The sequence below is a fragment of the Prorops nasuta genome, unplaced genomic scaffold (assembly GCF_024137725.1).
Source record: "Prorops nasuta isolate Cenicafe-Biocafe unplaced genomic scaffold, Cenicafe_Pnas_1.2 PNAS00001, whole genome shotgun sequence".
Lineage (NCBI taxonomy): Eukaryota > Metazoa > Arthropoda > Insecta > Hymenoptera > Bethylidae > Prorops > Prorops nasuta.
In genome coordinates this window covers 8,546,625-8,618,713 of record NW_027116798.1, presented here as the reverse complement: position 1 = coordinate 8,618,713, position 72,089 = coordinate 8,546,625, and the positions used below count along the sequence as shown (strand labels likewise).

The 72,089-nt window shown below is 39.2% G+C and overlaps 3 protein-coding genes across 3 annotated transcripts; 2 read left to right on the top strand and 1 right to left on the bottom strand.

The window, feature by feature from the left end:
- Positions 1 to 16,920: 16,920 nt before the first annotated feature.
- On the bottom strand, positions 16,921 to 19,011 carry LOC136782969 (protein FAM200A-like). Its single transcript, XM_066742775.1, has 2 exons — positions 18,935 to 19,011; positions 16,921 to 18,892 (listed from the first exon to the last, which is right to left on the bottom strand). The coding sequence occupies exons 1-2, from the start codon at positions 19,009 to 19,011 to the stop codon at positions 16,921 to 16,923; spliced, it is 2,049 nt and encodes a 682-aa protein (XP_066598872.1).
- A 4,003-nt stretch (positions 19,012 to 23,014) lies between these two features.
- LOC136782900 (zinc finger protein 862-like) lies at positions 23,015 to 25,665 on the top strand. Its single transcript, XM_066742702.1, has 4 exons — positions 23,015 to 24,011; positions 24,084 to 24,353; positions 24,769 to 24,800; positions 24,871 to 25,665. The coding sequence occupies exons 1-4, from the start codon at positions 23,015 to 23,017 to the stop codon at positions 25,663 to 25,665; spliced, it is 2,094 nt and encodes a 697-aa protein (XP_066598799.1).
- Positions 25,666 to 40,955: 15,290 nt separating this feature from the next.
- Positions 40,956 to 43,541, top strand: LOC136782761 (uncharacterized). Its single transcript, XM_066742458.1, has 4 exons — positions 40,956 to 40,959; positions 41,032 to 41,930; positions 42,009 to 42,128; positions 42,228 to 43,541. The coding sequence occupies exons 1-4, from the start codon at positions 40,956 to 40,958 to the stop codon at positions 43,539 to 43,541; spliced, it is 2,337 nt and encodes a 778-aa protein (XP_066598555.1).
- The last annotated feature ends 28,548 nt before the right edge of the window (positions 43,542 to 72,089 follow it).

Sequence of the window (72,089 nt, the reverse complement as noted above, 5' to 3'; positions counted from 1 at the left end):
CCCTCGGCATTTCTTATCACGGAGGCTTCTCCGAGCTCCTCCGTCTGCCGTGGCTGATCCCAGAGAGAGAGAGCGACTTTTTTTTCGCTCCAAAATTCCATCTTCAACTCGCTTTTTCCCCACTCCGCCCCTACTTCTCTCAGGATTCCCTTCTTCAATTGTGGAGACACGGTATTGGTAATCCAGACGTCTCCTGGCCTAATTATTGGTTACTTTTCACAGGTATCTAACCAGTGGCGACAGGTGATTCGCCAGCGTTGATTCTGCTAGCCGACCTATGTTTTTAGGATCAGCGTTATCACGCGTCTCGTTCTCCTCTCCTTCTCCTCCCAGAGCTTTCGGGTTGGAGTGGGTATCTCTTTTCTTCCTCTCTCCCTATTCTCAGGCTGCCTCTCCTTATCCACACTGTACAACGTATTCCTACTAACAATAATTTAATCACGAAAATTCGTCGCTTCTCTGACCCGCATCCGAATCTTCGCGACAAACAAACTCCACGCACCTTTCACACTATTAAACATTCGAATTTTATCTATCATAACGTGTCCTATATATTGAAATAATTTCTATGTTAAGTTATTGTTCAAAATAGGGGATTTTTAGGTGGAAGGCAGACGTGAGTTGGTCGGTGGATATGAGTTACTAAGCTCATATCAGGCCCATTATCGCTTTGGGACCTACTGAAAATCCACGTCACAACTCCCCCCTCCTTTCCCCAGGATACCCACTAACACCCTGGCTATCACGTCAAGGTAGGTCCTTCAGAGGGCCCGAAACATGGCCAATATTCTGAATGGATAAGATTCCTCCCTCCGCAGGGGACTCACCTTCCCCTTCCTTTCTCCAGGGAGGACTCCAGAACCGATCTTCCCTCGGCAGGGGAGGTTCTTAATCTTCTTCTACAAAAGGTTCACCCGTTTCGGGGATACTTACTTACTACCACCCGATACCGGAGAAATTCTTACTCTATATCTACCCAAATTGGGGAAAAGAACAAAACTACTTCCCAGTACTTGGAGACACATTTTTATTTTACGGTATGAGGTCTCAATATGACCCTCCCAGTATGCTTGGGGAACTTAAAAACTAATACAAAGGATCACGCCCGATTCGGGGATGAAGGATACATAAGTACTTATACTATAAAAGAAAATAAAATCTCCTCTGCTGGTGCTTATCGGGAAGCGGCTGCCACGGGACAGTTCATGAAGGTATGGCCTCTGGCCAAACAGATGTAACATCTGGGTCGTCCTCGTATTACTCGGCGGATTGGTGGGTCGTCCCCCTCTCCGTCGACCTGGTAGTAATGGATTCGTCGCTCCACGAGTTGAGGTTGGTCCCCGTCTCGGCGGGAGAACTGCCGGGCGCTTTTATAGCATTGGGCGCCCTCGGGTAACTGCCTCTTCGTCACGGTGACCAACGTAGGTGACGCTGGCTCCGCATATTCTGGTCCCCTTGGCCCAGTATCCTCCGGGGTCTCGGCAAAGGTCGTCCTCGGGAAGTGTTCCCCGGACCGGGATCTGTCACGGCAGTGCTGGTAACTCGTGGGAAATCCCTCTCCCCACCACGTCGACCAAGCTGGCACGCACACATGCATCCGTCATGCGTGAGAGATCTTTGCACCCCTAGCGGAGAAAACCGAACTATTAGGTGCCCACTTGCACTCCTAGCGGAGAAAAGCGAACTACTGGCTACCCACACTGCCATTTGGTATATCTGTGTTTCGGCTACCTTCGCTGGACGTCGATTCACTTCGGGTGCAAGCGAGAGCGGTATAGTTTCATCGCTCCTCTCTTTCTAATTCTTACTCCGCTCGGCTACTCGGATTCTCTCTCGACTGACCGTGAGGCTATCGGCTTCTTTTGACAAGTTTCGGTAGGATTCGAGAACGAAAAGGAGCGCGACGTTGATTCTCGGACCTCTCTGTCTATATAAAATGCTGCGTTTACCCAATAATTTGAAGCAAATGGAAATCCTTTTTTTAAATAACTTCTTAATTGTTATAAAATGTTTATATTTAGCCATAAAATTATTAGATTTGATAATAAATACAAAAATGCATTCTTCTAATAACAAATAAAGAGTTGACGTAAAATAAACTCAATGTTTCTGTATTAATCTGGTAACAAATGTATTTTTATATTTATTATTGAGTCTAATAAGTTAATGGTTATTAAAAAAAAAATTCGTTGTAAAGAAAAAAAATGAAAAAATATTGACCTCTGCCAAGAATTGAACCCGAGCCCGCCGCGTGACAAACGGCAACCTTACCGTCTGCGCTACAGAGCTCATTTGTTGGACCGAAAGCAAATCGGCCTTTTAAAGACTGACTACAATTCTTTCATTAACTCGCCATAAACAATCAAGAATTAGCTACAATAATAAATACATATATTTACACACCATTATTGCACTAAATTTATTATGTTTTTAATTTGAAGCATACATTCTGCATGAAAATACGATAGCTTAAGGGTATCCATGCAGTACTTTAAATAGAAATCTCTATTCGTATGCTCCACTGTCATATATTATTCGATTATACGAAACATATTTTATTATATTACTTAACCCATTAACGTCCAAAATTTCAAAATTTCTTGCACGTTTTCAAAGTAATTTTTTCCTATGTAATTGGCGTTGAAAAAATTTTTGAACCATATATTCTGATGTAAAATTGCATGCTCTTTCAGAATTCGTTGCCAGAATCATGATAAAACTCACAGGAAAAGAAATATTCTCGATTAAAACATAAAAAACACCTAAATTTTCGAAAAAAAAAATTTTTAGGATTTTTTTTCGAAGTGTTACGGTGAAGATATCACCTTGCGACCGTGATCAAAGGTGATCATGGGAGTTGAAGTTTAACAGGGAATTTTTTTGTTGACCTTGAACCATCGCTTCTTTACAAAATGGCGGAAAAAACGAATTTTTTTTTTTTCAATCTTCATCAACTTTTTTCTCGAAATCTATGGTCTTCAGAAAAAAAATCATAAAAACAAAAATGCCTTAGAATCGCTAGAGGAACATTCTCAAATTTTTTCAGAATTTTTTGAGACAATTTTTGATTTTCCGGGAAACTTGTGAAATGGAATTTTCAAAAATGTCTCCAAAAATTCTGAAAAAATTTTAGGATGTTTCTCGAGTGCTTCTAAGACATTTTTGTTCTTATGAATTTTTTTCTAAAGTCCATAGATTTCGAGAAAAAAATTGATAAAGTTGAAAAAATAAAAATTCGTTTCGGCCGATGTTTTGAAAACCTATTGGTAAAAAAACGTTCTGTCTACGAAAACTCGGAAAAAATTTTACAATATTGCTCGAATGATTCTAACTTATTTTCATTCTTTTTTCAAAGACTTATAGATTCCGACAAAAATTTCATCCTTTATTTCCATTTCATTTCGGCAGATAAGCGTAATTTTTGGTCTCATGTATTCATGAATATTCGTATTTTTTTGTTCTCTTCTTTCGTATTTTTGTACATACGGATGAGTGATAAATAAACGAAATCATTAATTTCATACATTATGTCGCGGAAACGTGTAAGATCTTCTGAATATGAATCAGATTCTTCAGATAGTGATTCAGAACGCAACGTATTGATTCCGGATCCTGACTATTCAGGTTCCAATGATTCTGGTTCCGATTTTGATTCAGATTGCGAACATGAAATACCCAATATCACTTACAATAAAGCTCGTGCAAATTATTCTGAAAAACAAGATAAACTTGAAAAAGGTCATGAATTCACTTGGATTGAGGGTGAAAAGTTTCACCCTGATTCTTGTGAAGATAAAGTATTATTGTCCGAATCGCAAAAAAAGAAAATACGTAGGAGCAAACCTTTTCAATTGTTTGAAACCTTTTTTTCTATTGAAATGAAAAAATATATTATTGATGCGTGTAAAGACAATGGTTATGATCTGAAATTGAAAGATCTTGATACTTTTATTGGAATAGTTATTTTTTCTACATTCAATCCCAGAAAATCACAGAGAGATTACTGGTCATCTGATCCGTATTTATCTAATGAAGTAGTTTCTTCTGCAATGTCTCGCCAACAATTTGAAATCACAAAATCTAAATTGAAGTTTTCAAAAAACAAAGACAAAGATTCAAATGATCGAGGATGGCGCGTTCGTTCTCTACTGAAACTTTTTCAAAATAACATCATGAAATTCGGAATATGGAGAACTGCTCTATCCGTTGATGAGATGATGGCCAAATCCTATGCAAAAACTGTTTTGAAACAATTTATTCGAGGAAAACCGATAAGATTTGGTTTGAAATTTTGGGGCTTGTGTACTTCGGACGGCTATCTACTGAATTTGGATCTTTATTGCGGCAAGAATTCTCAAATTGGAGATAAGTTATCTAAATGTGCTTTAGGTTCACGAGTAGTATTATATTTATTACAACCATTTTTTCAAATAATAAGTTATAACAAAATTTCTCAATTTCATCTGTACTTTGACAAATTCTTCACGAACATGGATTTGGTATTACATTTGAAGAAATTGCGTTTGAAATGCACTGGTACTATCAGAGATAATCGAGTCAAAGAAAAAAATGTGCTTGATAAGAAAGCTCCAAGAGGGACATATGTGGAGAAGCACGACGTAAACAGTGGCATAAATTTCATTACTATCATGGATTCGAAGCCCGTCTCAATAGCTTCAACTGCAGCAGGTGTCAATCCTCTATCTATTTCAAAAAGATACAGCGCAGAGGCTAAATCTAAAATTGAAATACCTTTTCCGCAAGCTTTTCACCTATATAACAAATTCATGGGAGGTGTTGACCTGCATGACGGACATTGCAATGACATACTCCCAAGTATACGATCAAAAAAATGGACATGGGTAGTGTAAGAATAGCTTTGTCGATCGCACGTAACGACGATGTGGCGCTGCGAGCGACGGGACTGTTCCCCCCCTAGCGCGAGCGACGTCGAGCGCGAAAAATAATCTGTCCGCGACAGGTGACGAGAACGGACCGCGTTTGCGATATATACCGTATCATCTTTAAGAGTGTTGTAAGGGTTTTATAGAAAATAAAGACTTCCAGAGTATTCAGAATGAATCTTGTGCGTGTGTGTGAAGATTATTGAACCACCCCTCTGACATTTATAACAAATACGGAGTGTGTGCAAAAAGAAAGCCAATATACTCCTTCATGGTAGCAGTCCGTGGTTTCATCCACGGGAAAAAGGAAAGCCGGGTCAGCTCGATTAAGAGGCAACTACTACAAGGAGTGCAGAAGCCAGGAAGGTGATCTAGTGAAAGCCGTAAACAACGTGTTCAAACTTGCCGAGCAGCGTGCCTGAGCGGTGTGCTTTATTTCCTGCATCTCCAGAGCGACAGGCAAAGCGGCAAATCTTCTACAGAGGTTTAAAAACGTAAGTTGGTGTGATAAGAGTGACTCTCCTCCGACGGTACAAAAATTTAGAGTAAACGAAAAGAGAGTGCTAGAAACATAAAATCACAAAATCTTATCAACGTTGATACACGAAACAAAACGCGTTTGTTTTTGTCACGAGCCAGAAAGAACGGGAGTTCCGAGAATCGGGCGGCGATCGTGTGCAGGGAGAGGCCGAGCGAGGCACGCCGGCGCATGCGTCCCGCGCGTGTTTGACGTTGAGTCGGCAGTCGAGCGCTTCTGTTTCCATGCAGGCTCGGGACCTGCTCGCGTGTAGATTTTGTTTAGGAACGGAATTTTCGTGAAACGCGGGTTGGGTCGACCCCGAGGGCATAAAGTCGTGAAAGTAAGAGTTAATATAAGTGCGACGCTGTTTGGCTCTGTATCTTCTCGCATATGCGTGTGCGTGACGGACGGCTTTGTGACGAGCTCGTGCGCCTTGCGTTCGGGTTTTCGTCGCGGTCTCTCTCGCGCTCGTATCGGCTCCTTGAGTTAATACGTAGCGCAGCACAACGACAGTCGTTCTGCGAACAAGTGAACGGCTTGCATTCGCATAAAACGGAGGGAGTTTTGACGATTTCTCAGGATATCTCCTGGGCCGGTACGTAGTCTGTGGAACATCCTTAGTCCCTTGCATGCTGTGTTGTTCTCTCTCACAGATGCAAAAAGGAGTTCACATTTGCTGCCGTGCTAATAAATTTGATTTAAATTCAGAGTAAAAGATATAAAGTGTGTTTATTTGTGGTTGATAAAATTCTCTCATTTTGTGACGATTGAACTTATGAGGTTAAGTATAAGAGTATATACTGAAAATTTTTTTCAGCTGCTTAAGTTTATTTAAAATAAATAAAAAAAAAAACATAAAATAAAGTGTTAAAAATGAAAGCTTGAGTAAATTTAAATTCAGAGGTAGTGAAATGAGAGGAGTATTCAGTCAAAGTTTAATATGAAAAATGCTCTGAGTAAACTTAGTATATCTACTGCTAAAAGTGAATTGGAAATTTTTCTCGGAGTTTGGTGTCTCTCTCTGACTTGCCTTGCGGTTAGACATAGATTGCTGGCTCTTGGGATGTTTTCATTTGCTGCAGAGATTAAAATTGATTGAATTTTTTTGAGCAAATTCATAAAATTCTGGGGTCAATGTTTAAATGAAAACTTGTGTTCGGTAAGTAGTTTACTCATTGACTAGGGAGATTGGTAGTATCGAAGTCGTGACTCACACGTGTGCGTGTGCAACCCAAAACCGACTGGCTTTCGTGGTAACACTCGGGGTCAAATTTCGGCGAGTGGTGTACATGTGTGATCTGCACGATTAGAGAACCTAATTTCTCGCCTCGGATTAAAATAGTTGCAGTGCGCTGTGTGTTGGTTCAGAGGCACGAAACATTAATCTTTTAGTAAAATTCAGAGGTACCTGGTATTACTTAAGAGGACGAGTTACTAAAAGAGAGAAAAATCTGAGTAAAATAAAATTCGAAATCAAGATTTGAATACAAAATACAGAGTTGAAAATAAAATAAAAATTGTGTTAAACTCATACTAATTGATGGTGTTTTGCAATCCTGGAACAGATGACTGACAACCTGAGTCAAGAGTATGCAGAGTACATGAGATTGAGGGCCGAATTGGAGGAGACCAATCCGGATCAGATCAATAAATGTAATTATGTGATTTAAATTGTTAGTCATCTGAGTTTGACTGAAAATTCAGAGTGCTGTGATTCAGAGGGAGTTTTAAAAGTTTAAATTCATAGAGGGAATTTAATAAAAATTTTTTAATACTTAAGAGGGAGCGGTTAGATCTGACAATATTAAAATCCAGGGAATAATAGAGTATTTTTTATCACAGCAACAACCACAAATCTAGGAGATTCTAAGAGTAATAAAGGGAGAAACAATTCAGATATGGATAACAACAAAGATTCTGGGCCTGACAAGAACACGGAAGAGTTACAGAGCGTAATTTCACGAGCTCGAGAGTTGGCAAAAGGGTTGTCATCAAATGTGTCTATAGATCAAGATACACGAAGCTTGTTGAAAGACGCAGTAGACAAACTTGCACTGGCACACAAAAAGATACTTGAATCTGAAAAGTCTAAGTTGAAGTTGAAGCAGTCTTCAGAGCAAGGAGGATCAAACACAAGTAACGTCAACATGAGACCAAAAATTCAGAGGAATTACAAACTAACCTCAAAAGCGAGTTTTGAAGTATGGTTAGACTGTCTCAAAACAGAGTTGACAAGCTGGATGTTACTCTATCTGATCGATCCGAAAACACCACAACCGACTGAAGTTTCAGAAAACGAGACGACTCTAAGGAAGAATTCGGTCAAAGACATAATCATTAGTCATATCGATGAGGATTATCACAAGAAAATCTTAGGTTTGACAGAGCCCATGGAAATTCTTCAGAAGTTAAGAGAGAGTAGAAAAGGTGAAGTCAGCTCTACGCCAACTTCAATAAGAACAAAGCTGTACAATCTCAGGATGAACAAAGGTGAAAGAGTTCACACTTTTTGTGATAGATTCGATCAAATAATAAGAGAGCATGAACTGAGCGATGATCCAGAAAAATTAACAGAGCAAGAAAAGCGATCTACATTCTATCAAGCTGTTATTGGAGTTATGCCTGAAATACGACGCACAGACTCTGCTGTCATTACAACTACAGACAAAGAAATGAATATGGAGGCTCTGAGGAAGGTTATGATTCGCATCCAAGAAGATAACGGTGCTGATTCAAACAAGCCTGAGTCAAAAGAACCAACAGCATCCAGAGCAAGCTCTAAAAAATTCAAAGGAGATAAAAATAAATGCTTCTGATGTAACAAAACTGGGCATTGGCAACAAGAGTGTCCACTAACAAATATAAATCGCTGGTTCTGTTACGTATGTAATTGTGAAGCTGACCACAAAGGAGAGGATTGCCCAAGCAAGTTCAATCAAGTGTCTCAAGGACAAAATAAAAGACACACCAACAGAGACGGTGAAGGGTACGGACCTCCTGCCAAAATGAATAAACCTAATAGTCAACAGACTAGCAGAGGCCGAGCCAACTTCAAAGGAAACAGAGGTCAAGGCAGAGGACAGTCCAGAGGCAGAGGCAATCGTCGAGGTTTCAGAGGCCGAGCAATCGCCAGACGAGCTGAGTATGAAGATGGTAGTGAGTACTGGGATGAAGAAAACGAGCAAAATCAAGGTAAGACTGAATATATCAATAATAACTCCAATAATGGTGGGCACATAGAATTCATAGCAGATTCGGGAGCGACCGAACATATTGTAAATAAAAGTTTTATTCTGAGTGATTTTAAAATATCTGAAAAGGGAGTTATTAAAAGTGCCAATAAAAATGATTTTGCTGATATCGTGATTGATGGTAGAGGTAATCTTTTGCTTAAAAATAATATTTCCAATGAGAATCCTATTAAATTAACAAATGTAATAGCTGCAAAAGAAATTTCAGAGAATCTACTATCATTGCGAAGATTAGTAGACGCAGGGTTTAGTATAAATCTAGACGATAAAATATTCAGAGTATATAATAAAGAGAACGATAAAACTATATTTGAAGGTGTTTATGAAAAACCCAACTGGGTAGTGAGATTTGAAGTTAAAAAAGTAACACACAAGAATGATACTATGATAAATGAGTCTAATAACTATAGCTGCATAGCGTGTCTAGCGATAGACAATGAGTCTTCAAAGCAATCACAGACAGATTCTAAGGTTAAACTACCGTCAGTCTCGGAGGGAGACAATTCAGAATATAATACAGAGGCATCAAAAGAAAAAGAGTTTGCGATTGGGAGGGAGAAGTCTGAAGAACTCATTGAAACGAATGCAGAAAATGTAAATTCAGAGGAAACAACAAATACAGAGTATGACGCTGGCCTGATGTCCCATAGAACAATTAAAGTGGATGACTTAAGTACTATTGAGAAATTGGAAGAGTTACTCGTGGAAAATCCACCCGATATACTAAATTCAGAAGTTAAACAAAATGAAGCAATGCTATGGCACATCAGACTAGGTCATGCATCTTTGAACTATCTAAAAATGTTACAAAAGAAAGAAAAGAGTCTAGAGCATGTAAAATTCGATGAGTCCATAAGAGATTGTGAAGTATGTATATTGTCAAAAATGGAAAAACTTCCATTCAAACAAAACAGAAGCAGAGCAGAAAGGCCATTACAGATCATACATTCAGATTTAATGGGTCCGATCAAACCTACATCATGGCCAGGAGGAAAGAAGTACATTATGACGTTTGTAGACGATTATTCGCGGTATGCCAGAATATATTGTCTAAAGTCAAAAAATGAAGCAGGTCAAGCGTTTGAGAACTATCTGACAACTGCTCGAAACCTTTTAGGTACAAATGCAAAAGTATGTTACGTTAGGTCAGATAGAGGTACTGAGTACACCGGTGGTAGATTTGCTGAGATCATGAAGAGAGAGAATATTGAACCTGACTGGGGTCCACCCTATACTCCAGAACTAAATGGAGTAGCCGAGAGGTTCAATAAAACAATTCAGAGAACAATTAGAGCACTCATGTGTGATTCTGGTTTACCACTAAGCATGTGGGAATTAGCAGCAGAGGAAGCTGTACATTCTAATAATATCACTCCGCACAAATCAGTTAACTATGAGGTTCCAATATTAAAGTTCTCACCAAAAACAAGGTGTCATCTAGAACAGATTAGGAGATTTGGGTGCATAGCTTACATCAAGCTACCCAAAACAGAAACCAAATTCAGTAGTGTATCTGTAAAAGCAGTCTTAGTAGGGCATACAGATACTGGATATATTCTATGGCATCCTAGCTCAAGAAAGTTCTTAGAGTCGAGACATGTGAGATTCCTTGAAAAACTAGTGTATAAAGATACTTATAAAAAGAGTCAAACTGAAAGTACAGAGGTAATGAGACAAGAGCATGAAAATACATCCGATAAGCAGATTGAATTTTCAGAGAATCAGTCAACAAAAGAATCGCAAGATGCGACTGAAAGCAATCAAAAACTTATCTCAGAGAACTCAGAGTTGAAAGAAAATGTACAAAGAAAAAGAGGGAGACCAAAGAAAACAAGGGCAAATGAGCATAAACAAGATTCAGAGTTAAATAAAAGGAAATCAGATGATCTAATTGATCAAAATACTGGTCCAACTACAAGGAGCAAATCTAAGAAAATTAATGACATCAGTTTTGCTCGCTACACAAAAACTTCAGAGATTGAAGAGGTAAATGAAGATGAGCTTGGACATATACTCCTAGCATCAATTCAAGAAGATCCTATTTCGTATAAAGAGGCAGTGAATTCAAAGGATAAAGACCTGTGGATACAAGCTATAAAGGAAGAGTTAGAATCCATGAAAGAGAATGAAGTATGGGAATTAGTAGACAGACCTAAGGTACAACTAAACGGTAAAAGGCCCAATATAGTTGATTCAAAGTGGGTATTTAAAAAGAAACTAGAGAATGATAGCACAATTAAATATAAAGCCCGACTAGTAACACGAGGTTTTAAAGACAAAAACATTTATGATCTTAAAGAGACATATGCACCAGTTTCAAGACTGTCGCTTATAAGAGCAACTATTTCCATAAGTAATAAAGAGGACTTAGAAATATGTCAAATGGATGTAAAGACGGCATTCTTGAATGGTGAACTGGAAGAAGAAATGTTTGTGGAAATACCAGATGGAGTGAATAATTCAGAGGATATGAGACTAACTAAAGTTTGTAAATTAAAAAAATCATTGTATGGGTTAAAAGTTAGTCCAAAGAAATGGAATAAGAAATTTTCAGAGGAAGCACGTAAACTAGGTCTTGAGAATGATCTACACGATCCGTGTTTATTCACTTGGAGGCAAAAAGGTAAACTGGCAATGGTTATACTATACGTAGATGACATGTTAATTGCTAGTAATGATACAGATAAGCTCAAGCAAATTAAAAGTCACTTAAGGAGTGTCTTTCAAATGAAAGATCTAGGAGAACCAAGAAACTTTCTTGGAATGACAATTCAGAGGAACAGAAAAGAGAGAAACATTGTAATACAACAGGCTGATTATACAGAGAAAATTCTAGAAAAATTCAATATGAAAGAGTGCAGGCCTCAGAGTACCCCTATGGTAACTCGGCAAGTGAAAAATAGAAACAACAAGGTTAAACTTCATACAGAACATTCAGAGTCAATTGATGAAATCAAAAGAGTACCGTATAGAGAAGCTATTGGAAGCCTAATGTACCTAGCAAATGCTACACGTCCAGATATAGCGTATGCAGTCAATTATCTAGCAAGAAAACAGTTAGAACCCACTGAGGACGATTGGAATGATGTGAAAAGGATCTTTAGATATCTAAGAAGAACAACTGATCTGGGTATAAAATTCACATCTAATTCAGAGCAGCTAGAAGCATTGACTGACTCGAGTTTCAGAGATTGCGAAAACTCAACATCCACTGGTGGATACGTCATAAGACTATTTGGTGACACCATCGCCTGGAGAAGCCACAAGCAGTCATGTACAACACTATCTACATGTCAGGCAGAGTATTTGGCCATGAGTGATGCGTGTCAAGAGGTGATATCGCTGGACAAATCAATCAGGTACATACTAGGTCGAACGATGTTTCCTGTAATCATATGGTGCGATAATAGGTCTGCGAGAGACTGCACTGAAATGGACGGGAGTCACAAACTTAAAACGTTCGATCAGAGTTTAGAAAATATTCAGAGAGAACTAATATTCAGAGAAGAAACGGGAACTAGAAAACCCATGGCAGAATCTCATGGTGACTTCATAAAACAGTGCGTTGATGAGAAAAAGGTTAAAGTCCTGTGGATACCCACCAAAGAGAATCTAGCTGATATCATGACAAAACCCTTAGCTGAGAAAGAGTTTACTTGTCTAAGAGATCTAATCAGTAATATGAGACTGAAAGTTATGAATTAAAATCATTCAGAGGTTCACGCAAATTTCTACATGAAACTAATAGTTATATGATTTTATGTTTACAGAATACTAATGAGCGGACTTTATGCAAGGAAAAGAAGATCGAATCAATCAACCAAAAAAACAAAATAGATATCTTATTTAACTAAATTCTAGATTTACTTCTGTACTTAATAGTTAAATGCTTTTCGTTGCTAATGTAATTTTTGTTCCTTAGTTTTAAAATAGTTTATAGTTTATGCATATAACATTTGTTCGAGTAAATTTGCAATCGACAAAGGGAGGGAGTGTAAGAATAGCTTTGTCGATCGCACGTAACGACGATGTGGCGCTGCGAGCGACGGGACTGTTCCCCCCCTAGCGCGAGCGACGTCGAGCGCGAAAAATAATCTGTCCGCGACAGGTGACGAGAACGGACCGCGTTTGCGATATATACCGTATCATCTTTAAGAGTGTTGTAAGGGTTTTATAGAAAATAAAGACTTCCAGAGTATTCAGAGTGAATCTTGTGCGTGTGTGTGAAGATTATTGAACCACCCCTCTGACATTTATAACAAATACGGAGTGTGTGCAAAAAGAAAGCCAATATACTCCTACAGGTAGTTTTTATGAGACTTACACAGACGTCTATTACTAATTCTCTTGTAATTTTCAATGCTGCTAACGATGGAAAGAAAAAAGTTGGAATAAAAGAGTTCACTATTTTGATTGCCAAATACTACTTACAAAAAAGTAGTCGCAAAAGTAAAGCACATGGACGATCTAATAGTGACAAATTGAGGATTTGTTCGAATGGAAACTGTCCAATAAGAACAAGAATTTTCTGCAAAACATGTAATTTAAATATTTGCAATAAATGTTGGCTAAAAAAGCACACCTAAAAGTATGAACAAGTGAGAGGTAAGGGGACTCACGGGAAAAAAGCACCCCAAAGGAGACAGAATTTTACCACGTCCACGCCGTAGTCTCTGGGTAACGCTAAGAGTAAAAAAATCTTCCTAAAATTTGCACAGAAATCGTTTTTTACCAATAGGTTTTTAGAACATAGCGGCCGAATCGAATTTTTATTTTTTCAACTATATCAATTTTTTTCTCGAAATCTATGGACTTTAGAAAAAAATTCATAAGAACAAAAATGTCTTAGAAGCACTCGAAAAACATCCTCAAATTTTTTCAGAATTTTTGGAGACATTTTGGAAAATTCCATTTCACAAGTTTCCCGGAAAATCAAAAATTTTCTCAAAAAATTTTGAAAAAATTTGAGAATGTTCCTCGAGCGATTCTAAGGCATTTTTGTTTTTATGATTTTTTTTCTGAAGACCATAGATTTCGAGAAAAAAGTTGATGAAGATTGAAAAAAAAAAAATTCGTTTTTTCCGCCATTTTGTAAAGAAGCGATGGTTCAAGGTCAACAAAAAAATTCCCTGTTAAACTTCAACTCCCATGATCACCTTTGATCACGGTCGCAAGGTGATATCTTCACCGTAACACTTCGAAAAAAAATCCTAAAAATTTTTTTTTTCGAAAATTTAGGTGTTTTTTATGTTTTAATCGAGAATATTTCTTTTCCTGTGAGTTTTATCATGATTCTGGCAACGAATTCTGAAAGAGCATGCAATTTTACATCAGAATATATGGTTCAAAAATTTTTTCAACGCCAATTACATAGGAAAAAATTACTTTGAAAACGTGCAAGAAATTTTGAAATTTTGGACGTTAATGGGTTAAGTAATATAATAAAATATGTTTCGTATAATCGAATAATATATGACAGTGGAGCATACGAATAGAGATTTCTATTTAAAGTACTGCATGGATACCCTTAAGCTATCGTATTTTCATGCAGAATGTATGCTTCAAATTAAAAACATAATAAATTTAGTGCAATAATGGTGTGTAAATATATGTATTTATTATTGTAGCTAATTCTTGATTGTTTATGGCGAGTTAATGAAAGAATTGTAGTCAGTCTTTAAAAGGCCGATTTGCTTTCGGTCCAACAAATGAGCTCTGTAGCGCAGACGGTAAGGTTGCCGTTTGTCACGCGGTGGGCTCGGGTTCAATTCTTGGCAGAGGTCAATATTTTTTCATTTTTTTTCTTTACAACGAATTTTTTTTTTAATAACCATTAACTTATTAGACTCAATAATAAATATAAAAATACATTTGTTACCAGATTAATACAGAAACATTGAGTTTATTTTACCTCAACTCATTATTTGTTATTAGAAGAATGCATTTTTGTATTTATTATCAAATCTAATAATTTAATGGCTAAATATAAACATTTTATAACAATTAAGAAGTTATTTAGGAAAAGGATTTCCACTTGCTTCGAATAGTTGGGTAAACGCAGCATTTTATATAGACTGAGAGGTCCGAGAATCAACGCCGCGCTCCTTTTCGCTCCCGAAGTGAGCCAAATGTCAATGTCTCTCTCGACACTCGTTTAAAATCCATTTCACTCATCTATTTCGCTAGACAAGGATAGGGAGTATTAGTCTCGCTCTCTTTCTCTCTCTCTCTCTCTCATATTTCTCCCAAGTCCCAATGCGTTGCGTATGTCAGCGGATTAAAATTTTGTCAATATAAACATAAGGTTTTAATATAACATTGTACTACATTTATTATTATGACAGTATGCAAGACATATGTTCCTCTGGAAAGGAGAAGGAGTGTTTGTCGAGAAATCAATATTGTAATTTACTTGCAGTAAAAAGCAAGTGAATATCTTTCACAAATTTTTATGAAAATTAATGTATGCTTTGCAATAAACTAATTATCGTTTTAGCAATAGGTATTATAGTATTTCTCAAGAATTATGTATAATTTAAGATTTCATGAGACCTCGAGCAAAATAAATAGCTTGCCGTCATTTACAACACAATTATATTATTTCAATTTGTAATTATTTTCTCTTTTTAATACTAAACAGCTATACATTGTTGGAATGATCGATTATTACAACAAAATTTCAAGCACTCTGAAACATGTAAAACACTTTGTAATTCTAAATTACCATTTACATGCTTCATTTAAATAAATATGTTTTTCAGCATTATCCATGTTTCATGTATCAATAATCCTTGTGTCCTCCTGTCAATATATCCTTCATTTGCGTTCACCTATTTGAAAATAATTTAATCTTATATTACTTACACTGGCATTATATGATTTATTTGTTTTACCTATTGATTTTAAGGGTAAATGAATTTAAGATAAAGATAAAGATAGATTATTATTAATTTCTACGGAAATTACATGGTACACATCTACTCAAATCTAGTGCAATCTTATTGCATTTGAATATACTATATTAAACTATTTTGAACGACTACAAAATGATTACTTATCACAAAATTCTGAAATAGGTGTAAGGATTTAGAAATGAAATGTACAATTAAAGTTAAGTATTTTATTTGTCCTTTACTTGTAATTTTATAAAAGTATTTATTCCTTCTATAGTTACAAGATAATGCATACCACGTAACTTACAGAAATTATGGTAGTGCTTGAGAAGTACACTGATCTAATCGTAATATAAGCACGAATAATACGATCTATTTCAATAGGTTCCAACTGTTTACTAAATTGAATAAATATAAATTTACATTGTACAATAATATAATTGGACGAGAATTAAAATATTCTAGTGGAAACGTTAAAAAATTTTTGTCAAATTAAGCAGTACAGTAATAATTAATATCTGGTCGATTAATTTGAGTTACAAGGATATCGCTAAATTGTAAATGCTATTTTTCTTATTGGATTAAATAGCATAAAAAATTTGTGATATCGTTATGTATGTCGTTAGATATGAAAATGAGACACACTTTAGACCTTTATAAGTCTAATGTTGGACTATAAATAAATTTAAAATAATGAATTCATCGTCTAATATCGGCATTTACATATGTGCTGTACAAAATCAATGTAGTACACAAGACACGTATGATACGCACGAAAACAGAAATGTTAACAGTGCGTAAAATTTCTTATGTACAAATGATTTAGTATTTTTTTTTTTTTTAAGGGAAAAATGCATCTTAGCACACTTAGCTAAAAGAAAAAGAATATATATATATATATTCTTCCCCTTCTTTCTAAGTAGTGTGGGACTCACTATCTCTTTGTTGGACTCAATACATTGACAGCAATTTGTATACAGATAACTATTGCTAGTTTCTGTTTCATAATATTGCCATTAAGGAATGGAGCTGAACATGGAATTATCAGATAGCGCCTACCCACTAAAAAACCCTCAATTACAAAGTGTCGCAAGAGGCAGACATTGTTTGTAATTATTTTTAAATGTGTCGTAAGAGGCTGACATTGGTATAATTTCTGTTAAGGTGTCGCAGTAGGCAGACATTGGTTTAATTTTTGTTAAGGTGTCGCAGTAGGCAGACATTGGTATACTTTTTGATAAGGTGTCGCAGTAGGCAGACATTGATTTAATTTTTGTTAAGGTGTCGCAGTAGGCAGACATTGGTATACTTTTTGATAAGGTGTCGCAGTAGGCAGACAATAGCTCAGTCGTTCATATTAAACCCTGATCATCATTATCATCTTCATCATCGCTTTTATACCCATGAAGAGTAAGAGTCCTTTCATTTGCTACACAAGTTTTAGCATACAAATAATTTGTTACAGTTAGCAATAAATGTCTTTTGGTTATTGGCATAGTAACGCTATTAAAGTTTGTACACTTCAAGTAGCTTTTAATCACGCATATAGAATTTAACGTTGCAGAGCTAATACTTTTTCTTTTTTTCGTTTTCACATCAGGTATTAGTGAAAAACAGCGCTCGGCTTCTGCATTGGAATGCGGTAATGATCGGACATTGTTAAGAAGCAATCGCAGTTGAGGATACTTTTTAATTCCTTCAGACGTTAATTGAGAACATATTGCTATCCACATTTTATCAAAAGAAAGTTTAGACCATGCAATTCTTTCATCCAGCGATTCTTTATAAAAAAGAGAAAACCATTCATTTTTTAAATCCGTTTCATTTGAAATATCAAAAATATTACCGATTTTTATTAATACTGCAGCCGATGAATCTCGGTCGGAATCGAAAAGAGCACTTTTATAATCGAAAATTGTTAAATTTTTGAAAAATTCATTATTGAATGGAAAGCTGTTACGGATATCCTCAGCAGATTTTATTAAAAATTGCAAGCAGTTTTTCTTTATGTCATCAACTTGTATTTTGGTTAATGACTCTTCGAGTAATTTATCTTGGAGATATTCTTCGCAATCAGTACCAACATTTATATCATCTATATCCATAATATTGTTTTGATTGGAGAAATTGATATTAATGCAGCCTTTTTCCATCATTACATATTTTAATAACGCAGGCTTAATAAATGTGCTTAATATGGAAAATAAAATTTCTATAGATTTTGGCTGCAATAAATGAATTTTTGTTTCCCGAGACTGAAATTCCGCATTAAAAGTATTGAATTTTTCTAATACAAAATGCAAAAAATGCAAATACGCTTTAGTTTCAACGTTTTGCATATATTCATACAATTGAGTAGCCTGTCTATTATTTTCAGAGGACTGCTCTAATAAAAATGCACGTAGAATATCCCAATTTTCTAATACTCGGTCTATACATTTATGGCGAGAAAGCCATCTAGTTTCTGCGTATCTCAAAATACTTGATATTTTCGGAGCGAAACAATTTTGAAACTCACGAAATATAGCAGTTCTTTTAGGGCTTCCATGTATGAAAGTCGCGATATTTTTTATAAACTCTTCGTGTACCGAAGAAATCGCTCTACACGCGGCAGAAGCCACAAGTGCCGATAAATGGCATATGCACGGGACTGTAATTACTTTTGAATTTTTTTCTAAAATTTTTGTCCGAAAAGACGAATTTCTTCCTACCATAACGGACGCATTATCACAGCCTATAGCTAGTACTTGCACTAAGGGAATTTGTTTTTTCATTAATTCATTATTGAACGCGGAAAATATCTTGTCGGCAGAGCAATCTCTTGCATCAAGGTTTATTAATTGCAAGAGCCGCGCTTGTATTTCTAACGTCGATGGTTCTATATAACGAACCATTATAGAGAACCATTTATCGTTGGTGATATCCGACGTTTCATCAACGAATACCGAAAATTTCGTGTTTTGCAGCGCTCCCTTCAGTCTATTAGTCTCTTCACGACAAACGACGTTATTGACTATTTTCGATAATTTAGCGCGTCCTAATTTTACAGCTTGTAGGACTAGCGGCTCCTCGCCTATACTTTGAAAAAGATCTATCATTGCGGCACTGGCAGAATATGGAATATTGTGTTCGACAAAGAATGTAGCTATTCTAATTTCCGCGATTTTCACGCGATCACGAAACTCGAAATCAGGTTTCTTTCTAGCTTCAGAATAGCTACTAGTAGAAGCTTGCGGAAGACCACGATCGCCAACTGTTACGAATTTATCCGTATTTCTTTGGTGTAAAACCGACGACTCGTTCTTTTGTATTTCCGAATACCCGCTGCACAAAGATTTTTCGCAAAATAAGCAATAACATTTATACTTGTCTTCCGTAATTTCTTTCAACCACTTCCTCCAAGCAGTGAAGCCAGATCGTGGACAGAATATTCTCCCCACCATGCCGTCCTCTGCGCGCGCAGCTCTCACACATAGAAAGCTCCTGCTATGTTCGTGAGATGCTTCCCCAGTCGTAGCACGCACACTCTTCCACCGGTACATACGTGTATCGGTCTTCTCCGATAATCTTCGGTAGATCTCGGGAGCGAGAAGGAACGATGTCGATTCTCGGACCTCTCTCTTACTCTATAATACGTTTACCCCAAACGCGACTCGCAATGCAAAACCAAATCCTTTTCCTAATGCTTCGGTAAAAGTTAAATTACCGAAGGTCCCAGCCCGAAATTAAAACTTTCCTAAATTAGTTTTCAATTATTATAAAATGCTTATATGCAGCCATTAACTTATTAGATTTAATAATAAATACATAAAATGCGTTCTTACTATATAAAATGGGTTGAGGTATAAGAAACTCAATGTTTATGTATTAATCTGTTAACAAATGCATTTTTATATTTATTATTGAGTCCAATAAGTTAATGGTTATTAAAAAAAAACTCCCCGTAATGCAAAAAAATGAAAAAAAAAGAAAATCTCTGCCAGGAATCGAACCCGAGCCCACCGCGTGACAATCTGCCATCCTACCGCCTGCGCCACAAGACTCACTTAGCGTTGCAAGGGCAAAACAGCCTTTTCTCGGCTAACTCTAATTCTTTTATTAATTCGTCATAAACGATAAAGAATTAGCTGAAATAATAAGTACATTTATTTACACAGTATTATTACATATGACCTATTTTTTTTTTTTAATTTGAAGCATACATTTTACACGAAGATACGATAGTTTTTAAGGATATCCACAGATGCAGTACTTTAAATAAAAAACTCTTTTCATATGTTCCACTGTCATTATTTATTCCGTTACACGTAACATATAATATTGCTTGATTTATTCGTGATCGGGGATGTTTACATTTTCCGGTGACAAATTATTTACTATATAATTTTATGATCAAGGTTAACTCTTTCTATTATACCTTTACATGTTAAATTGGTGAGAAACTATACCAATTTCGATATGAAAATATTGCTATTTAGCCCAGGTCTTATAGGTAGCTCTGTTACAGTGACATCTCAGTACTTATGGAGCAGTTAACTCGTTCGTTTGAAGCGTAAGTATACTTTTACTTTTCATAATATATAATGTAAAATTTGAAAAGTACAAAATGTCTTGTGTAATATTGTAGCATAATTTACACAACGCAGTTATTACTAAATTAACAGTTTTTATTCATGTTTTATTTTATAAATTTATTTTTCAGAATGTCGAGCGACGATTTATTGTTAGATAGTAAGTAAACTTTTTTCACCGTCCAGCACGTTCTATATTTTCAATATTCTTTTAATTAATTGAATTAATTTGTTTTTCTTAGATAAAATGGAAGAGGAATTAGCCGCCATGGCTGAGGTGGCTCCCACTACCGACCAACGCATCGCTGCGCTAGAAAAGTTGGTGCAAAAGCTGGTGGGGCAGCAGCAGCAACAACAGCCGCAGCAGCAGCAACAACAGCTACAGCAGCAACAACAACAGCCGCAGCAGCAGCAAATAATGCCGGCGCGTCACCGTAAGTATTAATATTCAATATATTTATTTATTATTTCTCCTCCAGTCATTTATACTATCTTTCTTTCTCATTTGCCATTTGTGTGTCGCTTTGGTAATGTGTTCATTTATGTAGTAAAGAATTCACACACATTTCAGTCAATTTACTATCATAAATGTTTCTTTTATTTAATTCTTAATAAATTAGATTATTCATTTTCCATTATTTTACAGACAACAAAAATGGTGGTGGAAAGGCGCGCCGGCATTGGGCGCAATTGCGTGGTGGATGGAGAGGAAGAGGACAAGGAGGAAGAGGACAAGGAGGAAGAGGAGGAAGACAGGGAGAAAGAGGAAGAGGTGGAAGAGGGTGGGGTGGAAGGGGAGGAGAAAGGGGATGGGGAGGTAGAGGAGGAAGAGGGTGGGGTGGAAGGGGAGGAGAAAGAGGATGGGGAGGTAGAGGAGGTTTAGCCCATATAATAAAAAATTATTATATTAATTAAAAAAATAAAAAAAAATAATTAAATTTAAATCTGTAAAATTCATTTTTATTTCCTCATTATTTATTATAAACACTAAAGATACCATTTGCAAGTGATATGCCCTTTTTAAAATAAAACACATGCAAGAAATACTTATCTTGGTACGTTTAGTGTTAATAATATTACCGATTAGAGCTTAAAGCAAATATCGACATTACATAATTTTATAGTTAGTAATACTGTTGCTTCAATTATATACTTAGTTAATATTAATATTTGTCTCAATTTTTTCCGATCCTTTTACATACAAAGTTGAAAAACAATATATATTAGGTTAAAAGTTTTGTTTCATTAGAAATATGGAATTTTATGTTAGGCTAGTGGAAAAAATGGAGCTGAGTTCATAGGTAGCGCGAACAAAATAGACAGGACATACACAAACACGAATTATAATAATAATGAGACCAAGGTCACTGAAAAAGAAACGTGATACTAAACGGAGAGAGATATGAGGTATCACAAACTTTAAAAGACCACTGCAAAAAAACTAAAAAAGATACAAGGATGATCGAAGGGGGTTTTTGAATAGTTTTACACCCCCTACAGAATATGACTATAAATTGTATCCTACTCGATTCAGAAGATCGGAAATTAACATTGGAAAGGCTAAAAAAAAATTTTTACAACATGGACCATGGGGGATACTTTAGATGGTGCAAAAACCTATTTACCCTTACCCGCCTTCCCCCCCCCTTTTCCGAAGGATTTCGGAGTTATAGTACAATAAAGTACAGGCGTATAGACCTTGGAACAAGGAGTAATTAATGTCAAATAACCTTTTTCCTCAAAGTCACCGTTTGGCCAGCAGAGGACAGAGAGCGAGAACCAATCGGGAAACTGCACTTAAGGGACATGTAATTTACAAAAATAAAAGAAATAAGACAAAAATATGGAAGCCTCAATGGCACCTTTCATTAACAAGCTAAATCAAATTCAGGGTTACTGAATTTTGAAACTGAATTCATCCCGCGCGTTGACTCTACGCGCCGCGCGTCCGCTCCACACGTTTCACGCGCCGCGCGTATATTCCACGCGCCGTGTACCCGCACCTTTAGAATTCTCTTCAAGATTTTTTATTCAATTTTATATAAGATTTGCATATTGCAAGAATTTTTTCAAATAGCCATTAGTAACATATTCATTAATAATAATTGAATAAATAAATTATATTTGTATTGCATGAAATGGGGTGCGAGAGTTAACAAAACACATTCTTATTTCATGTGAAAACTCTATTCCTATTTATTATTTAACGATATATATAAGAAAATAAACTAATTGAGCATTTTTTAATTATCATATAAAACTTCATAAGTTATTCAATTACATGTAACATATATTATTGCTTAGTTTGTTCCTGATCGATTTGCTTTCAAACTATGTTGAAAAAAGAAAAGAAAATGAATATCATTTCACGAGAGAATCCTTTAACATTGTCTATTTATCTAAGAACTATCGGAAGGTTGTGTAGCGTAGGTGATTAAGTGCTTGCTCTATACGCTGAACGTCGCAGGTTCGAGTTCTCCTCAAGATTTTTCTTTTTTTTTGATTTTATATAATTTTCTAGATAAATTTCACCTGTATTTGAATCTAAGATGTAAACAATAATACGACTTTTCAGCAAAGATCTATGTGTCTCGTTCAGTCGGTTTCAATCGGTTAAATTGAACGACTTAAAATTACATACGCGAATAAAGTTTTGGAAATTAAAGCAATTTATTAAGCGTACTTTTCTATTGTGTTTGAAAAATTTAATTGTAAAATAATTTTTCACGTTAATATCCACAGTGTTTTTGTTGGATTCGGTATACTTTGCGTGAAAAGTGAGTTTGTTCTAAGGATATTCCTGGTTGATTTCATAGAGGATTGTATAGTCATAATTGTGAGTACAATATTTATAATATAAATACACTTGAGAAAAATGGCTGTGGAATTAAAAGAAGCAAAGAGCACAGCTAAAAAATTCCAAATTGAATGGTACGATGAATATCCATCTTGGGAGAACTGGGTTCTGAGAGTAACTGGTAGAGATGATTTATTTGTTTGTCTTGCGTGTGAAAAGATAAATGTTTGTGGTCTTTCACAAATTAAAAGGCACGCTGTGCAGAAAAGGCATATAGAAAATATGATAAAAAAGAATATGCCATTAGATGAAATAGCATATCCCACTACTTCCGACAATGATACGTTTCGTTTTAATGATAGAGTAAAAGCAGCTGAACTTAAAGTGGCAGCGTTTTTCGCACAACATCATATTCCATTTAAAAATAGTAAAGAGTTACTTTTATTATTTCAAGAGATTGGTAAAGAGTCGGACGTTCTTCAATCTATGACTTTGGGAAAGACAAAAGTAAGAAATATTATTACTAAAGTCTTATGTCCGTATGAAACTGAACGAGTAAGTGAAGATTTGAAGCGTCATAGATTTTCTGTTTTTGTAGATGAAACTACAGACAGTACAAACGAGAAAAAAATGACACTTATAACAAGACATGTTGACAGTAAATCATTGTGTATACAGGATAATTTACTGCATTTAATTAATTTAGACGCAAAAGACTGTTCTGCGGACAAAATTTTTCATGCATTTAATAATGAAATGAATAGAAGAGAAATACCTGTATCCAATGTCATAGGGTTAAGCTGTGATAATGCATCAGTAATGATTGGAAAACATGATTCTTTTAAAACAAGACTTTTAAATATTAGTCCGAAATTGGTGACAATGCCATGTATTTGTCATTCTTCAGCATTAGCAGCTTCTAATGCATGTAAATCATTGCCAAACGAATGCACAATTTTCATTAAAAAAATTGTGTCTTTCATAAATGGAAGTACAAAAAGATATGCTATATTTAAAGAGTTTCAGCAATCTTTTGAAGATAATACTAAAAATTTAGTGAAATATGCAGAAACGCGTTGGCTTTAGCGTCAAAAATGTATTGAACGCATTTTAGAAAAATGGGATACTATATATAAGTTTTTAGTAGAACAGCAACTTGAGAAAATCAAAGAAACAGAGGAATTACTGATTATTATGGAAAATATTGAAATAAAAGCTTATTTATATTTCTTAGAACATGTGTTGAGAAGATTTAATACTTTCAACACTCTTTTTCAAAGTAAGGAAACAAAAATTCATTTACTTAAAAATGTTCAAGAAATTTTCTTTTATTTTTCTTGCAAACATATACAGGGTGTATCTCTAACGGCGGCATATAGGAGATTCGTGTTAGTTGACTATAGCGCTCAGGAAGATGGTAACTGAGAGCGCTGATTGGTCAATATCATGTAGTGCCAACTTGAAATGGTCCGTTACCAATAGATGAATACGAAAAATGAGACCCATCCGCCATTTTGGAGTGGAGAAGTGTTTACATGCTAGTTGTAGCAGAAAGAGGTGTGAAATGTAAAAATGTCAAATAGTGAGGTTACTAAAGTAAAAATGGAAAATAATGAATAGAAAGTAAGAATATTCGAACTGTCCATTCATTATTTTCCATTTTTACTTTAGTAACCTCACTATTTGACATTTTTCCATTTCACACCTCTTTCTGCTACAACTAGCATGTAAACACTTCTCCACTCCAAAATGGCGGATGGGTCTCATTTTTCGTATTCATCTATTGGTAACGGACCATTTCAAGTTGGCACTACATGATATTGACCAATCAGCGCTCTCAGTTACTATCGTCCTGAGCGCTATAGTCAACTAACACGAATCTCCTATATGCCGCCGTTAGAGATACACCCTGTATTAAACCAACATTATTGAAGCAAGATGTGTTTTTACCTTTTGTACGCAATGCAAGATTTTCAAGAAATGAAAACCTTCTTCCCATAGAGACCATTAATATAGGTTCTAATTGTGCTGGTTATTTAGAAACTATGTTGAAAGAAAAGAAAATGACTGAATCACAAGTGAAAACAATTCGCCAGAATTGTTTATCCTTCCTCATAAAAGCGAGTGAAGAAATTCGTGATCGTTTCCCAATATTTGACAACTTTTTAGAAAATTTGAATATTTTTGAAAAGGACAAGGCATTATTTGATCAGGATCGAGAAGCCAGTAGCTTCCAATTACTGCAACTATGCCGTCGACTGGGAACTTTCAGTGAAAATACAATTATAAAAGAATGGGAATCTCTGTATGCAAAAGAAAGCTGTGATGTAAAGAAATATTGGTCAAAATTAGAATTTGATGACATGTGGAAAGCAATATGCTCTGCCCAACATGAAAACAAGGAAATCAGATATCCACAATTGCGGAAATTGTTAAACTTAGTGAGATCTCTTCCTCACTCAAACGCTGAGGCAGAAAGATGTTTTTCTATGCTACCTGATATTAAAAGCAAGAAAAGAAATAGACTTGTGCATGACATAGTTAATGCTACGTGTGTCATCAAATATGCTTTGAGAAGAAGCAAAGAAACACCTATCTCCATGAATATCACAAAGAAGCATTTACAATTAATGAAAAATGATTTGTATCAGTCACATGATGCTAAACCAAGAAGTAGTTTAAATGTATATGCTTATAATGAGAGTGATGATGATATAGATTATGAATAAAATGAAAGTCTGCTTTGGCGACTACTTTGCAAAGCTTCAATAAGAAATTTCAGTCTGCTTTTGGCGACTACTTTGCAAAGCCAGAATAAGAGAATAAAGTCTGCTTTGTCGACTACTTTGCAAAGCTTCAATAAGAAATTTCAGTCTGCTTTTGGCGACTACTTTGCAAAGCCAGAATAAGAGAATAAAGTCTGCTTTGGCGACTACTTTGCAAAGCTTCAATAAGAAATTTCAGTCTGCTTTTGGCGACTACTTTGCAAAGCTCATTAAAATTAAAGTCTGTCTCTGACGACTACCTCGCAAAGCTTTGAGATTTTCAGTCTGTTCTTGGCGACTACTTTGCGAGGAAAAACTATGAATATTATTGAAATTAAATATTTTTAGATATAGAGGATTGTTTAGTGGGTAGAGTTTGGACCTTAAAGATCCAGGGAGTTTGAGCCAGCGTGTAATTCCCAACACAAAGGTAATTCCTGGGGGCCATGAGTCCCACACTATCAACGAGCAGACAAATTCCTATCATAATTAATTGAAAGGATGAGTCTACTGGTTGGTGTGCGTAAAAGCATTTTAACCTCTTAAAAAGAAAGAAAAAAAAATCCCAAAAGACCATATCCTTCTTCAATGTTTGTACCATGTTCCTCTTTCGTATCACAGCTTCAAATCGTAAACTTTATGAAGAATGTATTTCTATTCGTGTTTTAAATATATATTGAAAATAATTCAAAATTGTTTATTGCAAATGTTGCGTGCAAAAGCGTATAACGAAAATACGGCGTGCACAGCAACTTTACAAATGTATTTAAAAGCACGTGAAAACGGAAAAAATTGCGATAGATTTTGCTAAAGGTGCGGGTATACGGCGCGTGAAATACACGCGCGGCATGAATTCGGTTCCAAAATTCAGTGACCCTGATTTTCATTTAGCTTATTAATTAAAGGTGCCATTACACGACGCGTCAACAATTACCAGTTTCATGAGCGTTCAAGATCGGAGAGTATATACGTAGAGAAGGAAATGAGAAGCCCAGACGTGTAACTTTCAAAATTATCGAATTTGTCACGATTCTGACAAGGTAACAGAAAAGTGCCTTTTTGAGCCGAAAAAATTGCTTTTTTCGGAAAAAGTTGTTTAGACATTATAGAAAGTGGACATTCAGGGCTACACGTAGATATGCTCATTTTCCAGAAATTGTAAAAATCAAAGGAGAAAGGTGGGGAGGAACTGTTCGATGATTTGCCACAAGTGCAATATCGATCCTTCAGTCTAGCTCATCCACTTTTGCGAGCCTATTATGCAATATTATTATTTGAAAATGCAAAAAATCCATCACAATGTATTTTTTTATTTAAAGTACTGCATCTGAGGATATCCTTAAAAACTATCGTATCTTCGTGTAAAATGTATGCTTCAAATTAAAAAAAAAAATAGGTCATATGTAATAATACTGTGTAAATAAATGTACTTATTATTTCAGCTAATTCTTTATCGTTTATGACGAATTAATAAAAGAATTAGAGTTAGCCGAGAAAAGGCTGTTTTGCCCTTGCAACGCTAAGTGAGTCTTGTGGCGCAGGCGGTAGGATGGCAGATTGTCACGCGGTGGGCTCGGGTTCGATTCCTGGCAGAGATTTTCTTTTTTTTTCATTTTTTTGCATTACGGGGAGTTTTTTTTTAATAACCATTAACTTATTGGACTCAATAATAAATATAAAAATGCATTTGTTAACAGATTAATACATAAACATTGAGTTTCTTATACTTCAACCCATTTTATATAGTAAGAACGCATTTTATGTATTTATTATTAAATCTAATAAGTTAATGGCTGCATATAAGCATTTTATAATAATTGAAAACTAATTTAGGAAAGTTTTAATTTCGGGCTGGGACCTTCGGTAATTTAACTTTTACCGAAGCATTAGGAAAAGGATTTGGTTTTGCATTGCGAGTCGCGTTTGGGGTAAACGTATTATAGAGTAAGAGAGAGGTCCGAGAATCGACATCGTTCCTTCTCGCTCCCGAGATCTACCGAAGATTATCGGAGAAGACCGATACACGTATGTACCGGTGGAAGAGTGTGCGTGCTACGACTGGGGAAGCATCTCACGAACATAGCAGGAGCTTTCTATGTGTGAGAGCTGCGCGCGCAGAGGACGGCATGGTGGGGAGAATATTCTGTCCACGATCTGGCTTCACTGCCTCCAAGATGGATGTTTGTCGTACCAGTGATGTTGAAATATTTTCTTATTCGTAGGCTTCTTATTTCCTGCAGTGGAGGGGGGGGGACTTCCTTGTTCTTTTTTCTGTTGGACTGGATGAATCGGAAGACATTTCCACAACACTTTCTATCACTTTTCACAATCTCAAACACAAAAATATAAATTTTGCAACAGTTTTGACTGTAACAGGTTTTAGGCAACTGCCGTGGATACAAAGGTTTCGTTTCCTTTTATATATTTATTATTGTATACAAACACAGCTAGCAATGACAAAATTTTAAAAATTTGTTGTTTTGCATTTTCATGTTACAGTTAAATTAGTATTTCTCAAGAAAAAATGAGTTACATTATCTGGATTTGAACACGCGACCACATAATCAGTAGTCTCGTGCTCTAGCTATTCAGCCGTATGCCGATTTGCATAAGCATTAGTTTTCAAGTACATATATAAGGAGTGAAAAGATATTAAGAAATATTGACGACGATTTTATAGAAAAGGAGGAAGCACTGTAATCTCAGAATATAAAATTACCTTAGAAATAACTAAATTCATTTCATAAACGTATTTACCAATAAACTATGCATATATGGGCAAATTTTTACAGTACACCTTCAATTACAGTTTTTCCTTCAGTCATCATGTTAACATTTGATTAATCAAGCATGAGCTTATATTTAAAACTAATAGTATTTGTACGTTTAGTTTTAAAAATGCCTAATAAAATACCATTATTGAAGCTGAATTATAACAAGTTTAATTTATTTATTACCTAAATACATTTATTATAATCTTATACAATTGTTACATAATGATATTTCATTTATGCATTTAATGTAAGTGGTGCGGTGTGGACTAAAAATCAATTTCATAAAAGTCTTAGGAACTGTGGTATAAATCACACCAATTATGCTGTATGATATGATTGATTTATGGGCCCATCAGCGAACAGCCAAATAGGAAACATTCGATGATGATATTTTGAGGTATTTTCAAGTCCCCACTAAGTCAGCCTGCCCCTTTTATTATATGATCTACGGAAATATAGTGGGAAGTAAAATTTCCCACGGGTTAATATCACCATATACACTGTATACTTCTTAGGCCATGTATTCGGGATATTATAAGAGTTAGTTAGTCGTATTTAAAAGTGTGTGGTGTAAGCTCCTAGTGCCGTATTTTGTTTTGAAGCAGTGGAAAATACTGTTATGTAAGTACTTTCAAAGTTATTAAAAATATTTGTGTAATGTAATAATTAAATTTTCGTTGTTAATTAAGATTATTATTCAAAATTGACATAAGTAAACAATTTTAGTAGTAAATATATATAGAGCAGGAGTGATAATAATTTTTGACAACGTAATTTTTCGTCTTTTAACCCGTTAAATATCAGTATTAATGATTTGGTTCTTTCCAGACATAATTCTTATTACTGTTACTTAACATGTTAAAACAGCTTTATTTTATATTTTACAATATTATAGACAACTGAAAATAATTTCTAATAAATAGCATTTTTTAAACTTTTACAAATGCAAAAAATATTTATGAAATTAATTAATTCTTTTATTTTCATTTCCAGAACCATGACTGAGGAGGATAGGCTGCTTTGTAAGTATGAATTTATTATTGCTGAAATGTTATTTAAACATTTATTAATTACTCCTTCAAACTTATAGATACCGAGAGAGACATGCTGCTCATTCTTTTGGAGCGAACGAGCAGGATAGAGGGCCTGCTCGTTGAGGAGCAGAAGCAGCGGAAGCTGCAAGAGAAGCAGCTGCAAAATTTAACTGCTCAGCTGCAGCAGATGCAGCTGAAGCAGCAACAGCAACCACAGCCTCAGCAGCAACAGGAGGAGGAGCAGCAGCAGCAGCAGCAGCAGCAGCTTCAGCAGCAGCAGCAACAGGCCTACCAGCCTCAAAGACGTCGGCGCGATTATCCAGGTAAATACAAATTTTCTAAGCTAGCCCCTTTACAGCTTCAAACGTAGCATGTAACCATATTCCAATTATATAGATTATCATTGATTTGGCACGGGATTAAAAATATAGAAATTGTATTATTTATGGGTGTTTGGTACAACTATAGTAACATTACATAACTTCCATGTTCAAATCGTAAAAACTTAGATTACAGTTTCATTTATTTGTCGATAAATATTTTCACATTGACATATACTTTTTTTGCAGATCGAAGATCGTTTGGAGGTCAATCGCGCCGCAATTATTATAGCCGGCCGGACAACCGTCGCGCGGAGCCTCAACCCCCTCAGCCCGCAAGAGGGTATATTTGTTATTTTTAAAGAAATTTTGCTTAAAATAAACGTTTTATAACGAACTTTAATTGTACATTTCATTTCTAAATCCTTACACCTATTTTAGAATATTGTGATAAGTAATCATTTTGTAGTCATTCAGAATAGCTTAATGTAGTTTATTCAAATGTAATAAGATTGCAGTAGATTTGAGTAGATTTGTGCCATGCAATTTCCGTAGAAATTAATAATAATCTATCTTTATCTTTGTCTTAAAGTCGTTTACCCTTAAAATCAATAGGTAAAACAAATAAATCATCTAATGCCAGTGTAAGTAATATAAGATTAAATTATTTTCAAATAGATGAACGCAAATGAAGGATATATTGACAGGAGGACACAAGGATTATTGATACATGAAACATGGATAATGCTGAAAAACATATTTATTTAAATGAAGCATGTCAATGGTAATTTGGAATTACAAAGTGCTTTACATGTTTCAGAGTGCTTGAAATTTTGTTGTAATAATCCATCATTCCAACAATGTATAGCTGTTTAGTATTAAAAAGAGAAAATAATTACAAATTGAAATAATATAAATGTGTTGTAAATGACAGCAAGCTGTTTATTTTGCTCGAAGTCTCATGAAATCTTAAATTATACATAATTGATGAGAAATACTATAATACATATTGCTAAAACGATAATTAGGTTATTGCAAAGCATACATTAATTTTCATAAAAATTTGTGAAAGATATTCACTTGCTTTTTACTGCAAGTAAATTACAATATTGATTTCTCGACAAACACTCCTTCTCCTTTCCAGAAGAACATATATCTTGCATACTGTCATAATAATAAATGTAGTACAATGTTATATTAAAACCTTATGTTTATATTGACAAAATTTTAATCCGCTGACAGATACGCAATGCATTGGGAGAGATAGGAAAGAGAGAGAGAAAGAGAGAGCAAAACTCGCGCTATCCTACTCTAGCGGAACAGATGAGTGAAAAGGATTTTAAACGAAAGTTGAGAGAGAATCCGACTAATCCAAGTAGCCGAGCGGAGTAAGAAATAGAAAGAGAGGAGCGATGAAACTATACCGCTCTCGCTTGCACCCGAAGTGAATCGACGTCCAGCGAAGGTAGCCGAAACACAGATATGCCAAATGGCAGTGTGGGTAGCCAGTAGTTCGCTTTTCTCCGCTAGGAGTGCAAGTGGGCACCTAATAGTTCGGTTTTCTCCGCTAGGGGTGCAAAGATCTCTCACGCATGACGGATGCATGTGTGCGTGCCTGCTTGGTCGACGTGGTGGAGAGAGGGATTTCCCACGAGTTACCAGCACTGTGTCACGGTTGCCGTTTTGTCCCGAAGGTCCCGAAGTTGGGAACGATTCCCTTCTTCTTCGGGCCTTGGGTATAGCTCCCTTATTTCCATAGACGGGCTGCTCTGCACTTGCGGATGTAGCCGCTTCTACCGTCGGTTCGACTGGCTCCACTTGTGTGCTTGCCTCTTGGTATGTAGGCTTGGGGGCATCCATTTCCTGCCACTCGGTCTGTGTCCCTTTATCGTTTGGACCAGGATCAGGGCCGACGGTTTTAATGATGTCCGTTTGGACGGCCTGATCCAATTGGCCCACTTGTACTGAAGTCGGTCGGTAAAATACTTTGACAGTATTCTTGTCTTCCTGGAATAGCCGGGTTAAGCTATCGGCAACTCTTTCTCTGAGGCTGGGATAGCGTTTACACCATTTGTCGATCTTATTAATGAATGGCCAGAGAGGCCGGCTGGGATCTGTGCCGTCTGGGTCTGGCGGCTCCCCCTCCAATTCGACTTCCTCGTCACTACTTTCGTTAGTCGTGGGACTGATGGTTTCTGTTTCGCTCTCCTCCTCGGCTAGGTCTATCACCTCGAAATCATCCTCTGTCGTGGCCTTGGGCTTCGTTTTTTGGCCGTCTTAAGGGAACATCCGATGCTTCATCCGGAGGGATGCCGTAATCGTTTCCCTTAAACATGGTTGGGGGATGAGTTTATTTCAGGCGTGTCTTGATAGGATCCTCAACTCAGGCCGATTGCTACTCCCGAGACGGGGATGTAGTCCCAATTCTGTCTGGGGATGACGTCGCTCCTCCCGAGACGGGGATGCTGTCCCGACTCTACTCGGGGATGGTGTTGCTCCTTAGTTGGGAATTCGCCCGTGGCTCCTCACTCGGGGATTCGTTTGCGGTAATTACGGTTTCAGATAGGATATGTGGGTTTTAAGACATTTCTCTGAAGCAATATCCTCCAATTCGTATACAACCGGGGAAATAACCCGACGCACCCGATACGGTCCCTGGTACTTTGGGGTAAGTTTTGCCGAGAAACTTTTGATGCCCGACGACAGATAATGTGCCTTGGATAATACCAGATCACCGACTTGGAAGCTGATATTTCTACGCCCCCGATTATAATAGTGTGCTTGTTTGGTATAAGCTTGATCTAATTTTTTAACTACCCACTCCTGTATCGTTCGTAGTCGTTTCATTCGTTCGCTCCATGACGCTTCGCCCTCGTAGGGGACTACCGCACTCTGTTGTTATCGGAAACAGTCTATCGGGGTCAGTTCTCTTCCGAGATTAAGGAACGCCGGACTATATCCCAAGGTTGAGTGCTGAGCGGTATTAAACGCAAAGCGGAAATCTACAAGGTGAGAGTCCCAGTCTCTATGATTTTCATTTAAAAAGGCGACTATCATCGTTTTTATAACCCGGTTGACTCGATCAACGGGGTTTGCTTGCGGGTGGTAGGGAGGTGTGGTCACGTGATGTATTCGAAAATCTCCGCATAATTCTCCGATTACTCAATTAATAAATTCGGTGCCGTTATCGGTAAGCAATACGTTAGGAATTCCCCACCGCGAAAGTACTAGATCTCGAAAGGTCTCGCTAATGTTAGGCCCTGTGGCACGCCGAAGAGCACTTAGTTCCACCCATTTTGTGAAATAATCTTGGAATACCACTACATACGCAAATCCCCGCCGACTGGGCGGAAACGGGCCCATAATGTCCGCGGCCAAACAGTCCCACGGTCTCTCAACAACTCTTCGACCCATTAGCCCGGCCGGGGCTTTCGCTTCCACTTTCGTTTTCTGACAAATCTCGCACTGGGTGACATAATTGTGAATGTCCTTATACATTCTGGGCCAGAAGTATCGGATCCCCACTCGCCGGTGCGTTTTCTATATACCTAGGTGACCCGCTTGAGAGTCGTCATGGCACTCTCGCAGAACGCGCGCTTGCCAGCGTAGAGGCACCACCAATTTCCAAGCGTCAAGGTCGCATAGATCGGGTTCGCACTCGTGTGACGGACGGTACACGAAAAGACGCCCCTCTCGCATTTGCCAATCTTTAAACTTTTTCGGTTCCTTGGACACGGCTGCGCATTTCCGCGTATACCAATCGTCACCAGGATTGCCAAGTCTGTTTCGGGTCCTACGTCCCGTAGCTCTATCAAGTTTAAGGCGTATAACTCCCCTGTTTTCTGGGGGATCCCTACCGTAATGTCCTCCCCCTCTTCTTCATACATGTGCGACAAGGCGTCCGGCACATGGTGAAGCGCTCCCTTTCGGTGGATAATCTCGAAGTCATACTCCAGCAATTCCAGCGCCTAGCGTGCAAGACGACCCGTGGGATTTTTAACATTATGTAGCCATCGGAGGCTGCTATGGTCCGTAATCACCGTGAACCTGGTACCCTCTAGATACGCACGGAATTTCTTTATTGACCAAATGACTGCGAGACACTCTAGCTCGGTCGTCGTATAATTTCTTTCCGCGTCGTTCAAGGATCTACTCGCGAAAGCGATTACTTGCTCGCGACCCTCCTGCTCCTGGGTGAGTACCGAACCTAGACCGATCGTACTGGCATCGGTTTGTAACGTGAAAGATAGCTCGAAATTCGGACAAGCCAATGTCGGGGCCACAGTTAGGTGGTGGCATAAGTCTCGAAAGGAGTCCTCTTGTTCTTCCCCCCACTTCCAGACCTGATTCTTTTTTAGCAGTCGGGTGATAGGTTCCGCTTTAGTGGCAAAGTTGGGTATGAATCGTCGGTACCACGACGCCATCCCCAAGAACCTTCGAACCTGTCTTAGATTTCTCGGAGGAGGATAGTCTAATATAAGCGCGATCTTCTCGGGATCCATTCTCAATTCCTCCCGATCGACCAGAAAACCCAGGTATTTCACCTGCGCCTTGCAAAATTCGCTCTTGTCGGGATTAATGCGCAGTTCGGCCCCCGCAACACGGTCGAAAACTATTTTTAACCACCGAAGATGTTCGGTGAACGTCTCTATCACTACGATTATATCATCGAGGTACGCGAACGCGTGGGGCTCCATCTCGGGGCCTATTAGTTTGTCCAGTAGACGCTGAAACGTAGCGGGCGCTCCCGTCAACCCGAACGGCATACGAAGAAAGTGGAATAGACCTCGTCCCGGGACAGTAAAGGCCGTGATCTCTCGACTAGACTCTTCCATTGGTATCTGGAAGTACGCTTGACTAAGGTCGATGGCGGAGATGTAGTGGGCCGCGCGTAATTTTTCTAGAATGCTCTGCATATAGGGCAGAGGATAAGCGTCCTTTTTAGAGACCGCGTTTACATTCCGAAAGTCTAGGCAGAACCGGTAGGTCTTGTCCGCCTTACGAACCATTACTATGGGGGACGACCATTCGCTTTGCGAAGGCTCAATAATTCCCTCGGCCAGCAGTCTATCCACTTCCTTGTATATAGCTTGCTGGACGATCGGCGCGACTGGATAATACCTTTGTTTGATCGCAATAGCTCCACCAACATTGATGCGGTGGGACGCGAGTCTCGTCAGGCCGCGGGCTGCCAACAATCTTGGGCGCTCGGCCTCGAGGAACGATTCTAGGATCTCCTCCTCCTCCGGTCTCAATTCGCTAATCCCTAAACACGCCTCGGAATATTTTCCCCCGTTACCGGGGAGTCTTATACCTCCCGACACTTCTGCGGGGAAAACCGTTTCACCTGGTATGTGGGGATTGTCTAGAGACTCCAAGTCTATCTCCCAATCACTGGGGATCTCGTTATCCTTTTCAGAGGAAAGTATGGAAAACACCCGATCCTCCCATGGATCTTCCAAGGGAAATTCGGGGATCGCTCTTCTAGCACCCTCAAAGGAGAAGATCTGGTCAGGTTGGGAATCAAACCACCAACGAAACTTCCCAAAATCCACGACGATTCCGAACGTCTTGAGTGCATCCAACCCTAGTATGCAGGGGACCGCCAGCGGGGGAAAGAACTTGGTTCTAACCTCCCTACTAACGACACCCAAGGTCATGGGGAGTACTATTTCCCCCGATATCTCTGCCACATTGCCATTGGCTGTCGTTACTAAGCTTTTTGAATTTGGCTGAACAGGTAGGTCCAGGCCAGACAACATCTGTAATCCCGCGTCTCCGAGAAAGGTACTCGTTGCTCCGCTGTCTACGAGAACTGGCAAGGGAACGCCCTCGATTAACGCCGGAAGATATAGTAAAGGATTTTTAGCCGGTGTGCCGAGCCCCAAGTTGAGAGATTCGGTCCGCCCCACGGTACCCCCTTTACTCTGGTCGGCCATGGGCATGTTCAATGGCCTCTTCTTTCGTTTCCCGCCTGACATGAACACTGTGCGCTCACCACCCCGTCTCGGCCGCAACGGTAGCAAAAGATCCGCCGAGTAGACGCAGGGCAGTTCCTCCACGAATGGCCGGCTTGTTGGCAATTCCAGCATTTCAGCGGACGACGCTCGACCGCCGAGGTCTCCGTACCGGGCCGCTCCGTCGAGACCTGAGCCAGGTTCACATTCTCGCTAATCTCTCCCTCAAGGTGGATTCTCTCCTCTTCCACTTCCTGGACTTCGCTCAACAGGGCTGCGGCTCGCCGGGGTACCCGAGCCGTTCGTACATTCGAGGGGCACGCTAATTCAGGATACAACACCCGATCCGGGGGAGGTGGTGCTGTATAGGTTAGAGCTGCCTTTATTGCTTCCTCCACCCGACAGGCTCTCATTTCCAGAGCATCAAAAGTTCTTATCGCGTCAATATCGATGGCGGGTTGCAGTCGGGGCAGTAGGTTTTTATATGCCATCCAAATCCACTCTCTCTCCGGCCAGGGAGGGTTCAGTCGATCTAATAGGTTCCTCATACATACAAAGTAATCGGCCACGATCTCCCCCTCTCCTTGCGTGCGTCTCGCTATATCCTGTCTCAAGTTGAACTGCGCGTTAGGTCCGCCGAAACGCAGTCGGAAGGCACTTTCAAACGTCGGCCAATTGCCCCATCGCGAACGTAATCCCCTATACCACTGCAGGGCAATGCCTATCAGCGCATACCGGACGTAGTCGAGCATCATCGAGTCCGAGATATTTAACGGAATTCGCACGTCGATTAACCGTAGGAGGAAAGCCTCCGGGTCTTCCCCCGCTCTACCTGAGAAACCGATTTTTAGACGACTGAGCATGGAACATATAGCGGAAACTTGTTTCGCGAGGTTGTCTCTAGCATGACCGGTGGTTCCGTAAGTTCTAGGTGGGGGCACCGCGTGGGTGGAGTAGGTCAGATATGGGTCTATGGAGCCGAAGGCGCCACCGGGGACCGGCTGTTCGTGCCCATCGCCCGAGAGGAAATTTCCTCGGGAAAAGAATTCGCCCGAATTACGAGAGTCATAATTAGAGGCTCTCGTAGCGCAACGGAGATTATTATAGTTGACAGTTTCCCTAACTGTAGCCTGAGTAGGCCCCGCGGTAACCTGGATTGTCCCCGCGGTCTGCGTTGCGGGTACAAAAGACACGTAAGGATAGCGTCCTACCGACAGGTTCGGGGAAGTGGAACTGACTATTATCCGCTCGGGTAAGGTTCGGTCAGGATCCAGGAGGAACCGATCCTCACCGGGATCTCCACCGGCCTCCTCCCGGGCGGGCAAGGCTCCGCCGGAAGCTTCCCTATTCATCGGCGTCTTACTCGTCACTCTGCTATCGATTGAGGGATTTGTTCCCCCCTCCGCCTCTCTAGTTCCGATCGGCCGAACTACGGATAACCGTTCTAACAAAGTGGTGAGTTGTACTTCTAACCTAGATATTCTCGCGCCGTCCCGACATGACTCGGGATTGCCTACGGTCTCGTCGTGATATCGTGTTCCCGACAAGGCCTCGCCATCCCATGTGGACGAGTCTAAGACTCTCTCTCCGCGCCCGGTAGGAGCGTTATATGGCGGGCCCCGGGGCCGAGATTCCATAGACAGATCTGGCGCGACATCCGAGGGACCGGGGATCGCCAGATCTTAGTCTTCCGCTCTCCCTTCCCCCGACGACAAATTCGAGCCTACCGAGGCTGCATGGTTCTGGATTCGAAGATAATTGTAAAGGCGCTTTCGGAGGGTCGGTATTACGCCGTTAGTTGGCTGCCCTAGTGTGGATAATTGGGCCGTTACCTCCGCGAGGTTCCAGGTATTCACCCACTCCAGAGGGTCCGAATCCTCCGGGTCCGCACTAGGGGGCGTTGGATCATTCATTTTTTTTTTTTTTTTTTTTTTTAACTAGACGAGTAAAACAATTGGGGAACAACCTATCTCGGGGAATTACACCCGTGCAGGACACCCAAAATTCCTCTTAACCACCCTCACTCTTACAAAGTCGGAAAACTCACCTGTTTTTCTCCGAGGAATATCGCCCGGGTAAAACTGACGGTGGACCCTGACTTGAAGAGGACGAGGGGAAACAAATCGGAACAGTAATGGGGAAAAATTAGAATCACCCTGTTATACTCGCCTATCACGCCCGATATTGTCGAGGGAAACCCTCACCAATCGGAAGTGGGGAATACCACCCACACCGATCAGTGGACGACCACCTCCTCTTATCGGGGAATATTCACACGCCTAACTTTCTCGGGGAGTTCTACACCCGGGCTTATCACACTTATTCACTGGTCCGAGTCGCAATTTACCGTGATCTCTACGATTTATTATATTTTTTTTTTGTTTTATTATTTCCGGATTAAAGAATTCTTCGAATGGCACACCCGCAAGACCTGGGGATCGAATCCGAAGATATTTTCGGCCGAATATTGCTAACCGCATGTGAACGTGGAGGATATCACTTAAAGTCACTGTTAATCACATAAATCCGCGAGTCCGCGAAGGCGTCGATATTAAGAAAATTACTTACTTCGTACCCCCTGGAACAGCTTTCCTACTCTCGGTCTGTTTCCCTGGTCGTAATCGGTACTCCCGAGGTTTAGGCCAATACGTACTCGTCCTTTGATTTTCCCCTTTGATCCTGGCCTATCTCCTCTCACAGCCACTGGCTAGACTCTGGCGTGGGTAATGGTCGCGATGTCGTCTATATTACCTCGCGTAATCTTTTTGGCTTCACACGTCGTGTCCTGCTAAGATGCTTCACTCAACTGCCTGAGTCGGTCGCGCCTCGCCCAAGAGGTGGGGATCGCGGACCAATAGGCAAAGTCAAAATTATAAACAAACGGTAGCCGGCGAATGATCGGCCGACTCCCGGTTTGTTGTTTTCCGAGGATTAGTGTTCTTAGAAAATCAAAAGAATCATAACATTGGCAGTCCTTTAGCCCATTCCACTTCACTGGAGCCCATCCCCCAGTATTGGGGAATAATTGTTTTTCGTCGTATTTATGTGTTTGTCACCGTTATGATCGAGTTTTTATTTGGTCGCTAACCGACCAAACCTAAATCTACTTAACCTAAGGATAAATATAAAGATAAACACGACATGACCCAAACAATCTTACTTTCATCATGTCGATCCACCTAATAACAGGGATTATAAACATGAAATAACAAAGACAGTCACACATCCTTTCATTCTTCCCATTTATTCACTTAGCAACAGGGATTATTATCACGCCATTCCATGATCCCATGTACGTATCCGATCACTTCGTGCCCCACGTTGGGCGCCAAATTTTATAACGACGCTTTCGATGCCAGCCATTACCGTCGCGACACCCCGCCGTATAAAAAGGAAAGCATACCCGAAGACAGACGCCATTGATTCGACCCGGTTAAGGGAATGAAACTAATAAATGCACTATTACAAAACTAGTGGTTGGGCGCCAGGTTCGATGTGGGAACCGTAGCATCTGAGGTCGGGCAGCATGCCTCTTCTAGTTCTCCCGGACTAGTCAGTTAAAGAACAAGGGTAGAGGGGCAGGGTCAGGAATTAATCCTTCATAGGTACAGGGATCAATGAATCGTTGCGATACAATGAGACTCTTACTTTCTTTATTCTGCCTCTTCCTGTCGCTAAGCATTCTTTACAGATATGCAACGCAAATTACATCATCTCAGCCATTCACACAGTCATACCATAGATCGCAAGTCGGAGAAGCAAGGATGCCAATTTGGGGTATTTCACCCAATTCTCTCCGTGAGATGAGTGACTCCCGATGACGGGGAACGAACCGACCTTAAACTGAGTTCGCCAAGTCCCGTAGGAGGCGGTATCGACGGATTCGGATATTTCGACCTTGCAGGGAGGACCTAGGCACTCACCCTCCTATCGCGCAGTACGGAGGGGCCCTATCAGGATGCAGTACTCGACAAGGGGTTCGCGACAGGACAGCGGACGCCCCGGCCACTCCGGACAGCGGCAGTGCCGTAACGCCCCACTTCCCCTCCCCCCCCCCCCAAGCCGATCGGTTACTATTCATCCTGAATTGGGAATCGAAATATTCAACCCGCGCACTAATTTACCGGCCAACCGACGGCCACGACACACTGACAACGAAACCAAGGTCACTTCCCTCCCAACAGAAGGATTCCTCCTAACCTAGAAATTTCCGGCCGATGGACACCTGGGCAGCGGCGCCCTAGACGGCCCCGGGACTGAACGACGAGGGGGCCTCACTCCCCCAAGGCCCGTCCAGGACGTCTCCCCCCTCCTGGGTTGGTCCTCTCGGCTACACTCACCCCACGGAGGATATCCCGGAAAGAAATGATGAACCCTGACCTGTAGGATGTGACCGCTGGACAACCTCTCCTCAGGATCCTTTCCTCTCGGGGTGACTCAGCCTGCCGCAAAACCGTCGTGGCACCAATTCCTCCCGGAGGTCCTCCCTTTCCTACTCCACTCCACGTTCTCGAGCTCCTATCACGAACTCGGCTCCCTCGGCATTTCTTATCATGGAGGCTTCTCCGAGCTCCTCCGTCTGCCGTGGCTGATCCCAGAGAGAGAGAGCGACTTTTTTTTCGCTCCAAAATTCCATCTTCAACTCGCTTTTTCCCCACTCCGCCCCTACTTCTCTCAGGATTCCCTTCTTCAATTGTGGAGACACGGTATTGGTAATCCAGACGTCTCCTGGCCTAATTATTGGTTACTTTTCACAGGTATCTAACCAGTGGCGACAGGTGATTTGCCAGCGTTGATTCTGCTAGCCGACCTATGTTTTTAGGATCGGCGTTATCACGCGTCTCGTTCTCCTCTCCTTCTCCTCCCAGAGCTTTCGGGTTGGAGTGGGTATCTCTTTTCTTCCTTTCTCCCTATTCTCAGGCTGCCTCTCCTTATCCACACTGTACAACGTATTCCTACTAACAATAATTTAATCACGAAAATTCGTCGCTTCTCCGACCCGCATCCGAATCTTCGCGACAAACAAACTCCACGCACCTTTCACACTATTAAACATTCGACTTATACCTATCATAACGTGACCTATATATTGAAATAATTTCTATGTTAAGTTATTGTTCAAAATAGGGGATTTTTAGGTGGAAGGCAGACGTGAGTTGGTCGGTGGATATGTGTTACTAAGCTCATATCAGGCCCATTATCGCTTTGGGACGGGGCTACTGAAAATCCACGTCACAATACGTAGATGATTTACTTTTCGGGGCTCATGACTTAAAACAACTCAGTTCGGTCAGGGAACAACTCATCGCTCTACTAGTGAAAGGGGCCTTCTCCTTGAGCAAATGGGCATTCAATCAGCCGGGGACTTCCCCGCTTGAACCTACCGAGCCGCACTCTTTCTTTGAGGATCCTGCTGGGTCAAGTAAAATCTTGGGCATATATTGGGATCACGGGGATGATAGCTTTCGTTTCCGTGTTTCTCCTTCATCTATTGGTGTACTAACCAAACGCATCCTCTTATCAGAGAATGCTAAGATCTTTGATCCATTGGGATGGATCTCTCCCATAGTTATCACTTTAAAACAGTTAATGCAATCCACCTGGTTGCTCAAACTCTCTTGGGATGAAGAGATTCCTGAGCCTATTCAGTCCAAGTGGCTCAAGTGCTATGAGCAGCTCTGCGACTTACAGGCTTTGAGTATTCCACGATGGACTGGTCGATCACTTACTACTAGAAAACGCGAATTAACCGGATTCTGCGACGCCTTAGAGCTGGCCTACGGTGCAGTCGCTTACGAACTTCTCACGGATGAGAACGGTCATTTTTCGGTACATTTAGTAATGTCCAAAATAAAGGTCGCGCCGATTAAGACCACTTCAATACCTCGGTTGGAGTTGGTTGCAGCCGCACTTCTAGTCAAGTTGTTGGTTCACGTCAAGACAAGCTTGGTCGGGAGTTGTGATGCGATTCGGTGTTACTCGGATTCACAGGTCGCGTTAGCTTGGATAGGAAAGCAACCCGTCCATTGGAAGACGTTTGTGGCCAATCGCGTTTCGTACGTTCAAACGCATTTACCGGAAGCCAGCTGGCATTATGTACCCACTAAGTTGAATCCTGCAGACTTGTGCTCAAGAGGAACCAGTGTTCAACAGTTATCAGAGGACTCCCTTTGGTGGCATGGGCCTGCTTTTCTCCGTGAGCACACCGCAAAACCTGTTCAGGTCTTTGAAACCGAGGAAGAAAGTCGGAAGGAAGCATTAACCGCTCAACTAGAAACAACTGAGTATTGGTTTTTTGATAAGTTTTCGTCTTGGTCTAAACTGGTCCGAGTTATGGCCTATGTTCTTCGATTTGTCCAGCGGACCAGGAAAACCGGCCAATGGGAGGACTCCCTCCTGTCTGCATCGGAAATTCGCAGTTCGATTGAAGCCTTCGTAAAGGTTGTTCAACGAACACACTTCGCGAGCGAAATCTCAGCCTTGAGTCATGGGTTACGTATACCGTCACGGTCCAAACTTCTTTCCTTGCATCCGGTCATTGATTCACAAGGAATCTTAAGAATAGGGGGGCGGCTTCGGAACGCCGAAATTTCTGAACAAATGAAACACCCCATTATTTTACCGGATTGTCACTTAACTGCCATACTCATTAGGCAAACCCACCTAGAGACACTTCACGGGGGACTCCAATTAACCTTGTCCACGATGCGACAAAGGTTTTGGGTCGTGAATGCGCGAAATCTAGTAAAATCATGTGTTCATAAATGCATCACGTGTGTTCGCGAACGCGCTAAACTCGGTAACCAACTCATGGGTTCACTTCCTGCCGCTCGGGTTTCTCGCAGTTTCACTTTTGAACACACCGGAGTAGACTATGCCGGGCCCTTTTCGGTGAAATTACATCACGGTCGTAATGCAAAAGCCATAAAATGCTACGTGGCCGTGTTCGTATGTCTATCTACCCGTGCTGTTCACTTGGAACTCGTCTCTCGACTGGATACCGAGGCCTTCTCCGCCGCGCTGTCTCGTTTTATCTCTCGTCGTGGAAAACCCGCCGTCATGTACTCAGACAACGGCCTCAACTTTCAAGGAGCGTACGCAGAACTCAAACGCGCCTACCAATGCGCTGTAGAAGCCGCCCGCGCTCGGAAAACCGATTCTTTCGGCGAAATCGAGTGGAAATTCATTCCGGTCGCCACTCCTCACTGGGGCGGTCTTTGGGAGAGTGCGGTAAAAAGTATGAAGCACCACCTAAAGCGCTCCCTCGGAGTCTTCGTGCCAAATTTCGAAGAAATGACCACACTGCTGACCAAGATTGAGGCCTGCCTCAACTCACGGCCTATTTCGCGGTTACATGATGATCCTGAGTCGTTGGACGTACTCACTCCGGGGCATTTTTTGTCAGGTCGGGCGTTAAATACTCCACCGGAATTTTCCACATTGGATTTACGCGAATCGTCATTAAACCGTTGGCAAACCGTGACTAGAATCACCGAAACATTCTGGAAGAAGTGGTCTTCCGAATACCTACACACGTTGCAGAATAGGCCAAAATGGCAGAACACGAACTCGGAATTTAGTGAAGGAGATTTGGTCCTGATCAAAGTACCCAACAACCCCCCGCGCATGTGGACCTTGGGGCGGATTCGAAAACTAGTCCCTAGGGTGGATGGGGTAGCTCGCGTAGCTATACTTAAAACCGCGAGAAAAGAGATTCAACGGAGTCTCTCGCAACTTTGTAAACTCCCTTCTTAGCCCTTGCTTTCGGGTCGTATCAGAGTCTATCTTTCCCCTGCCTTACGGCATCCTGGGATTCTTCAGGTTGTCATCTTTCCTTCTCAAGCTTCCTGGGACTCGTCAGGTCGCTTAACTTTCTCCTTCTTGGCTTCCTGGGACTCTTCAGGTTGTCTATTCTCTTTCCTGGTTTCCTGGGACGCTTCAGGTTACCACCTCTTCTCTCGGGCGTCCTGGGACTCTCCTGGTCGTCCTGTTTCCTGTTCCAAACCTTCAAGAACACTTATGATCTCCGCCATGTCTTTTCTTCCAAAACTCCAAAAATACTTACTGAGTCTTCGTACTCATCATTTACCTTTTTTGGTGCAGCGAGATTTGATCATGGCGGATTATCCCTGGGCTCAACTATTGGGCATCGGATATGAGGACGAGGCGGATGATGTCCTCGAGTTACATGCCCCCCGGGAGGAATATGAGTTTCGGCGGTTGTTCGGCAGTATTCCCCCGGAGGGGCTAAAGGCGCCACCACCACCACCGCCACTGAAACCGCCGGCGAACTCACGACGTCGGAGGCCCGTGGTTTCCGCCCAGAAGCGCATTGCCTCGACGAACTGGGCTGGGAAAGTCTTAGACGATCCCAGCGCCAGGGAACTCGAGCGCAATGCGCAAAAAATTATCGTAAGGGCATTCGGGCAAATCATAGGGGTGCCCCTCTACACGGCCCTCAAGCTGAGGCGATGGAAGGCCTGGGCCCCGCAGGGCAAAATCACCCTTCGGTGGTCGCCGGCCCTAGAGCTTCACTCTGCCAAGCTGCATATGAAGCCTTGTAAATAGTTGTCTCGTCCTTATCTGTTTATATTTTGATTTTGTAAATAAAAATATTGAAACTGATACTGTATTCTTCCTTGTCTTGACGCTATCGCGTCAACGGGGGGAGTTTGTTCGAGATTGGGAGGAGCAGAAAATGTTGCGAAGTAGATTCCCTATTTCTCTATTATATCTCCCATCTCTATTGCGCTCACAATAGACGGCTAGACCGACAGCGTCTAGCCGCTCTATCTGTCCCTCTCTCCGCGGCGCGCTTGCGCGTCTTCAGGCCCTGGCGCGTCGCGGCCGCGAAGCGACACTACTTGCGCGCTTGGCCACTAGGTGGCCAGCGCCCGTAGCAGCTCTCTCGCTGGCAAGATTAGTGTCGTGTAATTATATAGATGGGTCCTTAATAAGGACCCATCGCACCTCAGCCTTGCTCGACCGCTGCCTTGACCGCAGCAACAGCAGCATCTTTTGACGCCTCCACGGCAGCGCCTCCACGGCCATTCAAGAGCGCCTCCACTGGCGAACTCATTGGGTACCATACTTTGGTAAGTATCACCCACCACCCACCGCCTACCAAGAGGGGACTACCCCTCTGCGGCAATATCCTCCCTCCTAAGGGAGATTTCTCCGGGGACTTCCCGGGAGAAGTTAACCCTCTCCTTCCCCTCCACACTGCCTCCGAGGACTACCTCGGACCCAGTTTTCCGACCCTAAACTCCAGGGCTCTCGACAGAGTCGGGTATTGGGAGGGGTAGAATCACCCTAGGGGTTGGGGTAGCTCGGAGCCACCATAGCTCTTGGAGAAGGAGGCTGAAGGGTAAGGGGACTTCCCCTTCCCTAAAACCACTTCTCCAACTCCGCTCCCTCCCGTGGCTGGGGATTTTACTAGGGAATACCCTAGGGAAAATTGTCCGGTCCGGGTGTTTATAAGTCCGCGCTCCTTTCTGGGGAATTCTAGTATCTGGGGTTCTTGGGAATCTTCGGTTACCGAAATTCACTAGAATTTGACGACAACAAATTCCCTAGGAAGTCGATCATTTTAGTCTAGCGATTCCTTTGTAAAAATATTGTAAAATTTTTGTACATTTTATTTATTTAAATAAAAACTCCTTTTACCTCTTATCTCTTATCTTTGAATATTTTATTCTAGAATAAGACCTTCCCTTCTGACCACAGGTTCGGAGCCAACTTGGGACATTCTTTCGCACATAAATTAATATCTCGAATTGAAGCTTTACATTATGGAACGATGAGAACATTGGAAAATGTTTTATTAGATTGAATTAGTTAAAACAATTTTTAGTTTTAATTCCTATATTCTTACAAAACGTTATAAGATCCCACAAAAAACAAGCTTTGCTTGTAAAAAAAGGACGGCAAGTACATAAGTCGTATCTAGTATGATTAATATATAGTAATATAAAATATTTTAATTAAAAGAAAAATAGTGAAATCCAAATGTTAGGCAAGTATAAATTTTTTCCATGGCGAAAATTGAAATTTAGAAAAAAGTAAATAGTAATACAAAAATTACTTGCCGGGCCCGTAATATTCATGTGTAAGTCGCTATCTTGCAATATAAGCATTGCTTCTCGTAAGTTAAAAATGTGGCTATTTAATACGATTGCATACAACGGGCCTGGCAAGTAATTTTTGTATTACTATTTATTTTTTTCTAAATTTCAATTTTCGCTATGGAAAAAATTTATACTTGCCTAACATTTGGGTTTTACTATTTTTTTTTAATTAAAATATTTTATATTACTATATATTAATCATACTAGATACGACTTATGTACTTGCCGTCCTTTTTTTGCAAGCAAAGCTTGTTTTTTGTGGGATATTATATTCCTAATGGTAAATTTTATTAGTAGCTTATAAGACCGATTTCCCTGCTCCAACAAGAGCTTGAAAACTGTTGTCCCTCTATCCTTTTCTAGCCCATACCCGATCCACATAAGTCTATCTCCCTCGCACCCATTGTTCCGTCCGCGTATGTTTACGCGTCGCTCTATCCTTTCCCTTACCGCGCTTCGCGCCGCGAGCGCCTAGCAGCGAGTCCCGTCCCCTCTCCTTACCGCGCTGACGCCTCGCGCCTAGCTGCGTTCTCCCCTGCCCGCGCCACTACCGACCTATCGTCGCCGACCCCTCACCGCATCGCCCCGCTGCCAAACCACGAAGCCATGGTGTCGTCTGCTGCTAAGGACGATCACGCAGGATTCTCGCGCAGGAGCTAGCCAGCCGGCTATCATGCCAAGTATATGGGTGATTAGCCGGAACGGCGAGAAATATGGATCGCGGATCCATACCTAATTAATGATTGGTCCCTGGATCCCGATCATAACCATGACACCCCGGAATGAGGGGAATAATTGGGAGAACGGAGGAATATCCGTCAATTTGGACTACACCTTGTTCTACTCTTGGAGCATCAGTACGTGGATTTAATAGAGAGCTGGGCCGTCGCTGTGAATATTGAAATACGCCGAATTTCAATATCGCAGGCCCCAGCCATCATTATTACGAAGTTTTTGTGGAGTTTTCCGTGGCGGACATCGTAGGATCGCCGGATGTCATCGTCGGGGCCGCCGGAGAATTTTCCTCGCCCCATTCCATTCCCCCTTTCGCTTTTCCCGTACCGCCTTCTAGCCCGTCGCTTTCCCTGAGCTTTTCCCTAGTTTTCCCTTTAGTAGTGCTAATGAAATCGTTGTGCGCGTATAATAAGTGTGCCAGGACATCGCGGGAGGCCTCTCCCCCCGAGATTTTTTAGTGATAAATAAAGATTGTGTCCTTGGATTTTGGCTGTGTAGTTATTAATTATTTTAACCTGGAATTCCTTTCCGCGCGTTACAATATATATATATATATTGTTATATTCACATAACTACTTCTATTACTTTCTCTATTAACCTAGAACCTAGCCAATAACTAGCCTATAACTAGTATTAAAATATTTAATTAATTAAAATTAGTTAAATTCAAAAAGGCTCCGGTTGCATTCTTCCAAGCGCCGTGTGGCGTCATTCGTATGCAACCTGAACCTCTTTCTTAGGCAACAGTACTTCTCTGTTGCCAGGGCCTCAGAGCGCGCGTGGTTAAAAATCTTAGTCAGCTATTAGAACAATCGTCTTATTGACGCACGGTTGACTTAGTAACCACTGACGCACGATCGATTCCCTAAAACCATACCATATATGGTCATGAGAATCGATGCATTTTGAGGTAACGACTTGACTGCTCGGTTCCTGACCGATCAGTCCAGGCCCAGCAGTAACTAGAACAAGTCATCCGACTTGATCCGAGCATTAGCTCTCTAGTTACCCTAAATTCATTCTAACTTCAATTAGATAACCATTTAATCAAAAACCTCTAAAAACTTGTATAACTATTAATTTATTTTATAAACGAACATTGTAAAATAATTCTACAAGGACTGAATAAATTTAGTTGTACCAAAAGTACTTGAATTAGTTTGTCGCGGTGTGAACCCATAACAAAAGTGGTGGCAGCGGTGGGATAGGCTGAAAGATCTATCGACTGGTGAAGCAGCAGGAAAAAGAAAGGAGATTTCCTTACGCTCATCAACTACTACGACGGCAATAACTGGAGGAATTCTCACTTCAAATCAACCCCTCAGTACTCCAGTCCTCAAGGGACTCATCGATCATTATCGCAGTCTCAACACTTCGACCTCGTTCATTCAGAAGATCACTGCCTATCCTAGAGGATTCAACATCACCGACCAGCTTACTCAAGGAATCTACAAGAGGACCTACAACATCAGGACTCAACTGAAGAAGAATGGATCTTTGGTGAGTACGGTTCCAACTTGTAAAAAATCAGTAGCAAACATTTACTTTGCGAATCATTGTAAACGCGAGCCCCGCGAGCGAAATTAAAATTTAGAGGAAAAATTTTCTCATGAGTCAAGACGACCGAAACCTTGACCGGACTCAATCGGTTCCAAATCTCACAGCAACTTCTAGGCGTTTATTTAATCAAGTTTCTATCAGTGACGAAGTAACTTCCTTCTTGCACGAAGTGCAGGAAAATACCGAACGTGCATTATTCGATTCAGAAAGCCCAGAAGTGACCGATACTGTTGCACTTCCTAGCACATCAAACACAAACCGAAATCCATTAGTTGGGAGCGTAGACCGCAGTGTTTTTAGACGTAACGTAACTACTCGTAGGCGCGGAAGCTCCATCATGGCAAATCGCGATCGTGTTGTTTTTCATGACCCAAGTTTGGTCCCTGAACAAAATCCAGAGAGAACTCTGGATACCAGATTACCTGTTACACCTGCCCCAAGGGTGTCTCAGTCGCCAATAACGACCGAAATAAACAGATTATCTGAAACCTTACGACGGGAGGTCAACCCTCTCGAAGAAGAGAATGCTAGGCTAAGAGAAGAACTTAGACAACTACGTTTCCGGCAGGATGCGATTTATTATGCAACAGAAAACGAACCGCGACCTTGCGGAAGTTCCACAATAAGGAGACCTTCACGGAGGACCTTCTCTAAACCATTAAACCATGGTTCAAATCACGAACGGGAAGAATTAACTCATAACGAAGACGAACCGAAACCCCGATTCTCGTTCGAAACAGCTATGAAAATGTTACCCACTTTCTCAGGAAGTCCAGATGGATTAGATCCGTTTATAAGTACAGCATACCTTATTCACGACGGTATTGCACCTAGAGATCGGAGCGACTTATTACAATTCATTAGATTCTCAAGTCTAAAAGGCAGAGCGTTCCATGAACTTAAACATAGGGCCATAGATACAATCGACGATTTAGTCGTAGAATTAGAAGCCATATTCAGGCCTAAACGATCAGTAGCAGTCGTACAAAACGACCTATATACTAGCCGTCAAAGAAAGGACGAGCCAGTTAAAGCATACGCTAACCGAATAGAAGGATTGCTAACTGAGCTATTACAGTTAAGCCTAGACCCAGGAAACTCAGCAGATAGTAATGCCGCAATAGAAGGATTGCTGAGAAAACAAGCATTGATTCAATTTAATCACGGTTTAAATCCGCGTATTGCAACGATAGTGAAGGCTTCTAAATGCCTCACTCTACAAGAAGCTATATCCATGGCTATCGAAGAAGATAGTACCTACCCATCTTATCATGAACCTAATCACAATAAGAGAGGAATTCAACAAGGTTCCCATACAGGTAACAATAAGAAAAACGATAATCTACATTGCGAAAGGTGCGACAGAAAGGGACACCTCGCAAAAAATTGCTACGCACGATTAACTACTGCAAAAAGACCTCAAGAAAAGAGAGTATCCATAATCAAAGCGTCAGATGTATGCAATTATTGCAAAAAACCTGGACATACAGTCCAAGAGTGCCGAACCTTAAAAAGGAAAAAACAAAGGGAATCCACTCAACAAACAAGTGCCGCAGAGTCACAAATAGAGGAACGAGTACGACTCGACACAACGAGACTAAACGTATTACAGAACTCTTCACATAAAAATTTAATAGAAGTTCAAGCTGAAGAATTTAAAAAACGAACAGCTATGTTACTTTTTGACACGGGAGCTGATATTTCTATCATTAAGGCAGGAGTTCTCCAAGGAAAAACGATGATCAACCAAAAGGAAAACACCGTTACTGGATTAGGAAACTACCCATTCACCACTGCAGGAATAGTGGAACTACATGTGAAAATAGGGAAACACGTAATTTTGCATCCATTCCAGGTAATACCTAGTTCATTCCCATTAATCGCAGACGGAATCTTAGGTGTAGATTTCTGGGAGAAAAATGTTTACACGGTAAACCGAGATCATTCAATTACAATGCTAGGACACAGCTGGCAAATGCACTACTCAGTTCCCCGGACAGTGACCCTGAAACCAAGAACCGAAACTTTAGTGGCGGCGATAACACATAGCACGAGTGAGGGGCTAGCGACAGCTCAAGAGATTAGACCAGGCGTATACATGGGAAACTGTGTCACCAGGCCGTCTGAGTCTACCTGCTGCGTCAGCATAATCAATGTTACAGAAGACGAGCAGGAAATAGATACCCCAATAGTGGAACTAGAAAAAATTCCCGACCCACCCGAAGAAAACACTGAGCACTCTCAACCTCCAGCAATCTATCACATAAACAATTACAACGAGGATAGAATTGACAAACTGACAAATCTCATAGATGTAGCCCATCTCAATGAAGAGGAAAAACGGAAATTATACATGATTTGTAAAAGCTTCAGCGATATATTCCAAATAGAAGGGGATCGTCTTTTGACTACAAAAGCAGTAAAACACACACTTACCCTAAAAGAAGGGACCACCCCAATCTTCAAGAAACCTTACCGTCTGCCAGAAAAACATAAAAACGAAATAGATAAACAAATAAATCAGATGGAAAAAGAAGGCATCGTACGTACGAGTAAAAGTCAATGGAATGCACCACTCCTGGTAGTTCCTAAGAAACCCGATGCCCAGGGAAATGCGAAGATGCGCATAGTCGTAGACTTTCGTAAACTAAATGAAGTAACAGTAGGAGATGCATTCCCTTTACCAAATATAACGGAAATACTAGATCAATTAGGATATTCTAAATATTTCACAACATTAGATTTGGCATCAGGCTTCCATCAAATAGAAATGGCAGAAAAAGATAAGGAGAAAACAGCATTCTCTACACCAATGGGACACTACGAATATAATCGTATGCCATTTGGATTGAAAAATGCACCCGCAACATTCCAGCGTATGATGAACTCAGTGTTGTCAGGACTGCATGGAATCAAATGTTACGTGTATCTGGATGATATAATAATTCATGCACCAACTTTAACAGAACATAATAAGAGGCTACAAGAAGTGTTTACCAGATTAAGGGAAAATACACTAAAACTACAACCAGAAAAATGTCGTTTTTTGAGAAAAGAAACATGTTATCTGGGACACATAATTTCGGATAAAGGAATCTACCCTGATCCAAGCAAAACATCAGCTGTGGAAAAATATCCACGACCCCAAAATGTAAAAGACATTCAATCATTCCTAGGATTAGCAGGCTACTACAGACGTTTTATAGACCAATTTGCTGACCTAGCCAAACCGCTAACAGAACTCTTAAAAAAGGGAAAAAATTTCCATTGGACTACGGCGGAAGAAACTGCTTTTAATACACTGAAAAGGAAACTCGTAAGTGCACCTATATTACAATACCCAGATTTTAAAAAACCTTTCATTTTAACTACGGATGCATCTGAATTAGCAGTAGGAGCCGTATTGTCACAAGGAATTCTGGGAGAAGATCTGCCAGTGGCATACGCCAGCAGAACATTAAACAAAGCAGAAATAAACTATAGTACAACCGAAAAAGAACTAGCAGCCATAGTTTGGGCAGTTCAAAACTTCAGACCATACTTATATGGAACAAAATTCACTATAGTTACAGATCATCAACCTCTGACATGGTTATTCAATATACAAGATCCAGGATCAAGACTCATGAGGTGGAGACTAAAACTTGAAGAATACGATTACGAAATAAAATATAAACCAGGAAAACAAAACACCAATGCAGATGCTCTTAGTAGAATACATGTTGTTACAAGAGCTACAGCGAAAATGATACCCTCAGAGCCGCTAACAAATAATAAGACAAAATCTCCAATAGCAGATCCTAAGTTGATACAGGAGAAACAAAAAATCAGCAAAGAGGAGACGACAGCTGAAACTGTTACATCACTAGCGACACCGAACGTGGACCCAGAACAGGAGACGCCGAACGTTGACGCCGACACAGCTGACTCGTCAAGGCCAGAAGAAAGCGAATCAGAGGAAGAAAGCGAGTCAGAAATATTGGAAAAAGAAGAGACATATTCCGCCGAAAAAATAGCTCGCATACTGTACGAATACCATGACACACCCTTTGGAGGTCATGAAGGTATACACAGAACATTAAAAAGAATTAAACTCCGACATACCTGGCCCAACATGAAAAAAGATATACAGGAATACATCGCAAAATGCGACAAATGCCAAAGGAACAAGACAGGGGGAGTAAAAAGGGCTCCAATGCTTATTACGGATACACCGTTAGAACCCTTTGAAAAGGTAGCACTCGACATCATTGGACCCTACCCGCCAACACCACGTGGAAATAAATATGCGCTGACGTTTCAAGACTTATTTACGAGGTATAGTATTGCCTTACCAATACCAGACCAGTCAGCTTCTACAGTGGCTAAATACTTTGTGGAAAAAATACTTTTTATATTTGGAATCCCACAAAAAGTATTAACTGATCAAGGTACTAACTTTGTCAGTCAATTATTTAAAAATGTATGCAAATTGTTAAAAATTGAGAAAATCCAAACAACTGCATACCACCCACAATCAAATGGAGCTCTAGAACGTTCGCATCGAACACTAACGTCATACTTAAAAAGCTACGTTAATGACGATTTAAACAATTGGGATGAGTGGTTACCATACGCTATGTTTGCATACAATACAACCCCTCATACAGCAACAAATGAAACTCCATTTTCATTATTATTTGGGAGAGAAATAGAACTCCCAACATCGCTAGAAACACCGCCGAAACCATCATATACATACGGAGATTACCGTGAAGAATTACGCGAAAGAATGCGTTCGGCAGGTATCATGATGAAAGATCATCTTATAAAAGAAAAAGAAAAATCTAAATTACAATACGATAAAAACACGCGAGAAATTGACTTTAATATAGGAGATAAAGTATTATTAAAAAGGGAAATGATTCGGCACGGTAGACCGAAGAAACTTGAACCTATCTACGATGGTCCCTATACGGTTACAAGGAAACGAAACGATTTAAACTACGAAATATTAACCGGAAAAAAATTCGTGAATGTACACGTAAACAGATTAAAACCCTATATTATGTGAATAGTCAAATAAGTATAATAATTAATCGCGTAGTTTTAATAATTAACACTATAATTTTTTTTTTAAAATAATTAACAAATCTACTCTACTGCAAATTAGCAACCAATCGTAATTAAAATTAAACCTGAGCTATCTTATATTAAATACATACTAAAAGGAAGGAAAATACAAATAAAATACAAAAAGAAATTAGGTAAAATCAATAATTTATTCAAAAAATTGGTTTGGGAAAGGAAAATATAAGGGAGAATCACAAAATCGAGTAAAAATTTTCAATTTATTATAAAAAGAAAAGAATTAAAACATAAAGTTATACAAAATTTTTTTTTTATCCTCTTAATTAATAAGCCCGTGGAACCACAGGACATAGTCATCCGAGGGGGCATGTGGATACCATTCCTCCGGATACTCCACCTGACGATTAGTGTACCCCCAGCCACGTTGGGGTACCACGCCGGTGTACTGCAACCACCGGATCCCGTAGTAGTCAAAGACTTCATGGAAGTCGTTGTCTTGCTCCGCGAAGTCCGCGTGAGCCTCCGCGAAGTACCGCTCCTGCCGACGATATTGTTTCCGCGCAGTGACGGCTCGGAGATTTTTCCATAAAACTAAAACAAAACAGACAACGATATTAAAAACGGAAAAGTTACAACCAAATATATAATAAAAGTAATTCTTTAAATACTTACAACCACCAAAAAATCCAAACAGGGGAACGCCATGCTCGTTGCATAATCCCCGATCATGAGGCCGGTACTTAGCCAACTGTTGTTTTCTTGCACTAACCATATTTTCTTTTAAAAAACGTAGAGCAACTGTGCACTTCGAAATAAGGAACGAAAATGACTCTTCGTCCGAAAAACGCACATTATATAGGAAAATCCCCACTTAAGAACACATATAGAAAAAAAAAGCTGACCTGGCGACTGAACGTTCAAGCCACGGGTCGTAAAATATAGAAAAAAAAAAAAAGGAAGGAGAGAAATCTTTCACTTAATAATAAGTAAAATTCATTTTTAGGTTCCTATTGTTATTAACAATCATCCATATTGGACGGACGAAACAACAAGTCAAAATAAACCCTATAGTTGGACAACCAGGACTCTTTTACGAACGTATTGGAACTATAAACTATTATAAAGAAAAATGGAAACTAGTAATTACAACGGACGTCACTGAATACTATACGAGACACAGGACACTAGAAAAAATAATGTCGCAACAACGATTTTGTACTAACGACAACAACAAGCAAACTTGCATGAACACGATAAACGACATAGACTACAAACTAAACACGACAAAACGAAACTTACAAGAACTTACCGAAATAACAGAACACACAGATAGGTCAAAGCGAGGTTTAATTAATGCGATTGGTTCATTAGGAAAATCGTTATTCGGAACAATGGATAGCGAAGATGAAGAAAAAATAAATAAACATTTAGAAGATCTAGATAATGAAGTAGATACTAACAAAAAAGCGTTAAAAAGCCAAATACAAATTATTGATAGAAATTTAGAAATATTTAATAGTAGCGTAAGAAATTTGTACGCGAACGAAGAAATTCTATCACGCACGGTGAATAGTGTGCTTACGCAGCAAGCGGAAAAAGAAACCTTATACAATGTAGATTTTGCCGCGGAACAGTTAATGATAGATACCGATCATCTCCTAAATTTTGCAATACAGGCAACAGATGGAATAATCAATCCAAAGGTTATCCCACATTCAAAAATTTTACAATATTTAAAAGATGCGGTACAACACATTCCATCGGGTACGCAATTCCCAATAACATTAGACAATTTAAACATACACTTAATAGCAAAATTAATGAAACCGACAATTTGGTCTAAAACCAATAAACTAATAGTAATATTAAGTATACCATTAGTTACACCAAAAGAGTACGAGCTTATACACTTATATCCTATTCCGATTCCAACAAACTTTTCAAAAACACTCTTTACAATAATAAACCTGAAAAGAGAATACCTAGCAATAGATAGTACAACAGAAAGATACACGGAATATGACCTAAAAGAATTAGAAAAGTGTAATATAATTAACGACCAATATTTTTGCCCGTTAGAAAAACCGATGATAAAGATAAAAAGCGTAAACCCGTGTGAAATTGCTTTATATTTAAAAGCGATAGAAACAGATACATGCGAACATAAAGCAATACACCTGGTTCAGCCAATGCTGATACCAATGAACAATCCATCATCATGGATATTTACGACTCCGCATAAAGAAATAATAGAGATAATTTGTAAAAATAAACCGAAATTTAGCGTAGATTTAATGGGCTCCGGGACAATTCACCTACACAATAATTGTTTGCTAACAGCTACTGATTTTGTATTGGAAACCGTACAAACCTATAGAATAAGCAAGCGAAGGAATTACATTCCAAACTATAACTTTTCTTTAAATACAATTGATCCCAAAAACAGCATAAATACAGCGGACACCAACAAGATACCTCGACTTCACAATGTGTTAAGCAAAGTGAACGAACTTAACACCCTCAGCGTTCAACTAAAGGACCTTGAGAAGGATCTAGAAAAAAAGGGTCAAGTGACGGGTCACTACCTGTTTCACCATACAGTATCTTCTTACTCAGCCTTGGTTTTACTTCTACTTGGAATAGGACTCTACGCATTATGGCGCCATTATCAACGAAGGCCCACACCCAAGCCAAGGACCAGAGTAATAAAAAAAGAAACTATGGAGATGCAAGAGGATGCTAACTCTCAAAACTCCGATCATATGTCCGTGCTGTAACAAATTAAGAGTCCCTTGTGGTACTCTTCCCCCAGGGGGGGGAGGGGTGTTATATTCACATAACTACTTCTATTACTTTCTCTATTAACCTAGAACCTAGCCAATAACTAGCCTATAACTAGTATTAAAATATTTAATTAATTAAAATTAGTTAAATTCAAAAAGGCTCCGGTTGCATTCTTCCAAGCGCCGTGTGGCGTCATTCGTATGCAACCTGAACCTCTTTCTTAGGCAACAGTACTTCTCTGTTGCCAGGGCCTCAGAGCGCGCGTGGTTAAAAATCTTAGTCAGCTATTAGAACAATCGTCTTATTGACGCACGGTTGACTTAGTAACCACTGACGCACGATCGATTCCCTAAAACCATACCATATATGGTCATGAGAATCGATGCATTTTGAGGTAACGACTTGACTGCTCGGTTCCTGACCGATCAGTCCAGGCACAGCAGTAACTAGAACAAGTCATCCGACTTGATCCGAGCATTAGCTCTCTAGTTACCCTAAATTCATTCTAACTTCAATTAGATAACCATTTAATCAAAAACCTCTAAAAACTTGTATAACTATTAATTTATTTTATAAACGAACATTGTAAAATAATTCTACAAGGACTGAATAAATTTAGTTGTACCAAAAGTACTTGAATTAGTTTGTCGCGGTGTGAACCCATAACAATATATATATATAAATTGTTATTATCCTCTTTAATTCTACATATTTCAATTGATGTACTTTATTATTTCCAACGATAATTTTGTTTTTCCTTTGTTGTGTCCTGAAATTGTACCTGAAAGTTTCTTAAAGTGATTAAACCGAATAAATATATAGTTACGCTGAACATGCTTACCTTCAACAATTCATTTAAGCGAATTTCTATATATACAAATTGTAAAATAAATTATGACTAGCGAGAAAGTGAGAAGTAAAGTTGCCCTCTAGCAGTCAGAAGCAGAAATATTTATTATTGAAATAAATATTTAATTATAAATATAAAATAAATTATAGAAGTGACTATTTGTAAGTTATAACGACTATGTAGTAGATAAAATTGATTTTCTAAACAGGGAATAGTATTTTTAGAAAAGTTTTTGTTAATTAATACCATTTATTATATTTTTTTCGAATAAAAAGTTACATATTCAAACTATATTAAAATGCATTTTTCAATACAGGATACATAAGTGTGAACGTCTGATAAAACATATGGAGTATAAGCCGAATGTCGTAATAACTTTTTTTGAGCAATAACATCAAAAGTATTATTTTCCTTTACTTTAAATGCATGAAAGTGCCGTACAAATTCGACTGTTTCCATTTTTTCAACTATAAAGTATATTTCGTCATTTTCTATCATTAAAATATATTTTATTTTACCAAAGAATTTTAAGGAGTTATACTTTTTGGTAGCTACTAACATATGCTTTTTATAAATAGTGCCATTATATTTAATGTAAGAAACAGTAGTTACCAAATCCTGAATTTTCTTAATTTTAATATTATTCTTAATATCTTTAAAATAACTTAAGTTAGATAAGTTTAAAATATATTGTTTTCCTTTAACTAAATTTTGTTTTAATCCTTCATTACACAGCAATCTATAATACAATCTTAGCTGCTCTTTTATTGCAATTGTATAAGCCACATTAACCCGAGAATTCGCAGTTTTAGCAGTACATTTTAGTTCTTTATGCTTGCCCTCAAAACGAATACATGAATATTGTTTAATTGGCCCTATTTTACGTATTAATCTAGGATAATGTATTAGCAAATGGTCTTTTGGATTTATCTGTTCATTAATAATCTGCATATACACTACCGGTCAAAAGTTTAAGACCACTTGAAAAATTTGGCTGAAAAACTGTTGCTTCTTTAAACGCGCATAGCTTGATAACGAAGAAAGTTACAAGAAAATTCAAAACACCATTAGAAAGGTGATGAAATTACGCATAGGATGGAATTAGACTAATTTATGAAAAGTTTATCATTACAGAGTTGCAATTAAATGAAAATGCTGCTAAACTAAAAATTTTTAATTTTTCGTTATGTCAATTCAACTTGTCGCAGCACTTGTAATAATTATGGTAACTATGTGAAACTTTGGTGACATAAAGCTGAAAGTTTTAGCTTTAATTTGAGCCATCAAACATAACGATATTTATAGTATATCCTTATTTTCATAACGGTTTTCTGAGTAATGGCGAGAAAAATTTTTCACCGAGAAACAACTGCCCAAGCATTTGAAACAATTTCAGACCGAAGAATCCGTCGGTATTAACCGACCTATTCTACTTGTTTCAGTTTACATTTTTATTCGATTAATTTAAAGTACCATTAATTTCTAAATTAAATAAATAGATGTAGAATAATAAATTAACAATTCTAATTTATTTAATCCATTATTTACAATTATACAATTTTCCTTTCGTCAAAAAAGCCTCTTCTATTTTTTAATACAGATTGTACTGTTCGCGGCATTCTTGCTATAAGATTTTCTGTGGTTTCTGGAGATATTTTGAACCAATTTTCTTGCAGTAATTCCCACAGATTTTCTGTTGACTTTGGGCATTTGTTTCTGATTGCCCTATCAAACTCATCCCAAAGAAGCTCTATGGGGTTGAGATCAGGGCTTTGCGCCGGCCATGTCATGATTTTTTAAATATTTTCTTCTTCTTTCTTTTCAAGGTAATTCATGCATAGTTTTGATTTATGCTTTGGGTCATTATCTTGCTGGAAGGTGAATCCAGGACCAATTAGCTGTAGCCCAGATGGGATTGCATGATCAACAAGAATTTGGTGGAACTCTTCTTTGTTTAAAATGCCCGATATTCTAATTAAATCGCCAACACCTTTAGCCGAAAAACTACCCCATACAGTCACTGAACCTCCACCATGCTTGACCGTAGGGACTATGCATTGTGGAATCATGTTTTCATTAGCTGCACGTCGTACAAAAATTCGACGTTTATTGCCAAAGACTTCAAACTTGCACTCATCTGTCCACAATACCTTTCTCCAATCCTCAAGCGACCAATCTTTATGCAATTTCGCCCATTCTAGGCGCTTCTTTTTATTTATTGGACGCAGCAATGGCTTTCTTACGGCTATCCTTCCATACAGATTGGCATCTCGTAACCGTCTGCTCACTGTTGATAATGAAACAGTTTCTATTCTCTGCTCATTAATAGCTGCTCTTATTTCAGGAGCTGTTAATCTTCTGTCTCTTTTACTTAAAACAGAGATGTATTTGTCTTCTGCAACTGATGTTGCACGAGGCCTACCGCTTCGTTATCTATTCACATTTGTGCCATTTTCGTTGTAACGCTTAATTGCATCGTGTACCGATGTTTTCGACACTTTCAACTGGACTGAAATACCCCTTTCTGATTTACCTTCTTTATAAAGCGTAAGGATTGCCGACCGAGTCTCTACAGATAAATCTTTGGATTTTCCCATATTTTCCGTTACTATTGTCTTGGTTATATGAAGATTGAGAAAATAAACATCAATAAATTGATGACATGAAGATATCTAATTATTTTCCTTTGTTTTTGCTATATACTACAATTTTAAAGAAGGTAAATCACAAAGGGCTATTTCAGTCCTGTAGAAAGTGTGGAAAACATCGGTACACGATGCAATTAAGCGTTACAACGAAAATGGCACATATGTGAATAGAAAACGAAGCGGTAGGCCTCGTGCAACATCAGTTGCAGAAGACAAATACATCTCTGTTTTAAGTAAAAGAGACAGAAGATTAACAGCTCCTGAAATAAGAGCAGCTATTAATGAGCAGAGAATAGAAACTGTTTCATTATCAACAGTGAGCAGACGGTTACGAGATGCCAATCTGTATGGAAGGATAGCCGTAAGAAAGCCATTGCTGCGTCCAATAAATAAAAAGAAGCGCCTAGAATGGGCGAAATTGCATAAAGATTGGTCGCTTGAGGATTGGAGAAAGGTATTGTGGACAGATGAGTGCAAGTTTGAAGTCTTTGGCAATAAACGTCGAATTTTTGTACGACGTGCAGCTAATGAAAACATGATTCCACAATGCATAGTCCCTACGGTCAAGCATGGTGGAGGTTCAGTGACTGTATGGGGTAGTTTTTCGGCTAAAGGTGTTGGCGATTTAATTAGAATATCGGGCATTTTAAACAAAGAAGAGTTCCACCAAATTCTTGTTGATCATGCAATCCCATCTGGGCTACAGCTAATTGGTCCTGGATTCACCTTCCAGCAAGATAATGACCCAAAGCATAAATCAAAACTATGCATGAATTACCTTGAAAAGAAAGAAGAAGAAAATATTTAAAAAATCATGACATGGCCGGCGCAAAGCCCTGATCTCAACCCCATAGAGCTTCTTTGGGATGAGTTTGATAGGGCAATCAGAAACAAATGCCCAAAGTCAACAGAAAATCTGTGGGAATTACTGCAAGAAAATTGGTTCAAAATATCTCCAGAAACCACAGAAAATCTTATAGCAAGAATGCCGCGAACAGTACAATCTGTATTAAAAAATAGAAGAGGCTTTTTTGACGAAAGGAAAATTGTATAATTGTAAATAATGGATTAAATAAATTAGAATTGTTAATTTATTATTCTACATCTATTTATTTAATTTAGAAATTAATGGTACTTTAAATTAATCGAATAAAAATGTAAACTGAAACAAGTAGAATAGGTCGGTTAATACCGACGGATTCTTCGGTCTGAAATTGTTTCAAATGCTTGGGCAGTTGTTTCTCGGTGAAAAATTTTTCTCGCCATTACTCAGAAAACCGTTATGAAAATAAGGATATACTATAAATATCGTTATGTTTGATGGCTCAAATTAAAGCTAAAACTTTCAGCTTTATGTCACCAAAGTTTCACATAGTTACCATAATTATTACAAGTGCTGCGACAAGTTGAATTGACATAACGAAAAATTAAAAATTTTTAGTTTAGCAGCATTTTCATTTAATTGCAACTCTGTAATGATAAACTTTTCATAAATTAGTCTAATTCCATCCTATGCGTAATTTCATCACCTTTCTAATGGTGTTTTGAATTTTCTTGTAACTTTCTTCGTTATCAAGCTATGCGCGTTTAAAGAAGCAACAGTTTTTCAGCCAAATTTTTCAAGTGGTCTTAAACTTTTGACCGGTAGTGTATATGCAGATTATTAATGAACAGATAAATCCAAAAGACCATTTGCTAATACATTATCCTAGATTAATACGTAAAATAGGGCCAATTAAACAATATTCATGTATTCGTTTTGAGGGCAAGCATAAAGAACTAAAATGTACTGCTAAAACTGCGAATTCTCGGGTTAATGTGGCTTATACAATTGCAATAAAAGAGCAGCTAAGATTGTATTATAGATTGCTGTGTAATGAAGGATTAAAACAAAATTTAGTTAAAGGAAAACAATATATTTTAAACTTATCTAACTTAAGTTATTTTAAAGATATTAAGAATAATATTAAAATTAAGAAAATTCAGGATTTGGTAACTACTGTTTCTTACATTAAATATAATGGCACTATTTATAAAAAGCATATGTTAGTAGCTACCAAAAAGTATAACTCCTTAAAATTCTTTGGTAAAATAAAATATATTTTAATGATAGAAAATGACGAAATATACTTTATAGTTGAAAAAATGGAAACAGTCGAATTTGTACGGCACTTTCATGCATTTAAAGTAAAGGAAAATAATACTTTTGATGTTATTGCTCAAAAAAAGTTATTACGACATTCGGCTTATACTCCATATGTTTTATCAGACGTTCACACTTATGTATCCTGTATTGAAAAATGCATTTTAATATAGTTTGAATATGTAACTTTTTATTCGAAAAAAATATAATAAATGGTATTAATTAACAAAAACTTTTCTAAAAATACTATTCCCTGTTTAGAAAATCAATTTTATCTACTACATAGTCGTTATAACTTACAAATAGTCACTTCTATAATTTATTTTATATTTATAATTAAATATTTATTTCAATAATAAATATTTCTGCTTCTGACTGCTAGAGGGCAACTTTACTTCTCACTTTCTCGCTAGTCATAATTTATTTTACAATTTGTATATATAGAAATTCGCTTAAATGAATTGTTGAAGGTAAACATTTTCAGCGTAACTATATATTTATTCGGTTTAATCACTTTAAGAAACTTTCAGGTACAATTTCAGGACACAACAAAGGAAAAACAAAATTATCGTTGGAAATAATAAAGTACATCAATTGTAATATGTAGAATTAAAGAGGATAATAACAATTTATATATATATATATATATATATTGTAACGCGCGGAAAGGAATTCCAGGTTAAAATAATTAATAACTACACGGCCAAAATCCAAGGACACAATCTTTATTTATCACTAAAAAATCTCGGGGGGAGAGGCCTCCCGCGATGTCCTGGCACACTTATTATACGCGAACAACGATTTCATTAACACTACTAAAGGGAAAACTAGGGAAAAGCTCAGGGAAAGCGACGGGCTAGAAGGCGGCACGGGAAAAGCGAAAGGGGGAATGGAATGAGGCGAGGAAAATTCTCCGGCGGCCCCGATCATGACATCCGGCGATCCCACGACGTCCGTCACGGAAAACTCCACAAAAACTTCGTAATAATGATGGCTGGGGCCTGCGATATTGAAATTCGGCGTATTTCAATATTCACAGCGACGGCCCAGCTCTCTATTAAATCCACGTACTGATGCTCCAAGAGTAGAACAAGGTGTAGTCCAAATTGACGGATATTCCTCCGTTCTCCCAATTATTCCCCTCATTCCGGGGTGTCATGGTTATGATCGGGATCCAGGGACCAATCATTAATTAGGTATGGATCCGCGATCCATATTTCTCGCCGTTCCGGCTAATCACCCATATACTTGGCATGATAGCCGGCTGGCTAGCTCCTGCGCGAGAATCCTGCGTGATCGTCCTTAGCAGCAGACGACACCATGGCTTCGTGGTTTGGCAGCGGGGCGATGCGGTGAGGGGTCGGCGACGATAGGTCGGTAGTGGCGCGGGCAGGGGAGAACGCAGCTAGGCGCGAGGCGTCAGCGCGGTAAGGAGAGGGGACGGGACTCGCTGCTAGGCGCTCGCGGCGCGAAGCGCGGTAAGGGAAAGGATAGAGCGACGCGTAAACATACGCGGACGGAACAATGGGTGCGAGGGAGATAGACTTATGTGGATCGGGTATGGGCTAGAAAAGGATAGAGGGACAACAGTTTTCAAGCTCTTGTTGGAGCAGGGAAATCGGTCTTATAAGCTACTAATAAAATTTACCATTGGGAATATAATATCCCACAAAAAACAAGCTTTGCTTGCAAAAAAAAGACGGCATGTACATAAGTCGTATCTAGTATGATTAATATATAGTAATATAAAATATTTTAATTAAAAAAAAATAGTGAAATCCAAATGTTAGGCAAGTATAAATTTTTTCCATGGCGAAAATTGAAATTTAGAAAAAAGTAAATAGTAATACAAAAATTACTTGCCAGGCCCGTTGTATGCAATCGTATTAAATAGCCACATTTTTAACTTACGAGAAGCAATGCTTATATTGCAAGATAGCGACTTACACATGAATATTACGGGCCCGGCAAGTAATTTTTGTATTACTATTTACTTTTTTCTAAATTTCAATTTTCGCCATGGAAAAAATTTATACTTGCCTAACATTTGGATTTCACTACTTTTTTTTTAATTAAAATATTTTATATTACTATATATTAATCATACTAGATATGACTTATGTACTTGCCGTCATTTTTTTACAAGCAAAGCTTGTTTTTTGTGGGATCTTATAACGTTTTGTAAGAATATAGGAATTAAAACTAAAAATTGTTTTAACTAATTCAATCTAATAAAACATTTTCCAATGTTCTCATCGTTCCATAATGTAAAGCTTCAATTCGAGATATTAATTTATGTGCGAAACAATGTCCCAAGTTGGCTCCGAACCTGTGGTCAGAAGGGAAGGTCTTATTTTAGAATAAAATATTCAAAGATAAGAGATAAGAGGTAAAAGGAGTTTTTATTTAAATAAATAAAATGTACAAAAATTTTACAATATTTTTACAAAGGAATCGCTAGACTAAAATGATCGACTTCCTAGGGAAATTGTTGTCGTCAAATTCTAATGAATTTCGGTAACCGAAGATTCCCAAGAACCCCAGAGACTAAAATTCCCCAGAAAGGAGCGCGGACTTATAAACTCCCGGACTGGGCAATTTTCCCTTGGGTATTCCCTAGTAAAATCCCCAGCCACGGGAGGGAGCGGAGTTGGAGAAGTGGTTTTAGGGAAGGGGAAGTCCCCTTACCCTTCAACCTCCTTCTCCAAGAGCTATGGTGGCTCCGAGCCACCCCAACCCCTAGGGTGATTCTACCCCTCCCAATACCCGCCTCTGTCGAGAGCCCTGGAGTTTAGGGTCGGAACACTGGGTCCGAGGTAGTCCTCGGAGGCAGTGTGGAGGGGAAGGAGAGGGTTAACTTCTCCCGGGAAGTCCCCGGAGAAATCTCCCTTAGGAGGGAGGATATTGCCGCAGAGGGGTAGTCCCCTCTTGGTAGGCGGTGGGTGATACGTACCAAAGTATGGTACCCAATGAGTTCGCCAGTGGAGGCGCTCTTGAATGGCCGTGGAGGCGCTGCCGTGGAGGCGTCAAAAGATGCTGCTGTTGCTGCGGTCAAGGCAGCGGTCGAGCAAGGCTGAAGTGCGATGGGGCCTTATCAAGGACCCATCTATATAATTACGCGACACTAATCTTGCCAGCGAGAGAGCTGCTACGGGCGCTGGCCACCTAGTGGCCAAGCGCGCAAGTAGTGTCGCTTCGCGGCCGCGACGCGCCAGGGCCAGAAGACGCGCAAGCGCACCGCGGAGAGAGGGACAGATAGAGCGGCTAGACGCTGTCGGTCTAGCCGTCTATTGTGAGCGCAATAGAGATGGGAGATATAACAGAGAAATGCGGAATCTACTTCGCAACATTTTCTGCTCCTCCCAAGCTCGAACAATTTATTAATCTATTAAATATAATACAAAATATTACAATGATGAGTTCTTATCATAATTACACTTTTAGAGACATTTAACATAGGATTCAATGACTGTTTGAGTTATATTTTCAACATCATATACCTAATATCACTTTAAAGCCTTTCGCTTTCAAAAATTTGTTTCTAAATTTACCTTTAAATCCACTTTTTTCTTAGGTGTTACTCTCACTATCATCTTTGCATTATGGCTCTTTCCCTGGTAAACTAGTGACATTTATATATTCTTTTCATTAATATAAACTGTAAAATATATACCAATTAATGCAATGGAAGTCTATGTTTTTTAGGTATACTGCTTTCAGTTTCTTGAAGTTACACACTGTTTGTTCTATTACATGTGAAATATTGAAATTATGAATTCCTTTCATATTTACACATTTACATGATTTTATTATAATTTTCATCAACTATTTTATTTCTAATTCCAAAGTTGTATGCCCAAAATCACCTGCAGGTAATTCACTCTCAAGGATTTTCTTATAAATTAACTCATATTTATCCATCACTTTTTTAGCTGTTAACCTCAACATCAACTTTGAATTATGGCACTTTCTCCAGCACACTAGTGCCATTTATATTTTCCTTTCATTAGTATAAACTAGGAAATACACCAATTTATACAATGGATGCCTCTCTTTATTAAATATACAGCTTTCAGTTTCCTAATTTTATTCACCATATGCCTGATCACATGTAAAATATTGCAATCATGAATTCTTTTCATATTTACACATCTACATAAATTTATTATAATTTTCATCAACTATGTGATTTCTAATTCCAAAGTTGTATGCCTCAAATCACTTGCAAGCACTTTACTCTCAAGGATTTTCTTATAAATTAGCTCATATTTATCCATCATTTTCTTAGCTGTTACCGTCAATATCAACTTTAAATTATGGCACTTTCTCCAGCACACTAGTGCCATTTATATTTTCCTTTCATTAGTATAAACTAGGAAATACACCAATTTATACAATGGATGCCTCTCTTTATTAAATATACAGCTTTCAGTTTCCTAATTTTATTCACCATATGCCTGATCACATGTAAAATATTGCAATCATGAATTCTTTTCATATTTACACATCTACATAAATTTATTATAATTTTCATCAACTATGTGATTTCTAATTCCAAAGTTGTATGCCTCAAATCACTTGCAAGCACTTCACTCTCAAGGATTTTCTTATAAATTAGCTCATATTTATCCATCATTTTCTTAGCTGTTACCGTCAATATCAACTTTAAATTATGGCACTTTCTCCAGCACACTAGTACCATTTATATTTTCCTTTCATTAATATAAACTAGGAAATACACCAGTTTATACAATGGAAGCCACTCTTTTGTGGATATACTCCTTTCAGTTTCGCAAAGTTATTCACTGTAAATTCTATTGCATGGAAAATATTAATATGATGACTTCTTTTCATTGTTTCATTTCTAGATGACGTTATCATTAAAATTATGATTTAATTGACTTATATATTTCAAATGGTTTATGCCCAAAATCACCTGCAAGCCTTTCGCTATTAAAAATTGGCTTCCAAATTAATTTTTTAATTTCTCCACCTTTTCCTTAGGTTTCACTCTCAACATTAACTTTGCATTATGGCTCTTTCTATGGTAAACTGGAGTCATTTCTGACTTCTTGTATTAAATATTACAGCTTAACCCTGCACAATGACACAATAAACACGTTATTGTAAATCAATCTGAAATAAAATCTCACTAAGTACCAAAAGATATATTACATATTATATTATAAAAATCAATGTTATTCTTATAAAAAATTAAATTTGAATAATTTTTTTGGTAATAATAATAATTTCTTTCTATTCTGATTGGGGAAGCGTAGGTAAATATTTGGTTTTAATACTTTTTTATATTATAATTGAATAGTAAATAACGATTAGAAAATATTTATCTGCTTTTCTTTAATCGTAGTAATAAGAAAGATTTATTGTCTCCTGGAGAATTGTTTCTATATATGATATAACCTATCGGACAGTTGAAATCCATATGAGTTTAAAGAAAAGAAAAATTTAAACATGAATTTTGTTATTGATTTCCATACCTGGATGTTTAGCATATGTTTAAACCTCATCCTTCTCTGTTTCATTTACAACCTTCGTTAATCTGCATTCTCCAATGACAGGGTATTTCCAAGAATTGTTATAGCATTTGGCACTGGTTGGCATCAAACTGCAAACTATGAAATAATGCCTATATATAACTTTGTTTTAATTAAACAAATTCTTTTTACAATGTACTTACTTTACATGAAAATGTTTATGTTTATAGCTGTTGAGACACTACCGTGTGTCTTAATTATGAGTGAATGTAACAAGATCATCCTTATCTGTTTTATCTGCAATAACCTGCATTCTTGAATAACAGGGTATTTCAATAACCTTTGAAGTACGTCTGGAAAGAGAGACTCAACAAAGTAATTGTTATATTTTAATACATGCTTGAGCTGAATTAAAAAATAAATAAATAAACAATTAATTTTTAATTACATACATTTTAAGCGGTTGAATGAGTTACACATACTTTACCATATGATAATGAACAATTGGCTTATCTTTTTCTTTCGCTAGTAAATTGACATATCATTGAGTCATCAACAGTTAATCACATTTCAAACTACTGTTTCCATTGCTCAACCAGTACTCCGTAGTTGCATTAAACCAAAGCTCTGGTTTCCAGCAACACATGGCAGCACTATCTTCTTTATCTATTTTATTATAAAAAGTAGTAATATCCACTGGAACTGTAATTGATTCCTCTTTAACTATGGTAGTACCTTTTGGTGCTTGCATTTTTCCAAGAATTGTTATAGCATTTGGCACTGGTCTGGCATCAAATTGCAAACTATGCAAGGATACCTTGTATATAACTTTGCTTTAATTAAACTAATTTTTTTCACAATGTAGTTACTTTTCTTAAAAACGTTTATGTTAATTGCTGTTGAAACACTACCATGTGTGTTGGTTATGAGTGAACGTAACAACCTCATCCTTCTGTTTCATTTACAATTTTCGTTAATCTACATTCTTCAATAACAGGGTATTTCCAAGAATTATTACAGCATTTGGCACTGGTATGACTTCAAATCAGAGGAGCATACAAGGAAAATATTTTATTTATAACCTGAAATAAAATCCCACAAAGTACCACAAAATATTAAATTTTAATATATTTTACAATGCTGTGTTACTTATCTGATTCTCCATCAGACTCCTTCATGTATTTATTCCTTTAGTTTGTTTAATTATCTACACTTTGAATTATATCATACTATTTTTATCCCAACAGAGTAATTTTGATTTTGACAGTTCTATCGAAATCGGTCGAAATTTAGGGTTATGCCGGTATTGAATATAGCAGGTGAATATAGCAGCCAACTGCAGCCCGAGACATACAGAGAAAAGGGAGAAGAATTTCAACTTCGGCATATATATAGCTAACAGAGTATGAGATCTCTGGATTGCGTGAACCGATTTTAATGTTTATGGGCTCAAATGAAAGCTCGTTCAAAACCATTTTAAGAAAAGCTTTGCTTAAATCATGATAGTGGATTATTCACAAAGAAAAATCGGTTTGAAAATTAGGACAGCCAAACTTGCTGTATAAGAGAGTAGTGCCTCGACGGCGTATATACATGTCATTATCTACTTTTTTCTGTACTTGCCGTCGAGACACTACCGTGTCTCTTGATGTAATTATAAATAAACTACAACCTAGAAACATTCGCTCAATCCTCAATCATACCATTTCCTAAAAACATTTACTCTCCTTCCGTGGATGGCAATTACAATATCCCTTAGGCGGGTAACTACATTACCATCACACGGAAGGTTCATCTATCCTCACTCACTCACTCACAAGCATACTCAAGGGGACGGGAGGCACTAAGGGGGAGACCTGAGAAGAACTAAAAAATGTGTACATTTCTGTAACGTGATTCCACCACGTTACAATATATACAGGGTGAGGCACTTAAGCCGCCCCAGAATATGGATGCAGAAAGGCGCGTATCTCTTCACCTATAAAAGATATTCAATTTTTGCATAGAACCTTTCTGAAAGCAAATAACAAGAGGCTTCGAAAATGTCCTATGGAAAAATTGAATATCTGTTATAGTTAAAGAGATACACCTCTTTCGGCATTCGTATTCTGGGGCGGCTTAAGTGCCTCACCCTGTATATATAAAATATGGAATATACATAAGTGAGAGTATATTTGAAACGAAGAACAACACAAATGAGCAACGTGACGGAGCGAAGGAGGCGAAGAAACTATTCAGTTTCGGTCACTGGGGCGGCAGCAGCTTCCGCGGCGCCGAGGGCTGCAGCTTCCATCGCGGCTTCCTCTTCCCTTCGGTCCTGACGGCTGGCGCGGAAGTTAAGGACCCATTCTCTCCTCTTCCGAACACTGCTACGCGAGCTGGGACGCCTTTTGATAAAGTGTTCCGGCAGCGGCAGCGCGTTGGTCCACCACAAATGCCGAGGCCGAGAACACATTGGCGAACTGAGGTCTTTATTATTGCACCTCAGGCAAGTAGCTTCGTCCTCGAACGCCCAACCGCAATGGCGGCAAAAAGCAGTTATGAGTGGCGCAGTGCACTCATAAAATCGGTGGCCAAAAGCATGGCAAGCGTAGCACCGATTGAATGGCAGGGGTCCGTGAGTCCACATTTGGGCTCTCTGCTCCAACGGTAGCGGTGGCTCGTACTGAGCCAGAGGACGGCAGTACCAGGGAGCCAACGAGCTCTCAGACTCCGGTGTGGGGCTTCGATCTGGGCGGTCCATTGGTCCTTGAGCAGACGACTGGAAGTCCCCAGGCCGAACCAGCAGGGTGCCTCGAATGGGGCTGAAGTCCCGGTCCTGGCTGGAGATCGCGGAATCGGGCCCTGTTAATTCGCCTGCACACTGGCTTAAGGCGGGGATTCGTTGCGAGAAGACATTCTAGATAAAGAGGTGAACGAAAATCAAGGTTACACCAAGCACACTATATATAGTCGGTATTATAAAGGAAAGATATAATCAGACAACTACAAGGAGTATCCTCCACCAATTTTCTACTTCCGAGGTCGCAATCGCTTCCTCCAAGCAGAGTTTCCGATCTCCGACGCACGGCTGGCAGTTACGGGTTTAATCCTGGGAACAGAGGGTCTAACCTCCGTTATTTTCTCACCAGGTTCCTCTAAACTTGGCTCAGTATGATTCGTTATGAATTCCGGAAAATCAGAAATAAAAGGTTTTAAGTGACTAATATGTACCTTGGGGTTACAGCGCGAATCAGCATCTAACAGTTCGTAAAGAGTAGGGGTAATAACCCTCACTATCTGATACGGTCCTGTAAAATTTGGTGCCAATTTCGCGTTGAAATCATTTGCAGCTGAAGATAAAACGTGGCTCTTTCGCCAAACTAAATCACCCACTCGAAAGCTATATTCCCGTCGACCCTGATTATAATACTGAGCCTGGCGGTGGCTAGCCTTCTCCATTTGTTGCTGTACCAAATATCGGAGTAACTCCAAGCGTCGCATTCGCTCGTTCCATTGATTGGGGTCCGTCTTTACAATATGTTTAACTTCTTTTTCAGAACTTTGAACAATGGGGACGGCTTCCAATCTTCGTCCTAAATTGACAAAGCTTGGAGCCTCCCCAATAGAGCTATGAAACGAGTTATTAATCGCGAATTGGAACTGATGCATATAAACGTCCCACGTGCGATGATTTCGTTCTATGAATGATGAGATCATTCCTTTTATCACGCGATTCACTCTTTCGACAGGATTTGCACGGGGATAATAAGGGGGTGTAGTTATTAAGCGAATACCATGTTCACTTATACAAGTCTTGAGCTGCTTATTAATGAATTCGGTACCATTGTCACTAAGGAGGATTTCGGGAGCTCCCCATCGGTATATCACTCGCGTTTCGAAAGATTTAGTTATAGCACGCCAGTGGCTTTTCGAAGCGGTTGTATTTCAATCCACCGACTAAAGTTGTCCACAAACACAATTATATAACGAAATTGAGAAGTAGTGGGTGGCAGTGGACCCATAAGATCAACTGAGACGACGGTCCAAGGTTTTTCATGAACACGATGTCCCATTAAACCCATGGGCGGGGTCTGTAAAACCTTAGTCTTCTGACAAGTAGCACAGGATCTTACATAATTAAGTACATCGCGATACATTCCTGGCCAATATACACGCACTAACAGTCGATCATAGGTTTGCGCAACTGCCTGGTGGCCGGCTGAAGGGTCGTCATGAGCTATCTTAAGAGCATTGTTCCTTTTCCCCTCAGGAAGAACCAACTTCCAGGAGTCCCAATCTTCTCCCAGCATCTCGCGGACTGGATTCGGTTTGTGACAGTACAGGCGTCCTTCCGTTACTTTCCAGTCAAGGTATGTCCGAGGGTGTTTCGTGATATTGGCAATACGCTGTACGTACCATCGATCCGGGATGACTTCTTCAGCAGCGGCTACGGCAGCATACATTTCAGTAGATCCTAAAGTTACTGATTCCATGGCCCGAGACAAAGCATCTGGGACTTGGTGCAGGACTCCTCTCCGATGTAAGATAGTATAGTCGTGGGCTTGCAAAGCTAGTGCCCACCGAGCTAAACGGTCGGTAGGGTCCTTCAAATTGTGGAGCCACCTGAGACTACTGTGGTTTGTTATTACCGTAAACTGATAACCCTCCAAATACGGCCGTAATTTCTTAATGGCCCAGATGACAGCTAAACATTCTTTCTCGGTAACAGTATACTTCTTTTCAGCCGAACTAAGTACGCGATTTATATATACTATAGGATGTTCTTGGCCTTCGAAATTTTGAACCAAAACTGACCCGATCGCGAAATCACTAGCATCTGTCTGTAGTATAAAGGGTTTTGTGAAGTCTGGTCGTGCCAACACGGGAGCCTCACACAAAGCTAGTTTTA

Bases quoted from the DNA above. Each gene is read 5' to 3' on its own strand.
- LOC136782969 (XM_066742775.1), bottom strand. From the start codon at position 19,011: ATGGTGGGGAGAATATTCTGTCCACGATCTGGCTTCACTGCTTGGAGG. The intron at 18,893-18,934 runs GTATAAATGTTA...ATCTTTGTGCAG, and splicing joins AAAGAAATTACGGAAGACAA to CGGGTATTCGGAAATACAAA.
- LOC136782900 (XM_066742702.1), top strand. From the start codon at position 23,015: ATGGCTGTGGAATTAAAAGAAGCAAAGAGCACAGCTAAAAAATTCCAA. The intron at 24,012-24,083 runs GTTGGCTTTAGC...AGTTTTTAGTAG, and splicing joins AGTGAAATATGCAGAAACGC to AACAGCAACTTGAGAAAATC. The intron at 24,801-24,870 runs GTCAACTAACAC...ACATTATTGAAG, and splicing joins CTATCGTCCTGAGCGCTATA to CAAGATGTGTTTTTACCTTT.
- LOC136782761 (XM_066742458.1), top strand. The intron at 41,931-42,008 runs GTTCAACAGTTA...AAACCTGTTCAG, and splicing joins TGTGCTCAAGAGGAACCAGT to GTCTTTGAAACCGAGGAAGA. The intron at 42,129-42,227 runs GTTCTTCGATTT...GCCTTCGTAAAG, and splicing joins TGGTCCGAGTTATGGCCTAT to GTTGTTCAACGAACACACTT.